Source organism: Spea bombifrons, chromosome 7 (genome assembly GCF_027358695.1).
Source record: "Spea bombifrons isolate aSpeBom1 chromosome 7, aSpeBom1.2.pri, whole genome shotgun sequence".
NCBI classification, from domain to species: Eukaryota; Metazoa; Chordata; class Amphibia; order Anura; family Pelobatidae; genus Spea; species Spea bombifrons.
The window spans coordinates 36,029,803-36,082,609 of NC_071093.1; the positions used below are offsets into that span (position 1 = coordinate 36,029,803).

A 52,807-nucleotide genomic window follows, 5' to 3' on the forward strand; every position below is an offset into this window, starting at 1 on the left:
GGGGGACAGAGAGGTATATCTGGGGGTATAAGGCATATCTGGGGAGGGCAGAGGGGTATATCTGGGGGTATAAGGCATATCTGGGAGGAAGCATGGCAAGCCTGGGCTCAGATGTGCATAAAAATAAAAACAAGAAATGCATTTTTCTCAAAGTTTTTTTTATTCTGCTGTTTGTCTTTAACATCCAGTTATTTTAAATAAACAAAAAAGTTTGGACGTTTGCGACAACTTTAACTGGTCCTGCTTGAGCTGAACTACCGGCTGACTCTCCTCCCTGTATACATTCACCTGAGCGTAGCTATATAATGGGGCTTATTCACAATTTCAGCTCCCACAATTCACTGTCCACCATTACGAAGGGCCAGCACAGGCAGGTTTATCCAGCAACAACAGAGGAGACGGCAGAAATTGCTGTGATTTAAAGAGGCTCTTCAAGCAGCCAGTCAGTGGCAAGATCAGCTGGACAAGGGCAACTGCAGCAGCAGGGCTGTAACTTCTGTGTCAGGTAATAGCTTTAATCTTTTGTGAAGAATGAATATTAAGTACTAGTGCAACAGAATCCTTTAGAATTCATTCTTCTTTAGTGGACTGTCAAGGAGAGTAGACGGCCTCTTTCATTATACATTATACAGGGCCAAGCCGCTCTTCCTGCAGCAGAAGTTCAATGAGATTAGTGCTTCATAATGTATAATGATACCTTCCCTTTAGTGAATAGACCCCAAACACCAATAATTTCCCTCATGCATTGTTTTCTGTCAGCTAACCCACACATGTAATGTCAATAAGCATATATCTGATCATATAAATGATATATCATAAATATAGAATACTGTGGTAAATCAGGTAAAGATGATTAATCAAAAGAAATATGAAGCCAGCCCTCATTCACAGCGCAATGTGATATCGGTAACCACCAATTGAAACGAGCATGTGCTCTTGTCAGAACTTCTGTCGCGGAGCATGCTGGGACGTGTAGTTTTCAGCATCGCCCGAGCCGGAATACTCACGACCTGTAAGGAATACAACTCCCAGCCTCCCGAGCGCATGCAGGCTTGTCTCGACAGAGTCGTTGTGGAGGAAGTTTGGCTGCTGTAATAGACAGTTGGCAGGTATGCCCCTGGTTATTGGCAGCCAGAGGGTGGACATCACTGAGTCCGCCGCCCGGATTGCCCGGTTACACCCCCAGCTGGAGGTAAGTGAACTGCTGGCTGTGCCAAGGGAGCGCATAAAGCATCCGGGCATCAGCTCATTACACCGTGCCGGGGATATCTCATATACCAGATCGGTATAAAGCTCTACTGTCTGATGCACAGGATCATGGCTTCCAATGTTACAATCTCTAGTTATCATAATGCACTGTACAGGGCTGCACTGTCAGCATATTATAACTAGTATATACGGTAATAACCCTTGGGGTTTATGCAGTATAGAATAGCCTTCATGGTCTGCATTGGTTGGTTGCCCCCTCCCTCCTCTTGTGTTTTTTTAAATACCCCCTGTAAGGGCTACATGTCGGAGGCCGCTTTAGAATGAAAACACCATCAGAAATCAATATGGACATATTTGTCAAGGGCTGACGTGCAGCACCCAGAATTGATAGGTAACCGGCCAATCAGGGATCTCTCCGGTAGTGATTTCTTTACTCGTTTTAGGGTCACGATGAAGACCAGAGAGCAGTCGTCTTGTGATTTGGTGGAGTTGATCTTAAAAACTACAGTCCCCTAGAGTCTAAATGAGTCTAAACTGAGGTGTTCTAGATCAGGCTTCAAGATCACTTGATAATTGCTAAATACGCTATTGTATAAATTATAATTGTTTGGAGGTCATTGATTTAAAATAAGGTAACGCATGACGTAAATCTAAGGGTTTGGGGCTTTGGACGAGTTAATTGGATTCAAATTTATTGAAAGCCACAGATAAACAAAATATTCTAAAATGTGAAATTCCCCGTGTGTTTGTGTGTCTTGGTATGTTAACGTGTGGCGTCTAGTTATGTTAGCGTGTGTTAGCGTGAGTGTCTGGGTGTGTGAGTGCCGCTCGCGAGGTCAGGCTCTGTATCTGCCGCAGAGTCCATTCTGCTTAGACTCTAATGCACTTAACTACATTTCAATTGATCCAGCTACGGAAAAGTAACTTGAGGCAGAATTCCAGTAAGTAAAGTGTATGAGCTGATCTGCATCTAGCAAAATTAATCAAAAACGGAATGAACCGCACTCCATTAAATTAAACAAAGGGTCTTGAGTAGCCCTTTAACTGTATTTTTCTGGGGCAGTTCAGCTCTTTTTGCTGCAGAAGCTCACCAGGTTTGGTCCTTGGTAATGCATGGTGACGTCGGGGATTTGAAATGCTTCTTATGTCTACAGGCGAACAGTTTATGAAATCACTGAAATTTTATTCCAGCACTCTTTAGAATTTTATACCCCTCCATGAAAAGAAATGTATTGTCATAGCCAGGGCTCAACAAACGTGGGGCTGCAGGACAGCATGGTCGCTAGAAATCACTTCCTTGTGCCTGGGGGGGGGTGCCTGGTACCAGTCTTGGTATTGCTTTTCAAGTGCCACAGTATGCCATTTCTTACCAGGAGGTTCTACAGCAGATGTAGGCGTTACTGCCGTTGGGCAACAAGTTGTGTTCTCTGGCAACCCACATGGAACATGTACCAGTTTCTCTGGTGGCCAACCATCCTAGATGGCACATTTCACTCACTGAATATCGTCCCTGTGGTTTGGGTGTATTCAGTTACTGGATACTGCAGTCATGTCGAAATGAACAGCTGTCTTGCCGCTGGCACATCTCCCAGATACAATAATGATATTTATTACAATGACTGTAACGGGGGAGAGATTGCATTTCCAGAACTATGGCTCCTGGATTCTGATGGTTCGGATGGTCTTTGGCAACTTCCAGTTCTATCAAATCAGCCAGGTGCTGGCATATATAGCTCCAAAAACTGTGTTGCACAAACACTCTTATTGTATACATCTGTACGTTGTTGAAATATAAGATAGATTGCATTAAAAAAAAGTTTTTTGTGACTAAGAAATATGTCCCATTACACGGACCCCTCTCCTTGCTGGATGCGGCCTGGACTACCCACTGACACACACACGGACTCTAACACTATACATACACCGACACACTGACACTAACACTATACATTCACTGACACACAAACACACTGACACACAAACACACTGACACTAACGCTATACATACACCGACACACAAACACACTGACACTAACACTATACATACACCGACACACAAACACACTGACACTAACACTATACATACACTGACACACTGACACTAACACTATACATACACTGACACACAAACACCCTAACCCTATACATACACTGACACACAAACATTGTACATCTGTTTTTATAGAGTAGATTTGGCAGCCCCTGGATGTAACTTAAAGAGTGAGTAAACTTTAAAAATAACTTTTAGCAACTGGTATTTTTAAGATGCACTTGGAATTGGTAGTTAGCAGCGTGCACGCTTACATTTACAGGCTGCTTTCTCTCCCCCAGCCTGCTTAAAGAATGAGCATCACCTATATAGTAAACCTTTCCTATTTACCAAGGTTGCTATCATTTTTTTCTCTGCCTTTTTAAATACATTTTTTTTGATCCTGTGTGTGTGTGTGTGTGCATATACGCAAATAAAATAAAAGTAACATAAACCTGTATGCCTTTCTGCGTTAGGGCAGTGAGGCACTTTGGCCAGGGCAGTGTAGTAATGCAAAGTCACCTTCTACAATGTCAGTATCCAGTGGGAATAGAGGTGCCCACCACAAATATGGCCTGTAGTTGGGCCGTGTGCTGTAAATGTATACACAGAATGCGGTATGTACACCAGTATGGCATCAGACGGCTTGCGGGCATTCAGGGCTCACATACCCCTGGTAACGGAAAGAAAGTTGGCTAAGAACTTCTAGCACACTGTATAGATCAATTTATTACACACACGCATATATATATATATATATATATATTTAATTATTTCTCTATGTAAACTGCGGAGAGTCTGCCAAATTCCTTTACTGCACCGGTGATTAAAAAATAAAATACCGGTAAATCTATACAATGTTAAATGAGAGACATAAAGAAATAAGATGGGTTTTAGTTATTTAATGTGAATATTTCCTAAATACACACATGCTGACGTATTCCTCTGACAGACGTCATTTTATTTTTTATTCTCTAGGAGCGAGCCAAAGCTTTAAGAAGCCAACCAACGCAGAGAATTGGACCCAAAGGTTTTTTATACGTGCAGCAAAGGGAGTTGGCCGTAACCACCCCTAATGATCGTATGTGAATTACATTTTCAATAAAAGCCTAGAATTTGATTGCCTTATATCTCTGTTCTCTATATGCCTCTGATTGCATAAGGCTTTCAAACATGGACCATAGGTCTCCGCAGCTCAAAGGGCACTTTGGGCACTTCATCAGCCACCACCCTCTTTTCTCTTTCTTTAACCAGATATAATTATGACTGCAGTGACTTAGAGAAAGAACTATCACGCACCCAGCGTTTAGCATGAATGTCTTCAAAAATTGTATATTTGTTTTTGAAGATATGTGGTTTAAGGTTGCTGTTCCACTCCGATAAACATTAACGACACTCCCTCACATTGAGCTGACCTCTCATTTTATTCTTTCATCTGAAAGTTTAATTTCGACACAAGATTTTGTGTCATGTGATAGTTAAGCAAGCCCGATAAAATTATCAATAAGTCAAAATGTTGCATAATGAAGGAATTATTTCTGGAAGTAGGTTTGACATTAATCAGTACTAGGATTTACGTTACTGATTCTGAATTTACAAAGGCATAAAATATTCAGCGATGTAAGTGGAAGGGCACCTTTAAAATTTACCCCCCCTTTCTTCAAGTATTAACTACTCTACAGAGGTTATTCTTTTAGAAACATTTTAACAGCTTTTAAGATAATTTTCCCTTAGCTCATGGACTAAACTGATACGTTTGTGATTATTTGCATGGTTTGATTGTGGTTTAATCATTTGTGCAGAATGTTGATATTCTGTGTTGCTCTTCTGTTTGAATAGGACTCATATCAGTTCTTGGGTCCGAAGACGCGACCACCTGTCACATAGTGGTGCTCAGACATACAGGTACGGTAGAGATATTGGCACGGTGCGTGGATTTCGCAGGTCATGCAGTAGCATATTTAGAAGCCATGGCTCGCTGGTCCCTTGGGTTTGTCAGACCCTGAAATAAACCCAAACTTGTGATTATATATGAAAATTAAGACCACTTATGTTACTTTTGTATTTGCATAATAATAATATTTAGCACCGCGTTTCAGTGATACAAGCTTTTTCCTCCTCTCACAGGCAGTGGAGCCACGTGCTTAGCACACTGTGATGGGTCAGATACAGAAAACGAGGTGGCAGCCATCTTTAATGCAGTCAAGTCTTTATCGCAAGCCTCACCAGATGGAAGGTATGCTTTCATTCTGTATCTCATGGCCGAGAGCAAGGTTCACACTCAAAGGCTCATACTGCTGTTGGTTTATTTATGTTGGAGCGTAACCTTAAGCCTAACCAACAGAGTGCCCCCAACATGCAGCTCCATGGCCGCCATCTATTCCACTGAGTGCCAGGATATCACATCATCGGAAGGACAGCACCAAGTACACCATCCTATGGGCCCTGTTGGGCACAGTCCTCCATAGTGTAAACAGGCCGGCTGGGAAGATCTCTCCTTGTATCCGACCTGTTGAGGCAGGGGTCACACTGGGGAGCCTGATCCCCAATAAGGTGATTTGGCACTTGACGTCCCCCTGAATCCGCCACCCTAGGCCTAGACTGAAATAGGCCGCTGCGCACAGCTTTTGGATATTTCCAAATTTTTATTTTTCAGTATTTGTTTACGATATTATTCAGATGTTTTAAAATGTGTCTCAGCAGAGTGAGGGGAGATAGTTCACTTGTCGCAGGAATCAGGAAAATGGCGGCCTCTGTATTTCAGGGGATTGCTGTCTAGAGATACACAAAATGGCTGCGTAATGCAGTGTTAAGTATAGCATGGATAAAGCTGTCCTTCCGCTTACTGCTGCTTGTATGTGATAGAATATGGTGTCCTGGCTAAATCTGTCCCCTCAGAATCAGACACAATTGGTTCCGTGTTTCAAATGTGTCAATATATTGAACATTGTTATGAGGTATAGAAGAAAGACCCTATGCATTTATTCACATTCTAAGTATTTGTGAAATATTTGTAAAAATAAAAAATACATTGAGGCTTCTCTTTGCATCTTTTCAGCCTTGAAGGGGTGAATTTAGGTATTTAACATGATGCATTGTTATGTATGTTGTCCTGTTCCCAATAAGGGATGATTACGAATGCTTACATTGAGGTGTTTTTAATAATAATGGAAGGCAATAAATCTTCTGTCTTTTTCAGGCTAGAATTGCACCTTGTTGGAGGGTTCATTGACCAAAGGTGTCTATCACAAAAACTTACAAGCCAGCTTCTTGGTAAGATACATCATTAAGTAACCCTTTAATCACCCTGGCAGGAGTGATGGGATTTTATCTCACCGATTCGTGGATGAAGGGCCAGCTCTAGTGAGCATGTGCTGCAAGAAGAGCTTAAATGGCCCTGTATAAAGCATGGTTAATCAGCGAGAATTCTTGAAGGGCCCCCCCTTGAGTGAACATTATCCAGGGCCAGCTCTGGCAAAAAGCCTTTATTTATTTTTTTGGTAGAAATAGAATTCTCCGTAACTAATTAAAAGGGAGCGTGTGAGATATTTTTAACACGTTTTTACTGATTTAAGTAGAATAACACTAACCCATTTTTTTTTTTATTTTTCGCAGAATCCTTTGATAGCCAGCCAGATGACATACATCTAGTTACATTTTGTGTCACAGGTATGACTTACATTATATTTCCTGCTGTTTTGTTGTGTCATCCCCAGCATAGCATTACCCAGGCTTAGGGCCGCAGTCCCTCTGCCGCAAAACCGTGGGGCAGATCCCCCCCTTGAATGATCAGGCTTCATGGGGCAGTTACAAGCAAGATCTCTTACCGGTCCATTTTCACTGACGGCACACCCTTCGTAGGATCCATTAAATGGTGCTACGAGCCTTTAAGACAAGGAGTGCGGCCATATGACATCATACTCCGGCACACTTTTATTTAAAAAGCCCTGTCAGACTCAATAGACCTATTACAAAAGTGATAATAGAAAATTGCAGATAACTTTAAAAGTGTCGGCATACAAAATTTACACTAAAGTGAACATTAATACAAACTGCTGCAGAATGAGAAGCAGATGCCGACAGCGAGTGTTTAAGGCTTTAACAGCCTGCCTACCTTAATACTATGTCTAGATAGAACAGCCTCTTTAGGGTAAATCAAAGTTTTTTATTGGCATTTTTGGTATTTCGAAGAAGGGAACAGAAAAAAAAGAGGGAGGGGGAACAAGGCAAAAATACACAATATCTAGGAGGCATCTCCACACAGTGCAGATAACTGGTAACAATAGTAGTAATGCGGAACAGCTGGTAGCTTAAGCGCGTAACTCGGTGCGCTTTCCAAACCAAAAAATAAGATACAATGCAATGAGAAAGCGGCCAGAGAGGGCGCGGCGGGGCATGTGTAGAGGAGAACGCTGGTCGATAGAAATGCGCCGTCGAACCTGGGCATGAGCGGAGGCCTAGCACACAAGAAGCACCAGACACACGAAGGAAAGGAAGAACAGCCTCTTTAATGCTTGTGGCCTTCTATCTGCAAATATGTATGAGTCTAAGTAGAATGGTTTATTATTTTAATGCTATAGGTGAAAACCTTCCAAACATTCCCAGTTTTCCTATTTTCTCCAAGCTCTATCGTGGGTTAAGTGTTCTCCTGTTAGATCTACCTCCTTTCTTGACCTCTGCTCATAAAGGTCTCCTTGGGGGGGCTTATATTAGTCCATTACAATGAATCCCAGTTAGAAGGTAAATGCTATGCATACATTGGTACCCGATTAAGACGTGAATACTGTAGTGACATCGGCATATTATTTTACTGTAGAATTAAATGACACGGAGGAAAATGGCATACATCTCCCAATTATATATGGTATAGGTAAGTGTTTTCTTTTTTTCTCTTTGTACATCGGAAATAAATGATCTAATGAGCGAAGGTAGTGTTATAGAGTTAGAAAAGTCCACAGTTTGTGTGAAAATGGAACAGAATATAAAGAGAAGCAAGTCAGTATGAAGGTAGGAAGAAGAGAGAATAGAATTAGAACCCCTTACCCAACTCACAAACCCATTACAAGGTCTCTGTAAAACTTTCAGGTTCTTTAAATAGGGAGCGTGACTTTGAAAGGGTCTGTTGGCTGTGTAGGCATTAAGAATATGAAGTTAAGTAAGGGCTGGGCATACCAATAGATGGGACCTCATTACAAGGGAGGAAACTCAAACAACTGATTTGTATATTTGCTCCACCGATAAGTGTCCTGCAGGAAGTTCTGTCCTGTACATGAACCTTTCCAGCCTCTTGGCATTGATCTGTATCTTATGTCCGCAGTATAAGCCATGTTAAGCATCTCATGCAATGTATACTCTTTCTCTCAGCTGTAAATGTTAAAACTGCAGAGATCTGTAAAGCAACCTTTGAAGACCGGCAGCCAGAAGAGGATTTGAGATCTGCGTACACCTTAACAGGAGGAACGGTATGACTATGTAGCTGCTAACAGAAACAATTAGCGTGGCTAATGCGGTAGAGCTAGATGCACGTGGAGACAAAGCTTGCCCTAGATAGCCGTATGCTAGCTGGGAGTAAGAGGGGAAATGGCCAGGGAGGAGCACGGTCAAATGCCACAATCTTGCCTAGAGAAAGACAAAGGTGTCCCAGAGACCTGGGGAACCAGCGCCTCCCCCGGAGACTCCGGGTCAAACCCGCACAATTCCCAGGTATGATCCCAGAATTCACATGTTATGATTTGAACCTTTTTAATATATAAAAATAAAAGCACCGTGTTCTATTTTGTTTCAGATGGTGAACATTTACAATGCAAAAACTGAACAAGTAATTATTGGGCCTTATTCCTGGATACCTTTTCCAAATATTGATTTCTGGCTGGAACAGGACGATGATCAGATCCTTGAGGTGAATATTTATGTATTAGTGAAGTGTAATAGCAAATCAAGTACTATTTGCATGGTAAAACCTTTTGATGTTTTTTTTTTTTAATATAGCAAAACAGTGTAAATCTTCATTTTTTTTTAGATAAAAACCATACCAAAAATATGGTGTTGCCAAACAAAAAAATACATTTTCAAATATTTTTAAACAAATTCCTTAATTTCTTACTGTTGTCTGTCTTGTTACAGTATGAGATGATGATGTGAATTAAGGTGGCACAACCTTGATATTTCTATATTTTTGTTTGAAGAGATAGCACTTCTTCTTTAGCTGTCGCTTGGGCATAGGTGCAGTTCATTGAATCATTGTTAATTGTGTCTCATTCGTCTTCTCTTGCTTTGCAGTGCTTTTCCACCTCTCCACTGGCAGAGCCTCCACATTTTGTTGCCCACATTAGATCAACCCTCCAGTATGTGAAGAAAAATCCACACCCTGCAAAGTCCATTTTTCCAGACAGAAAACCCCGTGTGTACAAGAAACAAGTGGATGGTTCATGGGAAAGAGTGTTTCCCGATAGCGCAGGCAAAGTGACTTTTTAAGGGCTGCTGACCGATCATTGGAATGATTTTCAACGTACGTACATCTGGCTGGCATTGTCATACTTCTTTTTCAGCTTTACATAAATATGCATTATGTTTATGGACCACTGTACTTTGTCTATGCAATTCCTTTATAATGTTTATTAAAGAAAGTTACAGGCCAGCATTTAAACGCCCTGTCTCTATGCACAATGCCTTTTAGTATAAATGGTGCGAATCAGCCATGATCATATGAAATGTAACTTGGACTATCTGCCTTTGACTGTATGATTTTGCACCAAAGTGTAAATTTTATCAGGCTTAAAATGACCAGGTGCAATATTTTGTCTCTCTCTTCATGTTTGGAAGCTGCATACTAATAGCGGTTGCAATAAAGCTGCACAGATGACTTTATGTCCAGCTGTACTCTATCTTTTCTACATTACCGTACGGGCCGGAAGATAAGCTTTCGTTACCTATTTATTTCCCTAAATTATCGATCAAACAAAAAGGTGTAATCTGAATTTAAATCCTAAAATTAGTAAACCAGACATTTAAATGCTTCCATATTTTGGCCGAATAACGCCAGGTGACCAATAATCAGGCAAAAACAATATTTCTGTAAACGGATGTTTCATTAATCCTTGCAACTTTTCGTCTCAGAGATAGAAATTTCATGTGTTACATGTAGAAAAACAATGAAAACTGCCACACAAGTTCAGATGAAACAATTATGACTTTATTTAAAGGTTAAAGTGTACACAAGTGTAATCCAAGAAACCGAAAAGTAAACCGTAGTCCACAATCTCAAATATATAAAAACAATAAAAATTAATTTGTATTAATATTTATACATAAGACTGCAAATTTCCCAAACCCTATGCCCACACTAAATTAATATAGACTTCATTGCACCAGTAAAACAGGGAAGACTCTTGGTCGTATTAGCACTTAAATCAAAAGGAAAGTTGTTTCTATGCAGAATGTGTAAATATCTGCGCAAGGTTCCCAAAACCACAATCGAGAATAAAGATGTCCGTAGCTAATGCTGAAAACATAACGTGCGACTAGATCGCAGCAACAATGTAAATATGGTTAAGGTGGCATCGTACCAAGCACACATTCTTTGCAATGCCACAGTGTTTATTTGCCGTTAACGTGGTGACTTTGGGGACAAATACCACAATTTTGCTTTGAACACAAAGCTGACAAAACTCAGTAGATTTAACATGAAACACCCTGAGAGCGGGTGCTCAGCTCTTACAACATGTACAAACATCAGGCTTCATCTGGAATAGTTAAAGAGTGCAGGATTCTCCACGACGTTCTCTGTCATTATCAGCAGGGTTATGTGGACATTTGTGGAGGACTCTTTCCCTGCCCTCTAAGTAGCCCATACCTTTTCGATTTTTCAGGATCAACATGACCATTGAGTAGACCGAACAATCCATCTATCGCATACTGAACAATCCACAAGACTTCATTTGGAGAGGCTATGAATGTACACTCTGTAGGACCAAAACTGAGACACTTTGGTATAACAGACTTGCAGCGTCTGCCATACCTGACAATTATAAACCTGCTCTGCTACATATGTCTCTTCTAGAAAACATATACAGAACGATCCAGTTGTGTAAAATAGTGCAATATCTTGATACAATATATACATTAAAGTAGTGCCAAGCATTATATAAAGATAGAAATGGACGGGAATACTTCCCCTTTAACCAAACCACGTAGATAAATCTCCTACTCCCAATCAACGAGCGGTAATAAAACCAGTAAAATAATAATTTTGTATTTTAAAAATGACCACTTCTACAAATGAAAATACTTGTTAATAATGTATTTTTGTGGGTGTCACTTGGCAGTTTCATTTTGAAAAATATATTGCAAGTAAAATCTTCATTGTAAACTATATAGAACTGGTTTTCCCGTAACGTAATCCTAGTGTGCTTAATCCTTCAGTGCTGTAGGTATGGGCTACCTCGCCGCCATCGAAAGAGTTAAGCATTATTGTCATAATGAAGAAAAAAGGGGAAAAAAACACACAAAACAAGAGCTTGCTGAAGATGGAAACAAATCCCATAAATTTGTAAGAACAATATTCCCAAACTCATTACACATGACAAGAAAAGCCTCTGATTAATGTATATTTGTGCAGATATGTTAATAATTTAGTTACAGTACTTTCTACTGTAGGATTGTGTGGCACTGTTCACATTTTTCAATCAGTTACCCCCATATACCACGAGAGTTCATGTCAGGAAAGGCTCATTTTATCTTACACTTTCTGACTCTTCTGTTTTAAGATTAAGGACCTCTGGCTCTTGCGATTCCTCACTGGGGGTTTCACTGTCCGGGGTCCCTGGCTTCACGGACATGGCTTCTACGGCGGGATGGATTGATGGCTGCTGCACGTCCGGAGCAGAGAGAGCATCCATGTTCTCCACTTCCTCCAAATGACTTATTGAGCTGGTCTCGCTCATAGCATCGGAGTTTCTGGACAGTCTTTTAAACAACTTTTGACCTGTGAAGGCAAGATCGGATTGAGTATAGCGAAGGGCCCAAACTGGACTGGAGTGGAGTAATCCCAGGAAGAGCAGACATGACTCCTAAAACATGACTGCTGCCCCACTAACCTTGTCTATCTTTGCCTTGGTTTTCCATGCACATATCCCTTAATTTTAAAATAAAATAAAGCAAGCCTGCTTCTAATAGCTGCCTTCCAGATTCTGCATATGGCCCAAACGATCACAATCAGGGCTAAGAAATGATTCTGGAAAGTATTTTGCCTTCAAAAATCAAACAAACTCACGTACTGATCTATCTGTTAATAACCTGCACATCCCTGTAAAACAAGCAAATCTGAACAAGCGCTTCTGGTGCAAAGTATTTCAAGCGATGATCTGGAACATTCCACTGGCTGATAGTTATTTCGCTACTTTTACTTCGCCCAGAATTGTTCTTTATACATAAATCAATATCTTAACATGAGTGTCAGAGAAATTGGAGACAAATATGAACTCAGTATACTTGTATATTGATCGGTGTTGTACATACATGAGTTCTGTACAAATTATATTTCATGGACCCTAAATTATTCTACTGAAAATGAGTGGCAGGAGCTTCCTCCACTTCAAATGTCTTATTATTCTTTAGGCTTGATTATGGCGCTCTGTTGATATTTAAAACGGTACTTTACAGACAGTCTTTTTATAGCATACAATAAATACCTGGCAGTCTAGCGTGTCCAGAGGTGGGAGTTGCAGGCGGTGTTGTTCCAGTCGTCTGTGCTTTAAAGAGATAAGTTGGTTCTGTTGATTCAAGTGATGCTGTAACAAAAAAAAGTTCAATGTACAGTAAAGTCACATTGATTTAAATAGGATAGGATAGCTGAATTGTCTTTAAAGTCTATTTTTTTTTTTTATTATTTTTTCTTAATTGACATATTATATATATATATATATATATATATATATATATATATATATATATATATATATATATATATATATATATATAAAGATATGTATATGTTGGGAAGTGCAGGCAAACAGCAAATACACGCTGAATAATTTCTCACCTGCTGTTAAGTTGAATGTTCTGCCCTTCGGTGTGGCTTGAACTGGAGAGAGCCAGTTGAGTACAGACCCAACTAATGGGATCTGTCGTAGAACACCCTGAAACACAGAAGATGCTTTCTTACTCAACAATGAATCATTCTGCATATTATTCACAAAAAAACAAGGAATCTCCGGTAACAACATGAGTCTTTCAGTAGTTTAGGCAGGGAAAGCACAGATCTCCCTTGTAAATGGCCCATTCACCAAATGGGTATCTCCAATGAAAACATTGGTGAGCACTTATATTGTATACCATCACATAAATCATCAAACCTCACCTCTTCCAGAAGTCTTTCTTCATTAGCCTTCTGCAGCTGCTCCTCTGCTTCCAGAATACCTTTCCTAACAACTTCGGTCATGTTCTCCAGCAGCTTTAAAGAGAGAAAAACCAACTGAATGAGAACACATGAAAATGTAAGTACTACGTGTGCTTGGCAATTTAATTGTTTACAATCCTGCTGTGTTTCTAATTACCGAGTTGGTTAAAATGTTTCCTTTAAAGCAGGAAAAATAGCATACTTTGTGTAAGTACGCAGCCTGGAGAGTTTTCTCACAGGAAAAGGGCAAATCATCCGTTATTATAGCTTAATTCTTAACTTAAAATGTCAGTGTAATTGGGCTACAGCTGGCAGGGGTTTAACGTTGGCTGCGCGGTATAAAACCAACTTAAACTACAGGTCGCCTGTTATGCGTAGGCTGTAAGAACGTAATTCATCTGTTCGTATTTATGTATTTTTTTTGTTCTATAAATGTGTGGGGCCTAATTAAAACTCAGGAGGCTATTAAGTAATTGTACATTCATGCTTCATGCAAGGCTGCAATTTCTGTTACAATTTTTTTTAAAATTTAATTTAAATATCTGACCCTAGACTGTAGACTGTATTAGGTCCACAGTTAGAATTGTGGCAAAATACTTTCACAACCGAAGGGAATATCTGGCTGCGGGATTACATTTTGCTGCACTGAGCAGAATGATAAAAACTTTCTTAATACGCCAAATATACTTTTCACAAAACATTACCTATGGGATTTAAATATCAACCACAAAACGCTACCGACCTCGCCAGCAGCTTTTTTTTACTCTCAAAATTAGAGCTAAATGGTAAACGTTGAGAAACAGTTGCCATACAAATGATAGAAAACCTTTAAGATGTCAATTCTTTAAGACTAAATAAAAATTAACACAAAAACCCAACAAGTTTACGCAAAGATTGTAAACATTATCTAACAGTGCGGCCAAGTCCATGAACTCAAATACCTTGGAGTTTTCTTCAATGTCTCTGCCCAATGCTGCTATGGTTTCTGCCAGCTCTGAAACATCTACGTCCTCCGACACCATTCCAACATATATACAGTTCTTTTCCGCCCCAAACTCGGGTCCTGTAACAAATACAGATGTCCTAAGGAATGTGATTCTAATAAGAAAGGCTCTAGGCGATTCATGCACACTTCGAACAGTTTTGGTATTCTAGCGAGGCTGTTGAGCGCTTACGCCAGGTATGTTTCTTGCAAAGTAGAACCCGATGAGTATGCAGTTGACTCTCCTCACTGCCTGGATGTGTTCATTACTATTATTAAGCGAGTTAAACCTATAATTTACCATTATATGTTTATTTGCTTAGTGGAACTATCATAGTAGGCCGTTGTTAAGGGAACACATGTTAATAAAGTACATATGTTATAGAAGCCGTACTACATTAAGCACATATGATCCGTACCGGAAGAAAAGGAGAGATCAGATTCCAGTTCGTTTAGCTTCTTCAAGAGAGTAGCATTAATCTTCTCTTGTTCTGCTTCACGCTTAGCATCATCCATTTCTTCACTGTTATGATCGTACCTAAAGAAAAAAAACATAAAATGAACAACATTTAACTATTTAACATGCTAACTATTAATAATATGAACACGACATACAAAATATAAAAAAAACTTATTTGTCTGTCTGCCAAAATCAAAATACATTAAACCCTTTTGTCAACTTCTGTCTCAGAGCCAGCATGTCTTAACACCCTTGTTTACTTTCCTCCACAATATAATTTTATACCCTACAAGTCCCTGCTATATAGTCACAGGTGCAGGTGCACCATTAGTCACTTCCTGCTCACTCCCCGCTTACTTCCTGCTCACTCCCCACCTACTAAAGTCTAACTGAGGCTAGCCCCACCCCCGAATAAAGCAACACTCCCAGAAAAGGGAGACTCCCATGTAGCCAACCCTGGGAAGCTCCTAGGTATGCTATAGCTCTCTGTACTATCCTGTCCTCATTTACCATCTCCTTCACTAACAAATAAATGTATATAGCTTTATCAGGCCAAGAGAACACTTCATTTTAGTTGAACTTCAGGACCTCAGAGGTCTCTTCTGTAAATGGAATCTACAGAGGTTCTAAAAGCTAACATACTTGAAAAAGAAACACAAAGGATTGGTCATGGAAGCATTTAGGTCTGGATATTTTTTTTACTTTACCTTACAATGCCGAGACCTGGCCAGCTGTAGTCAAGAATATAGGAGAGTCCTGCTATCCTTTCAACCTCTTGTCTGAATTCTTCTTTCAGTTGTAACGTGTTCAGAACAACTGGGATCTTCTCCTTTATGCATTCAATCAAGTGATCTATGTCCTCGCCTGTGGTGCCTAGAACTATGGACGGCATTTCTTTGTATTACTCATCATGGAGATATTGACACATTGATCGCCTTGTTCCTAACAACACCATTAGAGATCAGATTCTCCCACATGAAAATTAATGTCATTCACAACTACAACCACATACGGAGCTTGCTTCACCGAGGGCATCAAAGATAACCCTCCTATTAACATAATCTACCCCGCTGATGAAATGTGATGCGGAAAGGTGAGAGAAAGAGAGGTGAGCTCGGGAAACATTATCTGAGAAAAAAACTGCAAATGTATTGCCCTTAAGACACTAAAATATCCGTTTCTGAAGGAAGTTTTAATGAGGCTACATTTCAAAAGGGACATATCGGCTTTAAAATTCCCTTGTTCAGAGTATTAACAATGCTTCATTGCAGCTAAGTTTGTTAATTTATAATGTCAACTTTCTTAATGTGCTGTACTTAAAACATGTCACTGTGACCTAATGACTCAATGAACACTTTCTTCTGTAAGAATGCTTACTTGGAAATGCTTCATTAACACATTGTGAAGGTCAGATCGGTGTATACGACACAAAAATCACTGTCGCTTATGAAAGGTACTGTAATTGTGGGTTGTCAGTCTATACCCCAAAGTTATTTCATGCAGTGAGGAAGACATGACAACCGGAAGTAATTAGCGAGAATACATGTATCCGCCAGGCAGTTTTCTAGGATATACAAAAAGTGGTAAACCTGTCTGCTAAGCTTGCGTTTTACTCATGTTCTTTTTCAAAACATTAGCAGATCCTCTTTAACCCTACAATTCCAGTACTCTATAATAAAATCGTGTCCTTACCAGATGATGTCATTAGTGGATTAAATCTCACACAAGTGCCTTCATCTTCAAGTTCCACAATGTCCACACCGCAAGATGGAACAAGCACAGCTAGCTGGTCTCCTAACTAGAAAGCACAGTAATACATTAAACAATAATATTTTTTTCTCTGGGTACAGTACCTGATTGCTAAGGCTTGTGATATGTGCAGATGAAGGGAGAGATACACTGCATAGAGTAAGCTCTGCCATGCATGGAGGTACATTGTGGTATAACGAGGCTACTGCATGCTGACGAGAAGACAAAAGAGATAAGCGTGACAGTTAACTATCCAGTAAAATATATTCTTACCCACTGGTTCATAGAATCCGATTCTCTTTCAATAGTGCTCAAATTCAACGTTGAATCTAAAAATACAAAATGAACATCTACTGGATCTCTACTTTAATAACGCAGAGTATACATTGCACAATTCTGATGACATTGCGATTGAGATATATATATATATATATATATATATATATATATATACACACATCTTGAAGCCAATGCTGCTTTAATCAGTTTCTACCAATAAACCTATGTATACTGAGAAAATATGAACAAAGAGGAGAGATTGTGATAATCACCCATCATTTAGTTTCTTATTTTATTATGACACACCAAATAGGAATTGCTTATCTGATTGAAGTCCTCGGTGAATGTAGATTAAAAAGGCTCAGGGCAGTTGCCTCCCTGTCATTATCAATGGCTAATAACCCTAATATTCTGGTTTGTCTAGCTGAGCAGGTCCAATGATGTGCAGGTGCCACAGCATGGAATGGAAATTCCTCACTGTCCTATTTGCTTAATGAATTTACAGATAAAATTCAGATTTCATGCAATGGCTGCTCTTCAGCGATGACATGTTAAACCAGGGATATCAATGCCAGTCAGTAGTCTCAAAGCTAACAGAGTTGTGTAAGACTTCCACAGGTAACTGAAGAGTTATTGTGACGTGTTGCAGGTCACACAAGTGTCATGCTGCATACCTGATTTGGCCCTTAAGGTGTGGAGTGCAACCCTAAAGAAACATTTTAATTGTATTGTAAAAACAAGTTTGCAAACCTGATTTTGAGCCTTCATAGTTGAATTTAAAGACAATCACAGAAGAGCTACCATCATTTTCAACCTTGGGAAGAGAACAAGATGGATTCATATTGAGAGTGAAAAAATAACTATCTTTATGGGTTATTTATACTTCTTACACAAACACATACGCACTGAAGCTCCACGATCAGAACTGGGTGAGGGGGAATGTTGATAAATGTCTAGACCCCACCAACAACCCCAAAAGCCTGAAAAGCTCCTCTTCCCCCTGGCTGCCTCTACCATGGTGCTCTTATTGAAGTTAATGGTATCCGAGCTCCCATTTAAATCAATGAGTAGTGGCAGCCAATCACATGTCTGCAAACACTGTGATTGGCTGCTCTGACTCCCATTGCATCCATTTGCATGCAGCAAGAATGGAAAATGGACTCCAATGTGCAGTTACATGGAACATAATACGATTTACATTACAAATAAAATGATCAGCACATATAATGAGTTAACCCCACAATGAATGGTCCTTTTAGTGAATCACATAAAAAATGCCTGAGGAACAATTTACTGCCAACCTCTATTTCTGTTCATTCTAAATAAACAACAAAAGTGTATACTTTACCGATGTCTTAATATAGCTCAAATCCTTTAAATTATCAAACAGCTTCTGACTCTGTAAGAAAACAAAAGCAAGACAAGATTTGGGATAAAAGCACTTGTTCAACATTTCAATGTTCAAAAGCTGTTCAAGATGGTTAGTAAGGTAAGTATTTGTAATAAGGACCCCAGCCTCCTGTAAATACAATACATGTGTATATAAATGGCATTATACGTGGGCTTTCGGCTCAGCACAGCGGGGCAAGTAAAGCTAGCGTCAAAGATCTGTGTAAGATTACGAGGGGCACTCAATGTATAATAAGATGGGACCCTTAACAGGGCAGACAAGAAATAAATGGACCATGCGCAGTAGTAGCCAGGGCAAGTTTAGGGGAAGTTTCAAAGTTATATCTTTTCTATGGTGTTTCCACGATCAATAAACTGCTCGGCAGCCCATGTGTGGGTGGCGTGACGCAGACTGAAGAGAACCAATAAATCCCCATAGTTACCAATTCTCTTCCCTTTATATACGGAGTCTTACATGAAATGACATTGCTCCTTCAACCAGGAAAAGTTCTTCAACAACCTAATTGCAAAACGCCAGCGTGCAGCAAACGCACTAATAACCCGTCTAACTTTCAGGAGAAAAGGGCCAACCGCAAACTGTGACTTATGAGATAAACCTGCAAAAAGGGGCAATAACTACCAATACTGACAGCGAGTTATTTTACAACTAATCCCGAGAATCTACACATGTGGGGTTAAGCATACAAAGTGATGCTTCAGGGTCTTATCACCATGGCAACTAATGGGCTGGTCCAATCAGCGGAATCGGCCCATTGGTTGTTACATGACAAAAGCCCTCAACAATTTTTGCACCGGGGACCCTTTTTTTTTTTACCATCACCCCTTAGTAAAGTGAAGAATGGAAGCTGCTTTGGTTGCTGTAAACGGAAAACCAAAATCAATCTAGATTGTAAGCTCATTTGACCAGGGCGTTCCTCACCTGTTGTTTCTGTAAATCAATTTGTTATTTTATATACTACTTCTTATGTCCTGTCTACCCACTGTACATCACTACGGAATACGATGGTGCTATATAAAACAAATAATCAGATCAGCACAATGTTTACTATGTAACGTGTAGTAAATAAGTAGAGAGAGCCCAACAGGAACAGGACACATTTTTTTATAGTGGTTGGTTGACTAATGCCACCTGTTAGATGCCGGCAACACGTTGGTAACCATTCTTTAATGGCTTTATCCAATATCTACTGCTGTGTTATACCAATCTATAAATTAAGAAACACAGCATTGAACTGGTATATTTTTATTTAGTTTGTATAAAAGACGTCTCTAAAGAATAAATATAAACACTGGTGAATTTTAGGCAAAGGGATTCGGTCTATTAAGAAACAAAAAAGCGAGCCGTTGTTACGCACCAGCTGAGACGCGTGATTTATCCGCTCAACGATCCCATTATGACCGAGGTACTGCAGGGATAACCACAGAGGCAGGGCTCGGAGCTTCTCTACGGGCTGGCTACATGTCAGGCCTGCAGCCAGAGACTGGAGGGATAGAGAGACAGCACAAGATTCAAAATAAGAAGAAAACCCACAAAAATATTAATTTTCAAAATATAGCTCCGTAAAGTCAGATGTGAAATAGGTTTAAAGGAAGGTCATCAACAACAACGGTACGGCATAAAGAAATTGATGACAAAGTATCAATATTTTGTGGTTATTGTTCATTTTCAGCTGAAACCTGCTTTATCACAGAATACAGAACAGCTGAATCTGAGTTCTGAGCCCCTGAACGCAGAAGATAAACTAGGACGTCAGACTTTCCCTTGATTCTAAAAATGTAGCCACCGAGGGTTAAATGGTTCTTAACGATGATATGAAAAATCTCACCAGCGATGGATCCTCGTGCCGGTATAAAGTTACCGCAGGTACCGCCGGGAGTCCTAACCAAGGACCCAGGGTCAAAGTCATGCTGTCGCATTTAGTGGCAGCCTAGTTTGAAAATAAATTGCAACACATAAGTGAAGCGCATGAAACAGAATAGTAAATGCAAGCAGACCTTGGCAAAAACCATCATAGAGCTAGCCAATTCCCCTTCATATATACTGTAATGGGACAGATGCCTGCAAACTAATATTTCACTGCCTAAAAGCACAACTTTATGTAGTCGTGATCTCTTAACATATGCAGAATAAATGTTATTGAAATAAAATAATTAAAAAATTGTTCTACACAGGATTTAGCATCGTGAATATAAATATTAAGACTATATATTTTGTTTTCAATTAGTGTTAACTGGTTTAGAGTAAATTCAATTCTTTTTTTTTTTAAAAAGGGAAGAGTTTCAGGAGCAAGATAAAGTCTTAATATGTTTATTTACCATAAGGTGGTTAAACATAAGTATAAAAAATATTGTATTGAAGAAGGACATCTATATTTTAAAACATAAAACTTTAATACTGGTAAAGCCTGGGTATAAAGGTTAAGCCATATACATATATTAACAGTGAAATATATTAAAAGGGATCATTAATGAATTAGTCATAAATCAAATATGACACAAGAATGTTAAAACCTTACCAATACAGCAGAACTGACGTAACCTAAAGCCAGAGTTGCCAGATTTACTCTGAGGATAGAGAAAAAACACATATGAAAAATTAATCAGTTTCATTCAGCCAAGAGCTAATGTTCACCATAAATATTTCATGGATTTGAGGCGAGTGACTTTCCTCTTGTTACACGTTTTCTAGTCTCTTACAGACGATCGGGAGCTGCGAGTGCAGCTTTTAATGTGAAGTTTTAAAACTAAAATATGTCGAAAATGGCGGTGATGGCAGAAGCAGCGTTTGTGAATTTATCTGGGATGAGTGAAGCCAGGGGCGCACACTAACGCTCCTGCTCCCATCGCTGTGAGGAAGGACGACTGATCAAAGAATGGCCTATTCTAAGGGGATCAACACAAGCACCTTCACTGTATGCCACCATCACTCCTACTCCCATCACCCCATTCCATCACAAAAGAAGCTTGGTAACCTTATTACATCTCCTCCCATCAAATAAAGTTCCCATAAAGCTCTAAGACTGCTAAAACCTGATGCACACAATTTAGTGAACCACGTAACTAAAACACCGATTGTACCCTGTGTTCAGGATGTGAACATCAAACAGTATTAGCAGGTAACGCTTATTCAGTATCCTACCTGCCTATGTATAGATAAGCAAATAAAGATTGACAAGATCGTGAGATCAATTCGCTGACGGCATCTTACCCTTCCACGTGTAGCCACACATTGTACTGGTCACAAAGTTCTTTCAGTCTTCCCAGCTTATCTGTGTGCCCGGCGCCCGGTGTTCCTTAAAACGACAAAAAAAATTACACACAAGCAAATGCTATATGCTACAGGTAATTTATCATTTACACCGCACCCTCACGTGAAAATGAAGGCCACTGAGACCATCTGATCTAAATATTGTGCTTGTAAATGGCAGGAATAAAAAGATATTTAGCAGTGAAGCCGTGATCTTGTATCACTAAACCACAAACAGGGAGTTTAGATTTATTTCCAGACGGGTGAAGAGGAATTATAACACAGCTGCTTGAGAAGGTGAATATGGAGCGAGTATTACAATTACAGAGAATGTGACCAGGGCCAATATGGTAGATCTCAGAGCATAATTCTTTGAGGAGCAAGAGGACAGTTAACTAGTGCAACTTAAAAAGGTTGCAAGCTGAGAAATATTAATCAGGACAAAAGCAAACAGCATTCCTTGGACAAGGTCCTAAAATTAAGTTAATTACTGTAATTGCCGTTAATTATACCGTATCGTATTTAGGGTGCCCAAAAATTCTCCTTACAGGGCTGGCCTGAGATGATCTTTGGTTTAGACTGACATAAAACGGGGGTTCAGATCTGTTCACTGAAATTTATTCTGGATCAACGTGGTTTTTGTTTGGACCAGGTGCAGATCGCATTTAAGTTGCACCAATTTTCACAAAATAAGTTTTCAAAAAATATGGGCTATGTGAAAATACTAAAAACCTTAGCCTTTGTAAGGGAAAAAAAGTTTCACATTCCTCATTTTCATGTTGCTGCCAATCTATATTCCATGATCTAAATAGAATTGTGATTTCTATCAACACAATTTCTATACTCCATATGAAGAGAAACATAACGCACCAGCATTAGCCACCAGAAGAAGAGGGCATTTTCCTGACTGGAGGTCATCTTTAAGAAGTCGGTCTAACAAAGCAACATCCTAAAAGCATAACAAGAAAAAAGAAGGACTTTCATACGTGTGAGCGTAAGTTATCGTATACAACATTTCACATAAACACAATAACAACTTTAAAGAGCCTTTGTACAATAAATAATAAGACTATTTTCACCATTCAGTATTGTCTGTGTTTCTTATGGTAAATGTTTCAGTCGAATAATGTGCAAATGAAATCTTGAGTTGATGAAATTTACCATTTGATGCTGGGACCCAAACATGGTGTTACAAGGCACACGGCACAGACAGGAGAGAGGAAGCCCGAGCTGCAAGAGACGAAGATCTGTTACTCACGACACATTTTGATTCTTTAAATACCTGCGCACTTCCATGGATGGAGAATCGCACAGCAGAAAGGATAGAATGGACTTTGGGAGCCAAAGATATTTCAAGGCAGAATGTATTATTTTTGAAACCCAATTACCTGATTACAGAGTGACTGGCCCAGGCCTGGCCTAGAAGCAGCACTAATGTAAATGACAGGTTGATTGTTATATAAAGCGTTGAATCCTTCTGTAGTGTAATCGTCATAGCGAGAATGTATAACAAGCCTGCAGACTTTCAGAAGACCCTCTCGATCATCCTCATGATAATATGCAGAGCCATTTTCATATCTGTAAGAAAAATATCCATATTGTTAAATGGCTGAGCTTATACAAAAAACTCTTTTTTTTACATGTCAGATAAAACCATAATTAATCATGTACTAAAAAAATCACTTAATGCTAGTAATCCAACAAGTAATTCTGATTATTTCCGAGTCTTCTCCAAGGCAAAGTTGGGATATTTCATTTTTCCACGCAGACGTTTCCTGTAATCCTTCAGTAACTATTGCATCGGAAACTTCTGTCAGTCCGAGCAGGAAGGTGTAAAAGATATCCTGGATGGTATATTCATTATTCTGGCAGACTACAGATGACCATACCTGGGAACTTCTGGGCCCCGGAGCCTTGCCTTGCGGGACGCGGCCAGGACTACTCACTGGCGTCAGCGGTCAAACCCAGAGAGTTCCCAGGTTTGCAGATGACTCTCTTGTTCTAGAGACCCCACGTTTTTCAAAGACATTGCGCTTTTTAACGTTTGTTTTTACAAACAAACGTTTTATATGTTTTCCCGCAGCTGCATATTAGTTATTTGCAGACTTGGTGCATTTGGACCAAAAGCAATTCTGATTAATTTTTTGACTCGCCTTTGGTCCATTCACTTTCGGACAATGAATTTCTTTCCTGCCCTTTCGGTTCGGAATGAACTTGGAAGGGCTTTTTCAAATCAGAAAGGAAACTCATTATTCACCTTCATTCACTCTCTCCTTGCCTACTCCATCAACTGCTTCCTTTTCTGCAGCTCCGCTTCTTGTCTTGCCTCTTCTTGTTCCTCACTTCTTCTGTCTTCTGTTATTTCTTGGTCCGCTTCTTCCTCACTATCTGCCTATCCAGGCTTCTCTGAGCCCTTACGCAAAAAGGTGAAGCCTCTGCACACACCATCTCTCTCGATTGGAGGAACAGAGGAGAAACCGTTCCCGCGGCGAGTGCCGTATCTCCGCCGTTAGCGGAAGTACCCCAAGAGGCCAGAATACTGCAGACAGATTCACTGAAAAGCGTAGAAATGCTTCTCTTTCTCCACGGACACATCTGCAGTATTCTGGCCTGGTGTAGCAATTCCGCAACAGGGTGACACCTCTCCCCCATTCCTCCAACCTGGGAAGAGGGTGTGCGCCGAGTCTCCGTCCCGTTTCGTCGGGTGTCCCTCCTCGTTTTCAGACATTCGTATGAATTAACAAAATTAGTAAAATTCTTAGAAATCTGAGTCTAGTCATCTGTCAACAACATAAAGTCTCGGTCTTAATCTCCTAGACAGTTTGTTTTTTTCATTTAATGGAGAATTGGCAGGAAAGTTTGCACTATTTATTATAAAGAACAACACTGGCCGGTTTCTCCAAGAAGAAGGGATGAGTTGGCCATGCACAGTGCATAATCTAATGGGTAGGGAGACTGAAGAAATCTCACATATTTAACTATACATTATACCGGGCCAGCAAAGCTCGTTCTGCAGCAGGAGCTGACTGGGCATGGACCTTCACGGAAGTCAAGGAGTTGATATCCTAACTCTAGCAAACTCTCCTGTCAACCTCCCCACTAGTGAATTAGACCCCCAGTGACTAAGGAAAGTCTATGGATGAACAGACTTCATTAAATAAAGAATCAGCGCACTACAGTGTTTCACCCCAAAATATTACATGAGTGCCTAGAATCGTAGGCTCCAGGTCTGCACAAAAGGCTTATTGGAACAAATAGCGGGATTCGGCACTGTATTTCATGCTAAAGGAAAAAAAAGATATTTTTCCATGAGACTTCCCCTTTAAAACATGTAATGTAGCAGCCAGAGGGTACATTGGGCATGATACAGATTAACAGTTAACATTTTTTATACTTAAATGATAACGGAAAAAACAGGATTAATACTGTGTGCAGGAATAAGAACTGGAACGGAAGATAACCCGGAAATGTGACGGTTAATCTTTAAACCTGGCAGCGGAAATGAGCCGCTCCCACTGAAGAACCAGGATATACGGTTATTTTATATTTTGTAAAATTATGTCCTTGCATGTTAAAAAGGAAACATAAACCTTTAGCACAATTACAGCTCCGGGACAAAGTCCAAAACCTCGGAGTCAAGTGAAAATCTTTGTAGTGTTCAAATGATAAGAATACTCAGAGTAATGATTACAAAAAAATCATATCTTAAACAGAAAGTGTTTGTGACAGAATTCCATCATAGATTTAATGACGTAGTCACGTACCTGAACAGTCTACAGAGCCATAGGGTTGTATCAGACAGAATTCTGGTGGTCAGCTTTCTGAGTCGCTCTCTGCCCAGCACAGAGATATAAGCCGCTAGGCTATGCCCGAGGAGTGCCATGTGGCCCTGTTCACCAACGTTCTGAATTCTTCTACGATTGAATGAAGCAACAGAAAAAGAACATTTCAGGCACAGGTCCACAGCTTCTAACATATTAATGCCTACCAGACAATCAAGCTTTATGGTTTATAGTTTTAGAGAAAGGCTTAATTAGTGTCTACCTGCGCACCTTGGTGAATAAAGCAAAAGTTAGTTTCTTTGCCATTTTAGGCAGAGATATCACTACAACCTGACCTCTATAAGGCCCTGGAGGACAAGGTTCTGCGTCTTCGTCGGCCAGACAAAGAAACCCCAACAATAGATGTAAAAGGAACGCACTCTCAAGAAATGGATCCAGTTTGGGGGAGGGCTAACATTCTAGCAAGAAAGCATGATTTACCCAGGCAAACATGAAAATTACTTTTTGACACCCGAATTGTAAAATTAAAGAAACCTGATGTACGCATATTTTTAAGAAGCAAAAGGTAAATGGCACCGATTCTCTTGGTACCCAACAATTGTGTTTTTTAATAGAACCAAAATTATTTTTATTTCAAGGAAGATTGTTTTGCTGAAACAGAAACCCATGTACATGGCTTTCTAAAAGCAAAAAGCGTACGTCACTGTACATATATATTAGATAATATATACCACATTATATTGCGTATAAAATATTGGTTATTCTAATGAATACTCTCTCGATTTGCAAATATCTAATTGCTTCTCTATAAGTTAAGATGTCACCCCAAACATTATATTTCGCAAGCTGCCCAAACCAGTGTCATTGGATTGATGTGAACAGTTTTGCTAACTGATATAACATTGACATTTTCAATATTATCAGGGAAATACAAAAAAGAAATACCTGTAAGACTGCGATTCTTCCTCTTCATCTTCATGCATGAGATTCTGAATCAGCTGGAGAATGCTAACCATATCCTGACCGCTAAAAACAAGGCAACTATTACTAAAATGGCTGAATGCACACGTTTAATGAATTTTGGACATCTTTATGTATGATTTCTGAAAGGCATTAAATACATAGCTGAGTAGTCCCTTTAAATTTACACGTACCACGCATTGGGGTCCCCCATACACATTTGCACCTGTATGATTTAACATACAAGCATATCCAAGCCCTGGATAAAATTTGGGGTAAGCATAAGACGTGCATCAACTGCACACAAATAAAATAAAATATGAAAATACAGGCTTTTGGGAAACGTGTCAGATTCTGCGCAAACCTTCATAAGGAGCAAGGATTCTGTGATGAATGAATGAGATTCGGTTCTTTTTATTCTTATACACTGGGCATTTATTATTTTATATGCTAGCTTCACCTACCCGCCTTGCAGAGGTCCAGGTATATCTTTCCTTGAATATTTCTTGCCATCTCTCTCTTCCTCCTCTGACCTACATAACAAGAACAGCAATTACTCCCCACCGGAACAATGTATCACAAGTCACTGTACTACTATACGAAAAGATACAGTATGATTTAGAATATTAGACGGGGAGGAGAAAATGTCCCACAATGAAACGAGGCTCTTACACATTAGTACACTTGCGGCATGATGATCTCACTGCAAAGGTGCGTGCGGGGCTTCTCTGAACTACTCTGAAGCCAAAATTCAGGAATGTAAAATATAATAATAATAATAATAATAATGTACGTTATGCTACACTAATGCACAAAATCCAAAAGCAAAGACATGAAAAACAAAAATAGGTCCTAAAAGTCCATAAAAGTCAGAGCAGAATAGGAAAAAAAAAACACAACTCTCCCTAATGTGTACAGACCCCTCCATGTCACCCGAGGACAGACTGTACATTGGTTGCATCCCACAGCCCCGATGCACTTTTCTCCTTTATCGCTCGCTTGCGCATGGCCTAACCGTGGAAGAATCTGTTTAATTTGTGCGATTCTCCATTCAGGGACTATTTGTTTCTCAAAGCGAGACAAACCATTGTGTTAATCCTTACATACGGGTGACTTGTGAACCGACTTAGTGAGTCTGAAAATTGGGCAGACTAGACGAGCCAAATGGTCATCCATTTCTATTTCCTATATTAAATATTCTGCCCTCACCTAAAGATTCCAAACTGTATCATTAGACTTGGCTGGAATTAAATTTCTTCTATAAGGAAGGCAAGCCTTGCCATCTGTGTGATGTCCATCAGTCTGTGGGCATAAGCCTTATCCATTTCTCCTGAAGGGCCCTGGTACAGAACTATTTTATTTCCTGCAATGACAAAGCCCAGACTACAAGGGCTGATATGCAAACAATACTTAAGTGTTAAAGCTCAGCTTCCTGATTTTTTTACGAGACGTGTTTGACTTTCTGCTACATTCTAATCACAGAATCTTTTCCTTAAACTGATGCCAACTGGAATTTATCTGCCACCTTAGGTTTTCTAATTAAGAACTGGCAAGAGAAACATGGCCTTTATATCAGATGTGTAACTCCACTGCCAAAATACGGCAGAATTACAGGTGTGGGGCGTTTGGGAAACGTAACTCAACACATCTTCTACCTCCACTTCACCCTTTGTGATCTAACAACTTTGCAGAATCAATAATACAGCAAGAGCGGGGGAGAAGGTGGGGGAATCAAACTACTTGTTTTTGGGCAGGGGTGCACAGAATTTAACATTTTAATACAAATACGCGACTGCAGCCATTCTGTATTGAACACATCTCCAGGTATTGTTTCTGTTAGCACTGTCACTTGTTGAAAAAAAAAAAATGTAATTTGATGACGCTGCTTGTTTTAGGAAATGATTTCCTTTTACCCTATAAAGCAATTTTTATGAAATGGTTTCCTTTAACTGCATAAAGCACGTTGCATATAAGATGTAAGAACGGTATGAAAAGTTTGTGCTGATTACATGCTTCGCTTTGAAAACAGGTTTTTCCTCCAAAAAAAAAAAAAGGGGCTTTTAGAAGCCGTTGTACAGACTGTAAAGATAAGCGTTTCTTTTCAGGCAGCGCCTGCAAAGCTGGCTTCAAGTAAAGCAGGAGAGATGATGTACCTCTGGTTACCCTCCAACATTTGCATGGCTTCATTAAGATTCTTCCCCATTTCCGCCAAGGTCGGGTCAACCACCTAAAAAAGAGAGAGAGAAGATGGAAACAAAGTTTCAAATATGGTTACAAGTCAAAAAGCAATATTTGATTTTCCCCATGGTAAACACTTTTTTTTGCTTCTGCTAAAAGAGATAAAACGATACAGCAAAATAATGCTTATTCTGGAGCATACTAGAAAAAAAAATCATAAATTGAAATGATTTCCTCCTGCCAACATTCATACACATAGAACTGGTTTAAGCGACTCCACAGCACAGGTGATCAAAAGAGAGACCCTTTTATTTTTGGTAATGTTGAGTGATATTCATTTTAAGATATAAAATATATATACCATACAACAATATAATACAATCAGATATTGCCCAACTACCAGAGGAGAGGACACTAGATTATAGCGTTAGGACCGCGCATGCCTCTTACATACCTAACGTGTTAATAAGTTACATGGCATTAAGTGCACGGCAGACTTTAGCAAGGAAGTAACATCCTTCTTGGGTAATTTCCAACAAACAACTTTTTAAACAAATGTCATAAGCACACCTTGGGCAAGCAAGGAAGTCGTGACCTAGTGGAACGCTGACATCTGTTTCAACACTGCTAAATCAATACATTTATGTCCTACTCCAAGTGTTAGCAGGGACTATAACATCTCTAGTCATCTCAAATAAAAAAAGTTGGGTTCCAAGAAAAGCTCTGGTCCTGCTGATGTAAACGGAAATTAAAAAGTGCCACTTCGGCCCAGCCCATGGCTGTCATTTTAAATGTGTATCGCCCATTTTCAAGCCAAAAGTATGGGCCGGTGAGAAAAAAATAAAATATTCATGGTAGAGACGATCAGAGCGCTCGCCAGCACCACCCCGGTGACAGCTTGGAGCACCGCTCACCAAAACCCACCCTGTAGGCTCTGAAACCATCTCAGGCTTCCTGCCTCTTCATGTCCAGAGAGTACAGAGTACAGGTCAACCGCTGACATGCTTGGTGTGGATACTTTTTAAAGAACAACCATGAGCATTTCTGGATTTTCAGATGGTGGTCATGATATTGCTTAATAAGTTAAGGGCGCATGTGCAGATATAAAGAAACCCTCTTGTTAGCAAAAACAAAGTTTCCAGGAGCTTAGATACAAATCCCCGATAAGACGACTGTTGAAATGCTTTGCCATGAGGAAATTGGGAAGTGCTGACACAAAACGTATAGTTCTCAAGAGCACTTATTGGCATTGTCAGAGCTGCGTGAACAAGGCATGAATAATTCCACTTACAAGGGCCAGGATTAAGGCATTCCACAGCGATATTCAAGTACAAGTTCAAGATTGAGTCGCAGGTAATGAGTTTCAAAAAAAAATCAGCAGTTATTCAAAAACATTTGACAATTGTAATGGCTACGCAAAACTGAAAAGGCTCCATATGAAGAAATTAAAGGATTTATGGTTTTTAAAGATTGTGTGCGCTTTTATAGTAACGAACGTCTTGAGAATGTGTTTTAAATGTAGCAATTACTGCATGTGTTCCTTGTGCTTTCATTACATCCTTTTGTTTGCTTGTAACAACTATATACTAGTGTATGGTTACTGCATTATTCATCGTTTTATATGCTGATGATGATGATGATGGGAATACAAGGCTAACACAGCTCAGCTATTCCAACATTCTGTCTCTTAACAAATAAACCCAATATTACTATCAATAAAGACTGTTGGATTAAAAAAAAGCATAACCATTTGTATTTATGTTACATCGTATGACCTCAACTGATGAACTAAGGGACGCCACCCCAACCCCATAAACTGAACAGAATGTCCAAACACTTGGCACCATCGCACTGAAAGGCGACAGTTATTAAAATTGGATTAAAAACATTGCCTTACAGTATAATGATGGAAAAAGCGATCATATGGACAAGTACAGTCATCATTACATACTTTCTTCCTGGATTAAAAGACTTTAACTTGGTTCTTTACAAACAAACGAGGTCCTGGTTGCAGGATTTCACGATGAAATCTCTTTATATTTATGTCCCTTGTCGCAAAAAGAAGCAAAACTTTTTTCCTTTTGTGGAAAAGGAGGGGTCAGTAAAGGTTACGAACTGCAGTAGTCCATGAAATACCTCCATCAGCTTGTTCCACGGAAGGAAAATTATTATTCGCGTAAACTAGTGCACATTGTTATTTTATTTTATTGTCTTTGAAAAATCGAGCTTTATCTGAATTTATCTGCAACAGCAGAAAATAAATGACAAAAGAAGCAGACGTAAGACGTCAGCAGATGCTCTCCAAAAATTGGAACCTGGAAGCTGTTATTGGTAAAATAGGCAATGGCAATGGTTTTTAGAGCCCTAACTATTCTATCAGACATAAGATAGAAAACATACATTTAAAATATACACTTTAAGGTTAATGGGAATTCTTCTCGCAAAATTTGGCTTCATTTCTCCTCGCAAAAAACTACAGCTCCAATCCACAACTAGGGAACAACCAATCTTCAGCCAAATGAACTATAACCAATTACTTTTGCTTACTTCACAGATGGCTAAAATTGGAACGCCAAGTTGAGCGTAAGTGTTATTCCCGCCAATTTACAAGATTATAGATCCTGTCTACTGCAGTGTGTAACGGTAATTGGACCGAAGAAGCACAATATCTCTCACCTTGACGTTACTACGGAAAGTATAGAACACTTTAAGTATGTAGTGTTTACATGTTTAAGGAGGCTTTTAAAAATAAGTAACCATTGGTGATAGATTTTTTTAATGGTCTACATTCTTTTGACCAACTGGCACTCCATAAGCCAGATACGGCCCGCAACGATTGTTGTCATGTATGTCTGAAACGTCCTAAAACGAGCATGGCATTGGCATCTTGAATCTAATACAAGAGCAAGGACAATTTAAGGATTTGCTTTTGGAAACAACAGGTAGATTGGATGGGCTGCATAGTTCTTATCTGCTGTGAAATTCTATGTTGCTGTAGTGTTGCATTATTCCTATAACTGGGCCATTTTTAGGAATCGGAACATCTGTGCAGACAACCCATTCTTTACATCCTTCCCTATTTATTTAATAGCTTATTGTTTCTCATTGTAATATTCCTATATTTTGATTTATTTCAAACTGTAGTTCCTTTCCGATTCCTTATTCTTCTCCTTTCTACCCAGTTGCTAAACCCCCCCCCCCCAAAAAAAAAGTTTTAATTCCATTTCCAAAGCTGCAATGGTTTGACAACAATATGGTGCCTCCTCAGCGTTTGGAAGATAAATATTACAAAGTGCTCGAAGCCTGGTAGCACGTTAACACGTTTCAATTGCTCTTGATGATGATTTATCACAAGCTACTTCTTGAGCTGTCAGAGCGGATGAGGCTTACAAGCTTACATAAGCAAAAGCCTGATTCGGATAATCTAGTAGGCATCAACTGTCCTTATGACAAACACACAGGGTACAATTTAACACTATATACCTTTTATATATAGCACCTCCCAAAAAACAGTAATTTCATTTACTTTTATTTATGTAAAGACAATCAACATCTCATGGGGCCAGAGTACTCTTCTTCTCTGCTAAACACTACATGCACATGTCCATGATTGTGCTCCTTAGTAGAGAAGCAGTAATAGTTGTCATAGCTGGACATTAAGTCATGTCTTCAAACCAGAACAAGATTTTTTATGCTCCAGTTCAAGGTGGAATTCTTTTCTTTGTTATTCATATTGTAATGCTGATTGCATGACATACACTGCTATTATTTAATGGTAATACCATCCGGTATACCAAGTTATTTAAGTTCATTATTCTTAGTGTTTGCCTATATCACGCTGGTTGCGTCCTTGCAGAGGAGACCTTTTAGAATGACAGAAGTGGAAGGCATACAGGAGGGTGCAAATACCCTGCAATAGTACACCGTACAAATATTCTTTCTTAATCAAGTAGGGTAAACATTCTCTATCATAATACGTAAGGTTCCTTGCTTGTATTATCGCGTGTAGCATCAGGTACAAGGAAGTGCCATGTCAAATTCAACCAAGTGTGAAATATGCAGGATATCAAGATGAAAAACACATGATTGATTACCAGCCCTAAATGGCCGGTAATAGGGAATAACTGATCCTCTGGCCTGTGGCAGACTGTTTACGGAGCCCACGGTGCTAGAATTACCCCCACAGACTTGCCTCTGCCTGTGGTTGGTGTGAAGTCTGCACGGTGCACAGGTATGATGGCTTTTTATTTGAAGCTGCACTCATTTTGCCCCGGTCTCTGGGTGGTATGGCGAAGTGCTGAGTGCTGGGTCGGATTGGCGACGTTGAGGCGGCCCAGGCAGTTTAAGGTCAACAGCCTCACGAAGATGCAAGTGCAGCCGATGGCCGGACATAACAGGCTGCACACTTTGTTTTTATGCTCAGGTAGATCTGTTGCTCCAGCAGCCCACCAAACATCTGCCCAGTCTGATTTAAGTCATTTCTGCAATTACGTAGATTATTACGAAGATTCGAAACAATAATCTGACTATTCTAGTACCCATAATTTAATCATCCATGCCACAAAATTCTAAAAAACTTTTTTTTTAAATCAACAATGACACAAAGCAACTATAAAGCCTCAGCCTGCTATGAAGCCGACGCAGTAAAACACACAAAAATACACAACAATAATATATATTCAACGCCTTTATGAAAATCAAAACCCTGAACACTACCCCGTATTATACCCCAGAGTGACACATCTAATTCCACGAAGCCTTTGCATGTTTCTGGCTGTGGGAGGAATTGTAAAATAGGGTGTTTCATACGGAATTATTTTTTTTTTTTACGTTTTAAGAAACTAAAAAGTTCAAAGAGCCAAGAAAAAGCTCCACCCAAGATCGCTGCCGCATTTGTATTTTCCAAGTGCACAAAATATAGTGACCTAGATACCGAGCATGAATAATGCAAGTAAAATGGATTTATCTCGAAATGTGTTTTGGTGCGTCCAAATGAAAGGCACTGCTATGTGGACCAGCATCGCCGAAATACTACAAATCCTTATGAAACAAGTGTCTTTGGGACTCCTTTGCCAAAAAAAGTATTATCCTGGATTAACAAAGATCTGTTTTTCCCACTTCTAAGGAGAAAAATGCAAAGCACCTATAATTAAAAGACCACCTTGGGAGGTTCTTAACTACAGTCAAGAAAACAAATATCTAAGTCATTAGTCCTAAAGTGACCTTCTTGCTCTCCATCAGCAGGGGAAATACGGAGGAGTTAAAATCGCAAGAGGAACGTTTTGCTTACATAACAAAATTTGAGCTAATTGTTTTTTTCCAGTAAACATATACACTTTAACGCATATGCAAGCCAAGTGCCACCTTTAAATAAATGTGTGTTGTTTTTTCATGAAAATAAAGATTTTACACTTTTAATGAACACTATTATCCTGGAATATGGTTATGATATGTGTTTAAATATATGTCTGTTTTAATAATCGGTAATATTAAAACCACACATAATAAATATTGTTGTGTGATTGCAATTAGAAGCTGTCTTTATTGTCTTTTTTTTTATTTGTCTATCATATATGTACACAGCTTTTATAACACTACTGAAAAACAAAAAAAACAGAAGTAGCGTTGCTTTTACAATGAAGAACACAACAACCAAATAATAATAATAATAATAATAATAATAATATTAATAATGTCTTTATCTATACACATTATGTATGTAGCTGTAATGAGATATTGTGCAGCCTCAGATGTAAAATGCACCGTCACTTATCTTATTAATGATGTTGCGTGGTGAAATCTCCAAGTAGTCAGTGATGTAAGAATATGTTATAAATAAACTCTTAGTCACAGACGCTGAACAACAAACGCACAATGTAGCAATGCATTACAGCGGAAATGTCACCTCTTAAAGGGGCAGTAGCGTTTCAACACAAACCTTGAATAATGGCAATAATTGTACAGAAAATGTGTTCCAACCCAATACTAAAAGTTGCCAATCACAAGGAAAACCGGAATGCTTCAGCAAATCACATTTACCCTATTATTCTATATAAGTGGTTTCCAGTACAGTTCACTATTTTGGATATGGGACTATTATAAAGGTCACAAAATATCTTGGGGATATGTAAATGAAACAACACGTAGCAAGCACAATGAGGATGTACAATGTTAGTGATTTCAATTTTAATTCATGCACAAATTGACTGAAAAAAACTGTCAACAATAAATTAATGCATTTATGTCTAAATAATAAATTCTCAACTGATTTTAGAAAACTGATTCCGTAGCAAATGGAGATCAAAACTATACTCCTTGCAAGGAGGGCTTCTGTAGCCCTCATTCCCCAAAGATCGCTTGTGTAAACAACATGCGAAGGAATGTCTCCAGTGTCATTAACCGGTGGCTGGGTTTATACAGGTGAATAGGGGGTCGTAGCTTTGCGCACAGGCTCTCCGATGAATGGTGAAATTACCGGTTCTGCAGGACTGGCCGGTCCTGTGTTTGGAGAAATAACATCCGCTGTAGGCGCCCAACTAGTTTAGAAATCACAAGCCAGACGACCGCGGCTCATTCTATTCTGCAGGCGCAACAGATCCATGGGGATAAAGAATTGGGAGAGCTTTAAAAACATACACCTGTGCTCCCTAACATGCGCAGTACTGCCAGACACTGAACAAGCACTGTTTCTAATTCAAACACTCTACTGAGCAGGGCCCTCCTGTCCGGTTTAACCATTGTACAGCACTACGGAATATGCTAGTGCAATATAAATCAATAAATAATAATAATAAAGAGGCAAACTCTCTGCCTTCTGATGACTGGGAAACGATTATTGCTATCACTGTGCCTTTAAGGGAGCTGTTCCGGGATTAGCAATACACGCAGCATTCAGGAGCCTAAATTATTTTTAGAAGCCGCTAACGACGCATGAATCTGGAACTATAAATAAAATAATAATAATAATACGGGTCCGATGCCTCCAGTAGCATTTGTAAAGAAGACATGTCTTCACTATCAAGTCCTGCTGTAACATCATACCCATCAGCCATATATAATAAATAAGGGAGAGGCTTACATTCTGCCGTGAACTAAACAGAAATAAACAGGGCCTCGCGCAGCCCGCACACATTTCACTAAGTGAGGACAGAGCACTGCGGCTCTTCCATTTTTCTGCCACGCTGATAATAAAGATAACAGTTTTAAAGTGTTGGCAGAGTTCCCATTATTGAATATCCCATAGAAATATATATATATAATATATATATATATATATATATATATATATACTGCTAACTGACTCAAAAAAAGTGCAGAAACCAGAATATGGAAAGAATGAAGGTAACTTAGATAAATAAGATAATTATTTTTAATGTTCATTCATATATTTACTTTCTTCCATTATTATTTTATTATTAATATGTTAATTTGTACTGTGGCACTTATTTCACAGTAATGTGCAAAAAAAAGTGATCCTGGCGCAAAGTTTGATAAGAGTTATTGTCACCATAGCAACCAACGGTACAATCAGCAGAAACAAGGAACAGGTTGCCATGGGGATAAGACCCCTCACCAATCTTTGCACCGAAACCACTTCATAGACATAATCCGAAATCAAACCACCCTCTAATATTTGCACAGGAATCACTTTTCCCCAACAGTACACTCTGTGTCGCCGCTGTAGGTGAGCGTGCATGCGCACGGCACCATTTAACCATTCTGCTTTCCATACCTGACAGTATACTGATAACAGGTACAATTTCTCTTCTATACATTTGCCAAGATAATGTATAGGTGGAGCAGCGGTATCTATAAAGTAACCCCTCCTTTTTTAATATACACATACATATAGGTAACATATTTCAATAGTAATGACTTGGCACGTAGTACCACGAACCACTTTAATGTTACACTATAGAAATTACTAAATGTATTTCAAATAAATTATACAAATATATATATTTCTCCTATATTGCCATGAATATATAATTACATTCATTCTCTCTCTCTCTATATATATATATTTCTATAGAGATGTGTTATATGTATAGGTTGACAATAATACATTAATGGTTTATGATAAATATATTTGCTTCCTTTTAATGACCCATAGCCAGTGACACTGGGCTGCTTGGTATGTATTATATATATATATATATATATATATATATATATATATATATATATATGCATTTATGTATATACATATATATAGCTACATATAGATAGATGCACATTAATGACGCGTGATTTGTTTGTAATAATACACTTGCTTCCTCCCGGGCCCCCCTGACAGCAGCCCTGTCTGGTGACATTGGTAAATCACAGACGTTCAGTGTCCCATATAATCGATACAGAGCCCACCGACCTGAGTGAAAGGTCTCTGCATGCTGCTTCCTGGGATACACCTCTCTCCTATGACAGCTGCCTCTCTCGCCCTCCGCCCGCTCCGGTCTCCGGTAGAATTCCTGATCGTACTTCCGCCTCGCTAGCTCTTCCTGCTCTCCGTCTCCACGCTGGCAGCGCTGACGTTACCAGGCAGCAGACGGGGACGAGCACAAAACCAAAGACTTCCGCGGGGACGAGCGCCTCCAAGCGCTTCCAAGGAAGTTTGTACTGCGCAGCCACCGTACTGCAGCTATGATACTGGATTCGGTCTAAACATTATAAGGAATCTGAGTATAGGAGAGAGAGAACGTAATGCTCTGGGCCAATCACTAGGATCAAAATAAAAAAAGACTCAGAGAGCTGGGTTCTGTTACATAATTACATACAAATAAGAACAATTCGTCCCATTTAGACTGCCTGTTTTTTTCTGATTGTAGAGACTCAATCCTTAACCAGCATTTGATCTCATCTTAGATTAGTTTGTCTGAGCCCCCAAACAGCTTGTCTGTGCAATATTTTCCCCAAAGTAGCTTGTCTGTGCCATCATACTAGCATTTAAAATACCCTGGGGTGTCTAGTCATCAAATATCTGGTTTAATGGGATAAATTGCGTATGCTGGCTTCAAAGATGTCCTAAATAGCACATGGGGGCAGAATTACCAGATTTGGAAAAATGAGTTTGAAATAGCAAATGCTACTTGTAATTATTGCCCTATAACTTGCAAAAGAAAAGCAAAACAACACATAAACATTGGGTATTTCTAAACTCAGGAAACATAGTAGAATCAATTTACCAGGTTTTGTCATTAGTTTTTATAGATGAGTAAAATATATTTTCAAGTAAAAGTCAGTCTCAATTTTTCTTTTTTTTTCCTATAGTAAATTATATGATACGATCAAAATAAGGACATCTAAAGGAAGCCCTTCTTGTCCCGAAAAGCCCCCCAATATATAATATGTGTGGGTTCAGTAAATGGAAAAGAAAATTACAGCTAAACGCGAGCACCACAGAAATGTTAACGAAAGGTCCAAAAAATAAATCCAGCCATTGTCATAAGGGGGTTAAATGTTCTACTCACCCACAAACTACCTCTTTAATAAGTATACCCCACTATGTATATGGTTTTACATATACGTATAGTCATTATTTTACTGCATGAGCACAGCGTTTGTAAGCTGATCTTTCACTTTTCCAAGTTTTACATTTTACAGACTTGTAAACTAATTTCATTGTAAACAAATATGTATATATGTTCAGCTTCTTATCAAAGTCTTGCCTTGTACTTGTGCTGAAGTGGACTGAAATTTAAACTGACCATTAGCCTTATGCTTGAGGAGTTATTAAGTTGCAGATTCGTATCGCCAAGGATTAATGGTGTTTGAATTCCCTATGTACTGCATGGCTGCCAGTGCTACATCATTGTTTATTCACATTGTTAACCATGTCATATTGTTAATTGTCTTTATTTGTTTGTTAAGAACAACGTGTTACAGTGTATTTTTAGACTGTAGTTAGACCATGGGATGGTTGCTGGATTCCATATCTTTTTGTATATACCATACTTCATATAATAGTGCTGAAAAGGCTGTTGTTATTTTTTCCCAATACATTTCTTACATTCTTTGAAGACTTTCCTGCTCTATGGAACAGAGCTACTGCCAAAAACATACCTCCTGGCGAGGACTTCACAAAAGAATAGGTTGATAAAGGACTCGTTGATATGTTGGAGTCCAGGGTTGTCTTGACCTTTAGTATTTACTGCATATTATCAATTGAATACAGCTTGTATATGTGTGTAAATGGTTGCTGTTCTGTTTTAAATCTACCATTATCATCGCACATCATCTTATTGATCCTGTGAATAAGGATACACTTTCCAGGGGCTCTTCAAGCTCACCTGATCAGGGACATAGGAGTTGTATTTGCCAGCAATGGAATGGTAGGAAGCTGTTGCCAAATGCTTCTCCTTTTATATCAAAGTTTAAAAATACATTAAACGAAAAGCATTCATTACATGATATGTTAGAATCCTTCGAAAACATACTGTAATTAGCATTTTTAGAGTTTAAAGAAAGAGCAACCCAGATTTCAATAAATTACACAAGAGGGATCCGCCAGGTGGTGCTTCAGTTGTGATGTTACCACAACCTGTGCTCTGGTTATACAGAGTTCCAGAATTCTAGAAGGGGGTCCGGATCCATAGGTGGCTGAGCATCCTGGGAGTTCCTCAATACAGCACAACTACTTCTGCGTTCTGTATGCTAATGCTTGAAGGACATTTTTTTCTCTTGTACAATATTGTTACTTATTGCTCTGGTTTGATCTCACTTTGGCAGCTGGGAGCATTTAGTACAGAGAGGGCTTTACATTGCAGGAGAGCCTCAGTTGAAAACCAATGTAGTGCCACTTATAGAGAAATACAATCATGTTAGGATTAGAGAGGATTTGCCAAGATTTGGGGCACATTGGTTTAGTGGCAGACTCAGCCATATCAGGCTGCAACAGAATCATTTTTTATTCAGGTAGGTACTTCCAAATCGTATTTCCATTGTACAATGCTACAGAATATGACGGCGCCATATAAATCAATGAACAATATTTGCTGGATGTGGGCTGATTTCTCGCCTTGATGTATGTTCATATTGGTCATTTTAGCGGCACCCTGAAATTTGTATTTAAATGCTTTATTTATATTTTCATTTTACTGCTGGGATAATTTAGTACCTCGCCGCTGTAGAGTGATATATTCATTATTCAGCATGTCCTTTCTCTAGAATTGTTCTAGGCCAGCAGTTCATAACCTCTGTAAGGTGAGACCCTGCTGCTTGGCAGCTCCGCCATATAAGCATTCTTAATTGCTTTTTACGGAGCTAAACATACTCTGCTTTGAAGTGTCTGAGTTCCCCATGATTTTTGACAAACATACTTATTTCAAAGCAAAATAAATATTTCATGACAGTTTTTAAAAATGACTTCTTTTTTGCACATGAATTTTGTGCGGCTGAAGCTGTAGTAAAGCAATTTTTTAAATCCAATTACTTGGTAGGAGAAATAAAAGCTGGTTGCGCTAAGAGATCATGTATATGAACAAATACTCCTCCATATACAATAGAATAGTTGAAAGGTCATATGTTTTAAGGTAAAAACAAATTATAATGTATGACATATTGCCCAAAAAGTTACATTATTTCACCTTTTAAAATCAGAATCCATAGCACAGTATACATATTTTGTAGAATTCTTTACTGATGGTGAGGGGAAGTCAAAATTAAATATATATATATACCGTATTGGCTCGGATATAGGCCGCCCCCGTATATAGGCCGCACCCTAAAAGTTTGGTGCTTTTTTAAAGAAAAAGTTTTTTTTCTTTAAAAAAGCACCAAAAAAAAACATGCTGCCACTGTCCTCCCCCCCGAGATATGCTGCCACTGTCCTCCCTCCCCGAGATATGCTACCACTGTCCTCCCTCCCCGCGATACGCTACCACTGTCCTCCCCCCCGAGATACGCTGCCGCTGTCCTCCCTCCCCGCGATACGCTGCCGCTGCCCTCCCTCCCCGAGATCCGCTGCCCTCCCTCCCCGAGATCCGCTGCCCTCCCTCCCCGCGATACGCTGCCCTCCCTCCCCGCGATACGCTGCCGCTGTCCTCCCTCCCCGCGATACGCTGCCGCTGTCCTCCCTCCCCGCGATACGCTGCCGCTGTCCTCCTCTGCCCCCCTCCTCGACTTACCGGAGCAGACTCCCGGGTGTCTTCAGGGCCGGCGAGGGACATCTACGCAATACGCGTATGCAACTTCCGGTACCGTTACCGGAAGTTGCATTTGCGTATTGCGTAAATGTCTCCCGCCGGCCCCGCAAGACACCCGGGAGTCTGCTCCGGTAAGTCGGGGGTGGGCAGAGGTAAAACGCTTAGACAACCTCCCGTGCCGGCCCCCCCCGTGGGAAGTGCTGGCAGGGGAGGCTGTCTGAGCGTATCGGGGAGAAGGATGCAGGTCCCCTGCACCGCTGCGGGGGATCTGTATCTTAACCCCGCTGCCTGCCCAGCGCCCGGGACTGCATGTCCCGGGCGTCGGGCGCTAGACCCCGAATATAGGCCGCACCCCCACTTTAAAAACTTAAAGTGGGGGAAAAAAGTGCGGCCTATATTCGAGCCAATACGGTATATATATATATATCCCCCCCCTACTTTCATGCCCCTTTCAATTTATATAATTCCTACAATCGCTTATTTTCATGTCATATTTACAACTTTAAAATGTCCCACACAATGTGTGATGCAATGCATGACTCCGTCTATGTTAGATCCACGTAGTCATGACATCATATGCAACTCGGCTCGTATTACATCACTGGGTAATCTACCAATGGAAAGCTCCATCCCTTAGCATCTTTTGTCATACTTGCTAAATGTTTGGAAGTCCCCATACAAAAATGTTTGCAAGGATACCTAGGACATAAATCGAGTTTGTTAGTTGTTGACAAATTGTCTGCCAGCATCTATCATTTCCCCTTTACCTTTTACATCAGATCTTCTCCCTTCTCAAGTTCCTTCCTTAAAATGCACCCCGTCCTTATGTAGATTTAATTGGCCCTTTTCTTTATTTCTTTCTATATATATATTTAATCCCATGTTTTCCTTTGCGACCTATAGAAGGATTGATTTTCAGTTACTTGTGATTAATCTCCGGCATTGAATCTAACCAATCTGTGTGGAAAGTGCTGAGACGACAAACACGAGCCATAAGGTGTCCTAATTTCCTGTTTACTAGACAAGATGGAGAGTAGACAGTAATGAGTGCGTTTGTCTTCTTCTTTCTGAGTTATTTCGTGTATGTTGAGTAAAACCTCTCGTTTTAGTGGACATATTATAGACTATTGTTCACTCTACTGGTGCCTGAAACAAGCGGAAATTGATGAGCTCTGCTGCAAAGTGGTCATCCACCCCCACCCTTGTGTTTAAAGCGAAATCCCATTGAAAAATAAATATCCATCTTTGAGCAGTAAATACAGTGATGTCCATATAGAAATGTAGTGTATCACTAAAGAAAAATGGGTTGTGTTTCCTATTATACCAATAAAGTCCCTTGACGTGGAGGCTGCCATTTTGAATGGTTGACCACATTGGCCATGTTTTCCAGGACACGTATAATTTTCATATATCTGCCGACTGCTGCCCTGCAGTATGTGAGATGCATATCTGAGTAACTGATTCCGTTCCATGAGTTTTAACTCATACTGCAGGGAGGCGCTCTTCAACTGTGCTGGCCAGAAAATGCCAGCGACATTGGTGACCCCCTACCCACATCTCGAAAAAGGGAGGCCTCTGGGTAGCTGGAGCTTTCCCAGGTATGCCACTTAGTTATCTGTAGTTCAGCCCTCATTATAATTAGAACTTCCTAAATATAACTGCATGCTCATGTGCAAATATCCTTTCCCGTATGTATTTTGGTTCATGTAAAGCAATGTAATAAATATTTGACTTTTTAAATTCCCTTTGTTACATGAATGCAAGCTGCAGCTGATGTACTGTTAATGGAGTATAATTTCACATGGTAAATTATTTATATCTCAGCAGTGCTGGGGGGGGTTTAATGTTTCTAAAACTATAAAATTTCAACACACTAGGCACATTTACCTAAACGTCGTATTAGTTATTTAGAAATAAATAATAAATAGTTTGTTGGGTTTTTTTTTTTTTTTTTACAATTCTTGAATTAAAAAAAGGCTTTTTTGTCCTTAACATTGAATAAATCCAAGAATTAAGATTTGTCCATTAAAAGGAAATAGTGAGACTTGATGGACAAATGGGGTTTTCCTCCCATTAAAATCATAAAAAAAAAAACTTTTTATAATTCCATAAAAATAATAATAAATAATTGTGATCAAATATTATATTTGGGAAAATATTCTTAAGAAATATAAATGGAAATGGTTTATTTTTCTGTGAACATTTTTTCAATGTGCGTGGCTCTGGCACAGAAATTTGGTTGTTACTATAGCAACACAGTGAGAAATAGCGCAATTTAATCACGATTCTGTGTACACCTTTTTAAAGAGGTTGACATTTGCAAAGCCTGTTCTTTTAGTTGTGAAAAACATGAAGTATTTTAGTGTTACTGCAATTAAATAAACACAGAAATACGGCCTAGCTACAAACAAGCATTTAAAGCCAACCGTGAATAAAAATACATTTCAGATACATGTCTCTCTACAAACAAGGACTTGCGCCAAAGCTGATGTGTAAATGTCAGTAATCTATTCTTAATGTGAACTCTGGCAGAGGGAGACTCTAGGGACCGGTGGGATTTACTGAGCCCTGAAGACTTTAAACAAATCTAGTTCCATGTTATATATTGCATTTCATTCACACACGTATCCTCTCAGAAGACAGCAGCGTAGAGTTTGTCGATCATCTATTTAAACACTGATCACCAAAAACTTTACATGCTTCCCATGTATAGTTTGTACAATGGATTTAATTAACTATACATGTGTGTGAATTATACATGTTGCCTAACATGGCCTATATCTACCAGGTTTTAACCAGGCAACCCTAAAGCAAAAGGGGAACTATTTTTGTTTCTTCCTGTTTTTTTGTCCCTTATTAACTCCATCACGGTGGAAGATCTACCAGGTACGTCATGAGCAAATGTCCTTAAAAGTCCAGTGACATACCTGGTATGTCATGGGTAAAAATACCCATTTTATTTTTTAAATAATTCTCAATTCTTATTTCGGGACTGCAACAAGAGCATGAAGTAGAATGATACCGTAATAACAATGATACCATATGGACAAAAGAAACAACCAAAAAATATGAATACATATATAAAAGTAACACAAATACCTTTAGTCAATATTTTCATCTGTTATAGGACTACCACACCAATCATTATAAAACTGCTGTGTGGCTGCGGATTTTAGTAGCTGTTGCAATGAAAACACATCCTTCTTCATTCTAGCTGGCTATATTTTCCCTTCACTTATTACATTTTTGATGTGTTACCCAATGTTGTTCATTGATTTTTGTTCTCCTACGCATCTGCCTGTGGGTATTTTTTTTTTTTGTAATATTTCTCTTTGTTTTCTTCTTTCGTGTTGTAAATGCTATATGTTGGAAGATTTCTTATTTTACAAACAAATCTGAATGTCACCTAATCTTGACAAACCATTTTTTTATTTTTATTTTTGTGTGTGTAAAGCATTTAATTAAACAGCCTGACTGATCCAATTGGTCTGGATTATATTGACTTGAACATTTATATTTCTTTGTGGCATTGTTTTTAGAATCTCAGCAATGCTTTGTGGCAGACATTTCATTAAGTGCCCAACAGGCACAAATTACATACCTTGGATCTCTCGGAGTCTCAGGGTTTTTGCTCCAATCCTCGGGGTCTCAGGATGAAGGGGTAGATTCTCAGGGTCACACAGTCCAGAACTGACTCTTTCCTATTCTACACTGCCATGATCTTATATGAGATTCCCAGTCTGTGCTTATGCTACCATTATATTTTGGTTGATATCCCAGTTTGAATGCTTGCGACTCAATTAAGGTTTCCATGAGGACCAGTAAGATTTGGTTAAAACATTTGGCGGGTTGCTTCATAGAATCTTCACAAATATTAAAAGGTTAATATTAGAAAGTTTGCAGGAAACAGTGCTCCTGCAATGAACCGGTGATAGCACACCTCTTAACATTTCAAATAGCCAGAGGAACATTTTTGTTTTAGGGAGTCTGGATAGAGGCATGTAAAGGGGGCAGTGGTTTACATAGACTTTTTATGTGACTTTGTGACCTATTGAAGGTGTTTTGAAGGAGAATAGCATTTAGTTACACAATTCATTTAGTTACACAATTATTATGTTTTAGTGTAAGAGGTGAGAAAGGGGTGTGTATGTGTAAGTGTTTGAGAGGGAGCGTGTATGTGTAAGTGTGTGTTTGTGTTATAGTGAGCGTGTGTGCACGGGCGTAGGAACCGGGGGGGACGGGGGGGACAGATCCCCCCCAGGAAATCATGCGGGGGGGACCGATAATAGAGCAATCCCCCCCAGTGCCCTCGGTGCACAGCTGCCCGGTCAGCAGCTGCAGCGTGCAGGACTGGTTGGGGATTTCCCTAACCAGTCCAACACTTACCGGTGTGCTGTCTGTCACTGAGTGCCGGGCGATGGGATATGACGTTTATATCCCAACCCCGGCGCTCAGCAGAAACAGCTCTGCGCAGCTGCACTGCACTAGAGCGGCAAACCACCAGAAGGGGAGGAGGAAGAGCAAGCAGAAAGCAGAAGAGAAGAAGAGAAAGGTAAGAGATGTGCAAAACGAGGGGGGGGGGGTCTGATGTGCAAAACGAGGGGGGGGGTCTGATGTGCAAAACGAGGGGGGGGGGTCTGATGTGCAAAACGAGGGGGGGGGGTCTGATGTGCAAAACGAGGGGGGGGGGTCTGATGTGCAAAACGAGGGGGGGGGGTCTGATGTGCAAAACGAGGGGGGGGGGTCTGATGTGCAAAACGAGGGGGGGGGTCTGATGTGCAAAACGAGGGGGGGGGGTCTGATGTGCAAAACGAGGGGGGGGGTCTGATGTGCAAAACGAGGGGGGGGTCTGATGTGCAAAACGAGGGGGGGGTCTGATGTGCAAAACGAGGGGGGGGGTCTGATGTGCAAAACGAGGGGGGGGGTCTGATGTGCAAAACGAGGGGGGGGTCTGATGTGCAAAACGAGGGGGGGGGGTCTGATGTGCAAAACGAGGGGGGGTCTGATGTGCAAAACGAGGGGGGTCTGATGTGCAAAACGAGGGGGGGTCTGATGTGCAAAACGAGGGGGGGTCTGATGTGCAAAACGAGGGGGGGTTTGATGTGCAAAACGAGGGGGGGTCTGATGTGCAAAACGAGTCTGATGTGCAAAATGAGGGGGGTCTGATGTGCAAAACAAGGGGGGGTCTGATGGTAGATATGTGTGTGGGCATATATATATATATAGTGAGGCATGTATATGGGCAATGTCTATGAATGTGTATGGGCACTTGGGCAGGCATATGTGTGTATGGGCACACGCATATAAGGGCAGTGTATGTGCATACGTGTGTATGGGCAGTGTATATGTGTACGTGTGTGTGTGGGCAGTGTATATGTGTATGGGCAGTGTATATGTGTACGTGTGTACATGTGTATGGGCAGTGTATATGTGTACGTGTGTATGGGCAGTGTATATGTGTATGGGCAGTGTATATGTGTACGTGTGTGTGGGCAGTGTATATGTGTATGGGCAGTGTACGTGTGTATGGGCAGTGTATATGTGTATATCTGTATGGGCAGTGTATGTGTGTATGGGCAGTGTATATGTGTATGTGTGTATGGGCAGTGTATGTGTATGGGCAGTGTATATGTGTACGTGTGTATGGGCAGTGTATATGTGTACGTGTGTATGGGCAGTGTATATGTGTACGTGTGTATGGGCAGTGTATATGTGTACGTGTGTATGGGCAGTGTATATGTGTACGTGTGTATGGGCTGTATATTTGTGTACGTCTGTATGGGCAGTGTATATGTGTACGTCTGTATGGGCAGTGTATATGTGTGTGTATATAAGGAGTGTATTTGTCTTATAGTGTATACGTCTGTGTAACTATGTGCAAAGGCAGTGTATATTTATGGGGAGGCGTGTGTGTGTGTGAGCAGTTTATGTATGTTTGGGCAGGCGTGTATAAGGGTAGTGCATATGTGTGAGTACTGGCAAGTGTGTATGTGCAGGCAATTGCAGTGTATGTGTGTGTTTTTGTGGGCAGGCATGCGTAAGGGCAGTGCATATGTGTGTATGGATAGTGTATATGTGTGTATGGATAGTGTATATGTGTGTATGGATAGTGTATATGTGTGTATGGATAGTGTATATGTGTGTATGAGCAGGCATGTCGTACTTAAAGGGAAGATTATGATTCCCTGTAACACATGTTTAACTCAGGGGCACCTAGGGTTAAATCCAGGCCTATTTCTGGTTAAAATGAGTATGTGTGTCACTGTATGTCACAGCATTCGGACACAATAGAATATTTCGGGGTGCTACTTGGTCTAGGGCATCACTAATACAAAGCACCACGAGTTAATCTAGGGGTAGGCAGAGTAAGTGAAGGATGTGTTTGCGTGTCTGGGTGTGATAGCGTATGTTTGTGGGTTTGTTATTGTGCACATCTGTTTTTATGGGTATGATAGTATGTTTCCAGGTGTGTTATGGTGGGCATGTGTCTAGGTATATTAGGGTAGGAATGTTTTGGGGTGTATTATTGTGTGCGTGTGTATGTTATTCAAGTGTTTAAGTGTGTGGATATGTTCCTGTGTGCATGACGTGTTAGGAGTCTTAGATGGTTCCTTCAATACATCACAGTAGTGTCTGTGTCCGTGTCCAGTGGGGTCCATCTGTGGTTGTAAGATTTTTCTGTTTCTGTGGGAATTTTCTCCCATTCATCCAGTAGAACGTTTTATGAGCTGTAGGTGATATACCTTTTTGGACAGCACTATGCTTCTAACTTTGTGGGAACGGTTTTGGGGAAGGTCCTTTTCTATTCCATCATGACTGCCCCAGTGTACAAAACAAGGTCCATAAAGGCATGGCTGCAAAAATTCCCCACAGAAACTCTCCAAAATCTTGTGGAAATCGTTCCCAGATGAGTGAAAGCCGTTATAGCGGCAAAGGGGGACCAACGTCATATTAATGTCTCTGTATTTATAATGTGATGTCATAAAGTCCCTGTTGGTGAAATGGTCAGGTATACCCTACCAGAAAAAATGCTATCCCCCCCAGATTTTTAGGGGTTCCTACGCCCATGCGTGTGTGAGCTGTTGTGTATGTTAATTACTGGGGGGGGGGCAGGGAGCCATTGAGCTGTACCTGCACCCCAGGCTATAGCATGCCAGCCCTCTCCAGTGTTACAGCGAGTGAGTATGGAGTTATAGTAAGTGTGTGTTAGCATATAGTAGAGAAGTTTTATGTTTGTGTATGGTGTTGCAAGCTGCTACTCAATGTAAAATCACTAATTTAAATAGTTTAAAGACCCTTTCACTCCTAACATGCAGTTTATTTGGCTGTGTGAATGACAAAGTATAAAACATTTTGGCTGTATGATTGTATCAATGAGGATCTTGAGGATCTTGAGTTAAATGAACGAATGATCCCATTGGTCTTCGGAGAGATAAGATAAAATCATCAGCTATTTACTAATGTCCCGGTGACATGGTTGATTTGAGAAGAAATGTTTCAGAAAAAGATGCTTGATAAGCGACACTCCACAGCTGTGTCCAGTAAATGCTAGAGTGAATGAAGAAGCGAGGAATAATCCAATAAGCATATTTACATCTGTTTGCTGAATGTTTCATCTGCCAGAATGAAATGGGAAAACCCAGGTGTGCGTTTACATTCTGAATATTCTGTATGTTTTGGGATTACAAGTGTCCCTTGTCTATAATGATGGGGATTGATTGATGGATTCCATTTGCTGTGGGCTACAAATTCCACCAAGTTGGTGGCATGCATTTTAACAAGATAATAATGTTATATAATAACTTAATGAATAATATATATAATATATTATTATATTATAATATATACTATTGTGGTCCTGGCTGTTATTATGTGCAAATAATATTCATGTTGAATATAAGTATGTAATAATACATTTACAACCCTAGTTAGTTATATTGTAGGGTCTTTTTCAATATATACAATGTTCTTATAAATGTATCGGTCACAAATTTAAAAATACAATTCCCATTACAACAATAATCGTGACTGGGAACCATGGGAGCATTAGTTCACAAAAGTTCATCTGTTTTTTTTTTATTTCAAACAAATATATTCATATAAATAAATGTCTGTGTTTTAAAAATAAATGTCTGTGTTTTGTTTTAATTAGGGAGACACAATGTCTTATTACCTGCATGATAGCAGGGATCAGATGATTGTTTCTGCATGCTGGCAAGCAGACCCAACATCAAATCAGCTGTCGACATGCAGGCACAGTTTCTTCTTTTCTCACTAATGTTGGCATGATGGTAGCAATCAGCAATCCCATATTCAGGAATTAGATTTTATTTAATATTTGTTCAATGCAATATTTTTAAAGCAGGGTCTTACTACTCATTACATTGGATTCTTTGTACCCTGTCATCACAGCAGCCTTTGAAGACCACTATTTTCATGATAGTATGGCACTAGGTTGGCCACATCACACTAGACATGTATAATTTTCAGATATTGCTGACCAACGCATGTGATTAGACATCATACATACTGCAGAACATCACTTTACCTGTCAGCAATATGTGAAAATTATACATGTCCTGGAAACATGGCCAATGTTGTCACCTTAAATGTGTCAAGAAGGTATGAAGGGGGTAAATATGGATATATCAGCCAAGTAAAGCACTTTTATTAATATCAGTCTATACGAAATATGATGATCATGCCCTGCGGTCCTGAAAATCTATATCTGTATTGTTGTTGTGCAATTTTAATTATGTCAGAAAAACATATCTTGTTTAAGCAGCAGGGGGCGATACAGAACAGAATAATACGACCTAGGTAGAGCAGATATTTTCCGCACACTAACCAAGGTCACTCCTGTGCAACATATTCCACAAAAACTGTTTTATAGTACTTCTGCAAATGTGCTTTTCTCCTAGGAACAAAAAGGATTCCCGGATTCCAACCGCCAGTTTAGTGAATACATCCACCACCATCCACAATAGGCTGTCCACATGGGCACTTTCTTCCAGGAAACATATACATTTTGGATGTTGCCGAATAGAGAGCCATAATTGGATTCTTGGTACCTGGGGTAGGATCGGAGGTCTACCCGATGCGGATGTCACATCGGCTACTGCAAGCAAAAGGTGGTGTAGGGGCATTGTCGCCAGAGGGTCCAAGTCCCCCCCTTACCCACTGACGCTTCTTGCCCTGGCTGGTCACATATGTACAGTGCTGTTCTGCAATATTGGGGATGCATAAGGTCACAAAAGGGAATTAATTACCTGGTTATACATTATTATGTTTATTGATTTATTGATTTTTCCCACATACTGCAAGGTAACACCTTACATGCAGCTGTTAGGATGTATATATATATATATATATATATATATATATATATACACACACTACTGCTCAATAGTTTGGGGTCACTTAGCTGTTTTCATGGAAAACCAGAATATTTCTAGCTGTAACATAATTGCAAAAGAGTTTTCTAATCATCAATTAGCCTTTTAAACTTAAACCTGGATTAGAGAACTCAACATCCCATTGGAAGAGAGGAGTGTTGGGAGTGATAAAAGGCCTCTGTACACCTATGAAGATATTTCATTAAAAATCATCCGTTTCCAGCTACAATAGTCATTTTCAACATCAACAACATCTGCGCTGTATTTCTGATCCATTTCAGGGTATTTGCGTTTCTTTCAAAAACAAGGAAATTTCTAAGTGACCCCAAACTTTTGAATGGTCATCTATATATGCAGTGAAGATGGTCACTGTAACCCAATCTTATAACCTTTAGTCAGCAGTTCACTGCCCCCAGAGAATAGGATGAGCTCAATGCAGAATAGTAACTACTATATTTAGTGTATTTCCATTTATTCACAGTTGCAAGGGAATCTTGGAATGCCTGAAATGGATTTCTCACCAGTCACAGTAGCCATTAATAAAATGTGGAATGGAGCAGCGGTCCGGAGTACCCTTCAAAAATCCACAGATTGCAAGCTTATAACAATTTCAGCTGATCTCTCCGGTGCTAATACATTGAGCTCCTCGGGGTACACGATGCGATTATTGTGAAGCTATATTTATCCTTTCAGTTACCATGGATTGAACTTGTCACACCTCGAACAAACATTCCAAAGCCGAACTGCTTTTATTTCCCATGCAATCTTCCTATGTTTATGCATTATTATTATCATTATTATTATTATTAGATCAATCACTGAACTCAACATGGTTCCAAATTACTTGGTTTAATTACCTTTATGCTTAAAATAACTGGATTACAAACAAGCTGTCAAACAGGGAACTCTACTTAAAATAAGCCAACCCATCAAAGTTTATAAGTAGTTTTACTGCCATAGAAACCAAATAGTATTGCTTCAATCAGCAGCATCATTTCACTGGTTGCTATGGTGATAGAACTTTTAAGACTTTGTAGCATAATCATTTTATATATAAACTCACAAAAATTAAGAAAAAATTGTCTTTTGGTAGATGCTTGTCTTACACTAATAAATAATTCATTTAATAGTTCCTAAAGTTAAATTACCTATAGTATGATTAGCCATGAAGGCTAGAAACAATTGTGGGGAGAAGCTGCCATATTAACCAATAGGATGGTCCTCAATTTATATTTATAATCACATTCAAAAACTAGCTATTTCATGAAATGTTACTTAATTTGTATAGAACACAAAAAGCATTTATATACCACAACTTAAATAGGCTGCTAAATAATAATACAATAAAAAGGCTTTGGATGTAGTTTGTAGTCCAAGGACCCAAATGAGCTTAGACAATGCTAAGATCACCAATGGTGGTAGATTCAAAGCAAAGTCCATAGTCCTGTCCATTTATATGGTTGTTGCACATAACGCATATATTGATATGGCTCCTAATGTTTGTCTAAGGAAATAAGAGATACCTTTTAGTGGACCAGCTTAAAATAGAGTCCCATCAGCTTCAAGACCGAAGAGGTCCACTCTTTAGGTTTTGGAAGCTTATGAGGTTCATCGTCTTACTGTATGAATGTCAATCCACCAAAAGCCATCAGTAATTTGTTTAAACTGTATTCTCTGGGACTGAAATGGGAATATCGTTTTTTTTGTGTGATATTTATTTCTTATTTAGAATCAAGGCCAACACCCCCTGCCCGTTCATGTGCTGCTCATACCCTGGAGTAAAGTGTTTATTAAACAAATGACCACTACATTAAGTAATCAATAAATATGTATTGTCTTGCTTGATTCAGTGCTTTGTTTAACACATAGTATTTTTGGGGCCCAAGCAGAGTGCCAGAATGCCATAGGAAATTATGGCTTGCAAAGTTGGCAACATTGATTGGTGCCACTGGGGACAGATGTTCCTTCAAACCGGATACCAAGGATGAAGCCTCAGCTGGGATTGTTATTCACACAGAGGAGAGGGGCAGTAAAAAAGAAAAAACACGATGGACAGTGTTGCGCCCATCTGCTGTGATGCCCCAGTCCTAATGAATGCATCCTGATTTGGATTGCTGCGTCTCGGAACATGTATCTGCACATATCACTTTGGCAATTATTTGAATGGTGGATCAAATGAAAATAAACCTTTGTAGAACAGAAGTGATACAATCATAAAACACATTTAGCACCTCACATGCAACACAGGGCTTTACCTTACTCCCCTGGTGGAGGGTAGGGGTATTTCGGAACTAGTCAGGTTCCATCAGCATCTAAATCCATTTACTCAGGCTAAGTGAACCCAGCCACGTAGAAACTGCACATTGGAGCTAGTTATACAACAGTCTGCACGATACAAGCAGTAACATATAACATGCGGGTGATACGGTGCAACATACAAGCAGTAACATATAACATGCGGGTGATTGGGTGCGACATACAAGCATTAACATATAACATACGGGTGATATGGTGCGACATACAAGCATTAACATATAACATGCAGGTGATACGGTGCAACCTACAAGCAGTATCATATAACATGTGGGTGA

The 52,807-nt window shown here is 39.6% G+C and overlaps 2 protein-coding genes across 3 annotated transcripts; one reads left to right on the plus strand and one right to left on the minus strand.

Annotated features, from left to right (window-relative positions):
- The first annotated feature begins 910 nt into the window (after positions 1–910).
- On the plus strand, positions 911–10,105 carry NTAN1 (N-terminal asparagine amidase). The gene is made up of 10 exons (XM_053470954.1): positions 911–1,192; positions 4,217–4,319; positions 5,078–5,143; positions 5,366–5,474; positions 6,438–6,511; positions 6,854–6,907; positions 8,055–8,108; positions 8,603–8,700; positions 9,024–9,137; positions 9,518–10,105. Exons 1-10 carry the CDS (start codon positions 1,112–1,114, stop codon positions 9,710–9,712), a joined length of 948 nt encoding a protein of 315 aa, XP_053326929.1. The 5' UTR covers positions 911–1,111; the 3' UTR covers positions 9,713–10,105.
- A 1,649-nt stretch (positions 10,106–11,754) lies between these two features.
- PDXDC1 (pyridoxal dependent decarboxylase domain containing 1) lies at positions 11,755–37,212 on the minus strand. 2 transcript variants are annotated; one of them, XM_053471638.1, is made up of 23 exons: positions 37,050–37,212; positions 28,657–28,730; positions 26,968–27,036; positions 26,489–26,569; positions 25,526–25,672; positions 23,150–23,339; positions 22,923–22,991; positions 22,632–22,710; positions 21,723–21,807; positions 21,031–21,079; positions 20,341–20,442; positions 19,870–19,995; positions 18,453–18,503; positions 17,855–17,918; positions 17,099–17,154; positions 16,769–16,874; positions 15,784–15,955; positions 15,036–15,154; positions 14,576–14,697; positions 13,596–13,688; positions 13,278–13,374; positions 12,928–13,026; positions 11,755–12,221 (listed from the first exon to the last, which is right to left on the minus strand). In XM_053471638.1, the coding sequence occupies exons 1-23, from the start codon at positions 37,068–37,070 to the stop codon at positions 11,971–11,973; spliced, it is 2,322 nt and encodes a 773-aa protein (XP_053327613.1). In that variant the 5' UTR covers positions 37,071–37,212; the 3' UTR covers positions 11,755–11,970. The 2 variants fall into 2 exon arrangements, with proteins under 2 accessions (XP_053327613.1, XP_053327612.1); XM_053471637.1 differs by having other exon boundaries at positions 25,526–25,675.
- Between the last annotated feature and the right edge of the window lie 15,595 nt (positions 37,213–52,807).

Bases quoted from the DNA above. Each gene is read 5' to 3' on its own strand.
- PDXDC1 (XM_053471637.1), bottom strand. From the start codon at position 37,070: ATGCAGAGACCTTTCACTCAG. The intron at 15,956-16,768 runs GTAAGGACACGA...TGCCGTCCATAG, and splicing joins TCCACTAATGACATCATCTG to TTCTAGGCACCACAGGCGAG. The intron at 13,027-13,277 runs GTGAGAAATTAT...TTTTTGTTACAG, and splicing joins AACATTCAACTTAACAGCAG to CATCACTTGAATCAACAGAA.
- NTAN1 (XM_053470954.1), top strand. From the start codon at position 1,112: ATGCCCCTGGTTATTGGCAGCCAGAGGGTGGACATCACTGAGTCCGCC. The intron at 4,320-5,077 runs GTATGTGAATTA...CTGTTTGAATAG, and splicing joins CGTAACCACCCCTAATGATC to GACTCATATCAGTTCTTGGG. The intron at 5,475-6,437 runs GTATGCTTTCAT...TGTCTTTTTCAG, and splicing joins CAAGCCTCACCAGATGGAAG to GCTAGAATTGCACCTTGTTG.